Here is a 72,089-nt window from a genome sequence, read left to right as displayed (position 1 = left end):
CCTGTTTTCATTAAACTTGTTCAGACTCGACTCCGAAAATGTATCCTATTCGAGTTCTTCTATCGCGAGATGCTTAGTGATGATCATTGAATCACACAACCTATTTCCACACGCGGCTAATCTGGGGATATTTTTATGTGTTCTTGAACGGGCAATCGTTCCAAATCCAGAATTGTGAGTGGAAATGTGAGTAAAAATCAAAATAACTTGTTCGGTCGAGATTGGAAAATGGCGGCGCACCTGAATGCAGCGGCTTTGCTCTCCCCCGTGTGGATGTTTTTGTTTTTGTCTGTTTTGTCCGTTTGTCTGTGGACCTGCGACTCGAAGTACAACCGGCAGGACCTTCTAGGGATTGGGACGCTGTGTAGCGAACTAGAGTTCGCAAGAAGCTCCCACAACGATGCTTTTAAAATACGTATTTATTATTTACTAATAAGTGTACATATGTGTTAATTATTGTCGTGTTTGTATTTTTTTTAACCGGAGGAGATGTAATGGAATTTCGTTGCACAGTATTGTGCAATGGCAATACACGTATTCACGCGGCCTGCAGCCAATGGGGACCACAATGCAAACTATAATCCTGATAAACCAGGCCCGATTGAGAATTAGTATTTTTATTGGTTTCCACTGACGTGTTAATCTGCTGCAATGCCCCAGAGGCTTATTGGGAACATTCGTGGCGAAGGAAGATGCACAATCAGAGGTGAAAATTAATGAAAGTTCGTTGCGCCTGCTTTAACTATGAACCTACAACGTCTGTTATGAAGTTATCCCTAAATTTGTATTTCAGTGTTGGGGAATAAGATGCCCTCTATGATTGTTGTCGCCTGTATAACCCTTGGAATCGTCCTCACCGGTGAATTACTCGCACTGATGATGATATCACGGAGACGGGCAGCAAAAAGAGGTGAGGTTCAACTTTACACAATTATTGTTCCGGGTAGTATTTCACAACTCAGTGAGACTCCGGTTCCAACCACTTTTCCCAATGTTCTTCCATTATGAAATAAGTATATGTTGTAACTCTTTTAGCGGTTCTATTCGAATTCTCCATTTGTAGTAACAGAATGGAAAGGTTAATGGTTTCTTGTTGGATGCCTGGTCGATTGGTCACGTGACCGTCGTTCAAATATCTGTTCAACATTTGGCTCATTTCACTTATGTGAACCCGCTGCAGAACCTCGAACATTCTGATTTGATTCTATTCATCACTTCGAGATTTTCACTTTCCTCGCGTTTAATGAACTAGGACTTCCTTATTCCCCATCTCTTAACATTCATTTGCTGCAACGCAATCCTTATATCTCACTTATCTGTCAATAGACCATAGACAATAGGTGCAGGAGTAGGCCATTCGGCCCTTCGAGCCAGCACCGCCATTCAATGTGATCATGGATGATCATCCCAAATCAGTACCCCGTTCTTGCCTTCTCCCCATATTCTGATTCCGCTATTTTAAGAACAATATCTAACTCTCTCTTGAAAGCATCCGGATAACCTGCCTCCACCACCCTCTGAGGCAGAGAATTCCACAGACTCGCCACTCTCTGTGAGAAAAACTGTTTCCTCGTCTCCGTTCTAAATGGCTTACTCCTTATTCTTAATCTGTGCCCCCTGGTTCAACCTCTAGCGTGTCCAAACCCTTAACAATCTTATATGTTTCAATGACATACCCTCTCATCCTTCTAAACTCCAGACTGTCACTTCCTAAATTGACAATCCTGCGAAACTTTCATTTTCTCGTCACCGTCCGCCACACTACTGCTATTTGCAAATACCGAGCAACGCCACCCAGAATGTAAACATCGTCAACGCGAGGACGTCCTACTGACGCAGCATGCTTTAGATCTTACTGATGTTTATATCATCAGCTCGTTTTTGCAATTGAACATTATCCGTGCAGCGGGATTCTTCGATGTTTCTGCTCACCAACACTTTACCTTGATTATCAACGCGTTAGCATTTTGCATCTTGTTCACAAAGGTTGAACTGTTAAATTCAAGTATTGCATGTCAGTAAGTTAAACCGAACCGTGTCTCCGGCAGCTGCAGATATTAGTGGCAGGGGATCACCGGTCGGCTTTTACCAGGCAATTTATGAAGAGATTGAGGATATTCCTGCCACCAACAATTTCAGTCAAGCACATGATTCAGGTGAGTATTTGCACTTGACATCCACTTTTGAAAGGATAAATATGGAGTCAATTCCAACAATCGCATTAATGATCACAATAAAAAGAAAACAAAAACAACAGATACGTCAGGCAATAAAAAACAATCTGCTGGAGGATCTCAGCGGTCAGGCAGAATCTATGACGGGAAATGGGCAGAGGGACTTTGGTGTCGGGACTCTTCTTCAAGAGGACCACGAGGAGGCAGATAATAGAAAGAAGCGAGGGGAAGAGGTGGGGCAAGATCTGAAATATTAGAGGTATATCCATACGGGGGAGGGGGGTTAATTTGCAATTTGCAGATGAGTGAATTTGGGGGAGAAGAGAGGAGGTCGACACCAAGGCTGGACGTGATAAGCGGAGAAATTGAGAAGTCAAAGGGCGGCAGAAGTTGGAATCAGAAGATAAAGAAAATTGCAAGTAAAATATGGAACCTGAAATTGGTGAGTTTAATAACTGTCGCTTGTGCTGTGTTGACTTTTAGTCACTGGTTCCATTGAATCCATTAATCAACTCGAATATTACACCAGCGACCCCCTGGGTGGTTCACTTCTTACTCAAGAACATCCCGAAGGAAACTCCTCCAGTGTTCACGGTTGGTACAAGTTTTGCTTTTTCTCTTTTCTTATTTTATTTCATACTGCCTGTGATCAGAAACGAACATAGACATGTCCGCGAAAATGTCCGCCGATAACTGAGTGGGAAAAGATCTCAGGGTGTTGGAAGAGATGTGCTTTCCGAGAGAATAGTGATCGAGTTTGAATTACAGTAACATCAAGCAGGCTTTCAGAGCAGCACCCCGGCCTCACCTCGGCTCCTCTGACCACCTCTCCGTAATGCTCATCCCAGCCTATAAGCCCCTGCTGATCAGAGAGAACCCCACTATGAAGCAGGTTAGAGTCTGGTCTGAGGGAGCTATAGAAGCACTCCAGGACTGCTTTGAGTGCACGGACTGGGACATGTTCAGGACAGCAGCCACTTACAACCAAAACATCAATGTAGATGAGTATGCCAAGTCTGTGTCGGGACACATACAGAAGTGCATTGAGGACGTCACTGTCATCAGGAACATCACAACCCGGGCCAACAACAAACCTTGGATTACTGCAGAGGTGCGTGCCATGCTGAAAGCACGGAATGCGGCTTTTAAATCTGGTGATTTGGGGGCTCTGAGAACAGCGAGAGCCAACCTCACCCGTGAAATAATGAACGCAAAGCGCGCCCACGGACAGAAAATCCAGGGTTTCTTCCAGGATGAAGAAACCTTCCAGATGCTTTGTAAGGATGACACAGACTTTCTCAATGAACTCAATCATCATTTCGGCAGGTTTGAGGCACTGAACACCACTACAGTGAGGAAATTAGAGCCTCAACCAGGAGAACAGACACTGTCTTTTGAAACTGCTGAAGTCCGCAGAATCCTGGAGGACATTGACAAGCGAAAGGCAGCCGGACCGGATAACATACCGGGGCGTCTGCTTAGGTGATGTGCCGACCAGCTGGCCCTGGTTCTGACAGACATTTTTAACACCTCCCTGAACCAGGCCATTATTCCATCATGTTTCAAGACAGCCACCATCATACCAGTTCCCAAAAAGTCCACAATAACCTGCCTGAATGATTACCGCCCCGTAGCACTCACACCAATAATAATGAAGTGCTTTGAGAGGCTTATTAAGCAGTACATGGTCTCTAAACTCCCCTCCAGTTTTGACCCGTTCCATTTTGCTTATCGCCCGAACCGCTCCACAGAGGATGCTATCTCCTCTGCAGTCCACCTGAGACTACAACAGCTGGAGGAGAAGAACACCCACGTGCGGATGCTGTTTGTTGATTTCAGCTCAGCATTCAATACGATAATCCCCCAGCATCTGGTGAGCAAACTGGCACCCCTAGGATTCAATACCACACTATGCAACTGGATCCTGGATTTCCTTTCTGAAAGACCCCAGTCTGTGCGGGTGGGGAAGAACACCTCCTCGGCCATCACACTGAGCACCGGCTCCCCTCAGGGCTGTGTCCGCTGCTCTTCACATTGATGACACATGACTGTGTCGCCAGGTCCACTACTAACCATATCATCAAATACGCGGATGACACAACAGTATTGGGACTCATCCGCAGCAACAACGACGACCAGGCATACAGAGAGGAGGTGGAGCAGCTGGTGAGCTGGTGCAGCAGGAACAACCTTCTCCTAAATGTGGACAAAACCAAGGAGATTGTCGTCGATTTCAGAAGGAAAAATCAGCCCAGTCTCACTCCGCTGTGCATCAACAACTTAGCAGTGGAGCAGGTGAAAAACATCAAGTTCCTGGGAGTGCATATAACGGATACCTTAACTTGGTCTACAAACATCACATCTCTGGTAAAACGGGCACAGCAGCGTTTGTACTTCCTCCGCAGGATGAGAAGATCACACCTCCACCCTCCTATCCTTACCACATTCTACAGAAGAACCATTGAATCATCATGACCAGCTGCATCTCTATGTGGTGCGGCGGCTGTACAGCTGCGGACTGGAAGTGCCTTCAGAGAGTGGTGAGGACAGCGGGAAAAAAATGATTGGGACTTCTCTTCCTTCCATCATGGACATTGGTTACAAACGCTGCCTGACAAGAGCTAAGGGCATTACCAGAGCCCCCACATACCCACAATATGGACTGTTTGCACTGCTGAACTCTGGGAGGAGGTACCGCAGCATGAAGAGCGGGACAACCAGGTTCTGCAACAGCTTCATCCCCCAGGCCATACGACTATTGAACTCACAATCAAACCGATGCTAGAACTTTCTTATACATTGCCACTTTTAAAAACTTTCCTACATATCTATTTTACAGAACTACGCACATGAAGCACTTTTTATGGACACACTAAGCACTTTTACTGATCGCTTGATATAAATGTTATATTCTGCTGCTACTTTGAAGAGTCAATGCAACGAAATTTCGTTCAATGTGCACTGTGTCTATGTGTATACCTGAATGACAATTAAAGTTAATCTATCTATCTATTTGAAGAAACATCTCTCATTTGTAACCAGCTTGATTGAATGGAACATTCAATGTTTCTCATTTGACACACAAAATGCGTGTAGGCCTTGCTGTGTGAAATGAATGCGCAGGCTTGATGCGCGATTAATGAGTTCATTGCCACAAGACGGCTCAAGATCTTCTCTCCTTCCAAATCCCCATTCACACCATGAACATAATCTCTCATCAGGCGGAGCTTGCTGTACAATATTGACTTCCAAGACCATCATTCTGGCTTATGCTTCCTCCTCGACCTGATTCCTGACGACTATGACGATGCCGAGAGTAAAACCATCGCTTCTCCGGGCCGTCAGTTCTCGATGGGCGCTGGCGACGATGACCTTCTGAAGATCGCAGTTGCCGGCGATGATGTCGACAATGACGGTGAGTACAGTCTCTTCCATCCCACAGTAACCGGGCATCTGTGTTGAAAATCGTTCCACGGGTTGACACCAGCGATGTGTGGGTTGGAAGTTGTGCAATTCAGGATTCATTTCCCACCGAACAATGAGGACTGTGGTGAAATATCATTGACACAATACGAATTGAATTAATCAATTAGAACATTGCATATATTTGCGTTGAAATTTAAAAAAGTTACTTTTACATTGCCTCCACATGATATCATGACGCCGGTATCTATTAATTTTCAGGAAATCTTTTCCGTATGCTTAGACGATGCATTGGTAATTAGAGGATTTAATGGAGACAATATTATCACGAGTATTTCTGATTAACTACATTTTACATTTTAACTTATGCAATGTTTTTATTCCTCAGGTACTTTCTTCCAACGCGAGTCCTGAAGTGATGAAAAATGTTCTGCGTTACATAGGACAGCACATAGCTCTCACCTTTCCAGCAACATGAACAAGCAGATCTCCACTACATTGTCTTCACTCGCTGTATAATCACACACACACACACATTGATTTGCTTTGAGATCACTGCATTTGATGTTTATCCGAGAGCTTGCATGACAACATCTTTATTCTGCTAATGCGCACGCATAGGAAACTGACTGGATAGATATTCCCATGGAAGAGAGATCAAAGCGACATTCTTTGAATGATAAACAATTTATCGGTTTTGTCTTTTTGAGCCTTTCCCAATATTTAGCATACATGCTTAAGAGGGCGCGGGAGATCAAATTAATGCAATATCGGCTTTACCACGCCTTACACTGTTCTGGCTATGGTCAGTAATATTTTTTCATTGTCGCCGTGTTAAATGGAAAGATCGAAAAACTTAATAAATACCTTGGATGATGTTTGATATTAATGTGTTCTTATTTTGTCAAGAAACGAGTGTCTCTGAGACACTGATACAACATCCATGGGGTTTTTTTTGTAATCTTAAAACGAGAAGAGGACATCTCAGATGTCCTGGAGTGGAAGCATTATCTTGGGAGCAATTGGAGAAGAGGTGGAGAGACTCAGAGTAAGAGAAGGAGACCTTGCAAGAGGCGTGGGTGTAGGTGTAGTAAAGGTAGCTGTGAGAATCAATGGGTTTGTACTACGTGTCGGTGGATATTCTATTCTATCACCTGTGATCGATCCAGAGATCTCAAGAGACTGGAGAGAGTTGTCACAGATAGAACAAACGAACTTTAGGGCTGGGTTGAAATTAATAGTTATATTGATGCAACCATTCGGCCCCAGTGTGCAGGAAGCAGCCCAGACACAGCCATCGATGTAACTGACATGTTTGGGGATGATGCTGGTTATGTGTAGAGCAAAGAGCATTCGATGTAATCAACGAAAAGGCAGGTATAACTGGGGCCGTAACCACTGCTACACATTTGACACGGGGATAATAAGAGAAACCAAAAGAAAGCTTGTTCAGGGTGAGACATATCCATTAGGTGGAACAGAGAAAAAAAGGCAAAAACTCTGCAGATCAGGCAGAATCCCCATAGAATATGGATAGGCGAGGTTTCAGATCTGGATCCTTCTGCAGACTGATTGTGTTGATGGTGGGTGGGTTGGGGAGCTACAGGGAGGAGGGACAGGGCAAAGTCTGGCAGGTAATAGGTGGATACAGGTGATTGTGGAGGGTGGGGATATTTTCAGGCTGATATTTGGACGGTGGCTAGAGATGAAAAGGCAGATGTGAATCACAAGGATTGAAGAGTTATGGGTTTAGAAACTTGAGAAGGAATGAATGTGAAAGGAGGGAGAAATGTACGCGAGTCCACGTCGGGCCCGGTGAGGTGGTTGGGGGGTCAGGGGCGGATTGCCGTTACCGAAATGTAGAGAATTCAATATTCATACTGTTGGGATTCAAGCGTAATATGAGGTTCCGTTCCTCGTATTTGAGCGTGGCCTCCCTCTATCAGTGGAGAAGGCCCAGGACAGAAAGGGCAGTATGGGGATTGCAAGGGGCGATAAAAAAGTTAGTAACCGGGAGATCCAATGGGCCTTTGCGGACCGAGCGCTTGTTCGGCAAAACGGTCGCCGAGTCCACCCTTGGTCACGACCCTGGAGCAGAATGTTAGCTGAGGGAATCTGATTGGTTATCTGTTCACGGAAGAAACGGAGGCCACGAGGCCTTCCTGATGGGGAATGGACCTGTAAAGGAATTGGACTATAACGACTGGGCAACGGGGAAACGGATTGGAGGCTGTGGAGGCGTCACTGATTCTGTGTCAACGGTGAGCATGGGTGTGCGTGAGATCTGACGCCTGGCCCCAGCACGCTAGAGGTCAGTCTACCAGACTACGGCAGCACTTCCCTTGTCAATGGGTTTGAAGTTAATATTGGGAGTAGTATTGAGTGAGTCGAGAGCTGTGCCGTGTCGTGGAGAAACAGCGATGGTCGATGTTGTGGGGGCAGTAGGAGATCAAATGGTCGAGAGAGGTTGGACGCCTGGCAGGGGTTGTAGGGGGAGGGGTATTTGAGTCGCGAGAAGTGGGTCATCATTAGCGCCAAAATAAAGAGGCATGCCGGGGTAGACGATGCACGAAAATCTCGACATCATGGCGCCTCGGGTCAGATCGAGAAGCCGGGGCATGGGGTGCAAATATATCGCCTCTGCTGAGGACTGCTATGTCAGTAGGTCGTGAAGAATTAGTGTAATCAGGTCTATTGCAGATATAGCGCTCTCGGAAGTTGACACGAGCCATTAAAACTGATTAGCTGGTTGGTGCTTGTCATTACAGGGCGGTCAATTTTTAATAATCTTCTCACATCGCGATTCTGGCCATTTGTTCTATCGCGATCTGCCCTCAGAATATAAGACCTTAATATTGAGGTGTCGCCATGGTTAACTGGTGAGCCTTAAGGAGGCAAAGCAACAAAACTCTGAGATCGACACAAAATGCTGGAGCAGCTCAGCGAGGCAGGCAGCATCTCCGGGTAGAAGGAATGGGTAACGTTTCGGGTCGAGACCCTTTTGCAGACTTGTGTCAGTGACTATAACACACAGTGACTATAACACAGTGACTATAACAACCTCAATGATTGTTCTACTGGTTCTTCTCCTTCCCCCTCAAACCATGTGACCCCAGCTCTTCCCCGCTCACACTATCGTCCTCATACTCCCCTCCTCCATGACCCCCCCCCCCCCCTACCAGAAATCGCCTTGGCCTCAATCCACTCACCTGCCTTCCTCTGGCCTCAACCCCAATCCTTGTCGTGTGTTCACCATTCCCCCTGACCTCCCCCTCTCGGATACCGAACGGCCTGTCTTCAGCAGATGCCTCACCATTCTTCCCCTCCGTCCCCACCTCAATCAGTTCCGCGTCCGCCACGATGTGGAGCTCTTCTTCCGCCCCGGCATCAAAGCGTTTTTCCATGGGAAGGAGTCCTCGCCCCGCAGTGATGACCCCTTCCCCCATCTCCAACGGATCCCCTCTTCTTGGACTCCCCCTCATGGTCATATACCGGCTTAAGACCTTTATATTTTAAACTGCCGACGGGACATCAAGCGCCCCCCCCCCAAACTGAACGTACAGCCCTCCACTCACTCTGCAACAACATGCACTGGGTGATCATACCTGCCGACAAGGGAGGTGCTGTGGTAGTCTGGCGCGCTAATATCTTGAAAGCTGAGGCCACACGTCAACTATCAGACGCCTCATCCTACTTACCCTTGGACCATGACTCCACAGTCGAACACCAGGCCACTATCTCTAACACTATCACTGGCCTTCACTTCCGGCTCACTGCGCTCCCAAGCCTCCAACCTCATCATTCCCCAGCCCCGCACGGTCCGATTTTACCTTCTCCTCAAAATCCACAAACCGGACTGTCCTGACAGACCATTGTTTCTGCCTGTTCGTGCCCCACCGAACTTGTCCCGCCGGCAGTTAAAAATAAAAAGGTCTAAAGCCGGTAGATGGCCATGTGGGGGAGTCCATGGAGGACCATTGTCAGAAGTTGAAAGGAATGAAAGAATCTCGTTAGGCTGCAGTGTGGTCAGGAAGTAAAGGTCTCCTCGATTCACTTAAGTTTCCTTTGCCATTCATTTTATTTCATGTCCTTCCGGATTGTTTTTAACTTTTCTCCAATAGCTTGATGATTTTGTTTATCCACATGCCCTTGAGGTTTCCTGATTGATACGTTGGTTTGCAGATCCTCACATCCTGTTCACATTCGAGCAGCTTCCTCTTCAACCTTTCTATGTGAATAAAATGTTGTGCTTAGAAAATCTAGTAAATCTACTTTGAAACGTATCTAAGCCATTCAGACATCTCCTGAATTCCGGGGTGCGGGACAGAGCCAAACTGTAGTTGTGGCCGAACAGCAATAGACAATAGGCAATAGGCAACAGGTGCAGGAGTAGACCATTTGGCTCTTCAAGCCAGCACCGCCATTCACTGTGATCATGCTGATCATCCACAATCAGTACCCCTTCCCTGTCTTCTCCCCATATCCCTTGACTCCGCTACCTTTAACAGCACTATCACTCTCTCTTGAAAACATCCAGCGAATGGTATAATTCTAAAACTGTGGAAGGACCTGTTTGCTCCTATAACTCATCTTGTTATGAAGGCCAACATGACGTTAGTTTCATCACTGCCTGTTGTATCTACAAGCTTACTTTCAGTGAATGCTGAACAAGGACACCGAGTTCTCGTTGTACTTCCCCTTTTCCTAACTTGAAACCATTCAGGTAATAATCTGCCTTTCTGTTCTTGCCACCAAAGTAGATAACCTCACATTTAACCACGTTAAACTGCACCTGTCATGCCCCTGCCCACTCACATAACCAGTCCAAGTCACCCTGCATCCGCATAGCACCCTCCTCACAGTTCACACTGTCACCAACCTTTGTGCCATCTGCAAATTTGCTAATGTTACTCTTAATCCCTTCATCTAAATCATTAATGTATATTGTAAATAGCTGTGGTCCCAGCACAGAGCCTTGCGGTACCTCACCAGTCACTGCCTGCCATTCGAAAAGGGACCCATTAATCCCTGCTCTTTGTTTCCTGTCTTCCAACCAATTTTCTAACCATGTCAGTACCCTACCCCTAATACCATGTGCTCTAATTTTGCCCACTAAACTCCTATGTGGGACCTTGTCAAATTATATCTGTATGCCCAGGTACACTACATCCAATGGCTTTCCCTGGTTCATTTTCCTATTTACATCCTCAAATAATTCCAGAAGATTGGTTAAGCATGATTTCCCCTTCGTAAATCCATGCCGACTCGGACCGACCCTGTTACTGCTATCCATATGTGCCGCTATTTCATAATTTATAAGTGAGTCCAACATCTTCCCCACCACGGATGACAGGCCAACTGGTCTAAAATCCCCAGTTTTTTTAAATCTCTCCCTCCTTTCTTAAAAAGTGGGATGACATTGGCTAGCCTCCAATCCACAGGAACTGATCCTCAATCTATAAAACATTGGAAAATGATCAACAATGCGTCCACGATTTCTAGAAGCACTGCTTTAAGTAGAAACATAGAAACATAGAACATATGTGCAGGAGTAGGCCATTCGGCGCTTCGAGCCTGCACCGCCATTCAATATGATCATGGCTGATCATCCACCTCAGTATCCTGTACCTGCCTTCTCTCCATACACACTGATCCATTTAGCCACAAGGGCCACATCTAACTCCCTCTTAAATATAGGCAATGAAATGGCCTCATCTACGTTCTGTGGCAGAGAGTTCCAGAGATTCACCACTCTCTGTGTGATAAATGTTTTTCTCATCTCGGTCCTAAAGGATTTCCCCTTTATCCTTAAACTGTGACCCCTTGTCCTGGACTTCCCCAACATCGGGAATAATCTTCCTGCATCTAGCCTGTCCAATCCCTTAAGAATTTTGTAAGTTTCTATAAGATCCCCCCTCAATCTTCTAAATTATATCGAGTACAAGCCGAGTCTATCAAGTCTTTCTTCATATGAAACTCCTGACATCTCAGGAATCAGTCTGGTGAACCTTCTCTGCACTCCCTCTATGGAAATAATTTATTTTCTCAGAGTTGGAGATCAAAACTGTACGCAAAACTCCAGGTGTGGGCTCACCAAGACGCTGTACAACTGCATTAGAACCTCCCTGCTCTTATATTCAAATCATTTTGCTATGAATGCTAACCCTACCATTCGCTTTCTTCCCTGCCTGCTGCACCTGCATGCCTACTTTCAATGGCTGGTGTACCATGACACCCAGGTCTCGTTGCATCTCCCCTTTTCCTAATCGGCCACCATTTAGATAATAGTTTATTTTCCTGTTTTTGCCACCAAAGTGGCAAACCTCACATTTATCCACATTATACTGCATCTTCCATGCATTTGCCCACTCACCCAGCCTATCCAAGTCACCTTGCAGCCTCCTAGCATCCTCCTAGCTAACACTGCCACCCAGCTTCATGTCATCCGCAAACTTGGGGATGTTGCATTCAATTCCCTCGTCCAAATCATTAATATATATTGTGAATAGCTGGGGTCCCAGCACTGAGCCTTGCTGTACCCCACTAGTCTGCCTGCCATTGTGAAAAGGACCCGTTTACTCCTACTCTTTGCTTCCTGTTTGCCAGCCAGTTCTCTATCCACATCAATACTGAACCCCGAATACCGTGTGCTTTAAGTTTGTATACTAATCTCGTATGTGGGACCTAGTCGAAAGCCTTCTGAAAGTCCACATATAGCACAACCACTGGTTCTCCCCTATCCATTCTAATAGTTACATCCTCGAAAAATTATATATGATTCGTCAGACATGATTTACCTTTCGTAAATCCATGCTGACTTTGTCTAATGATTCCACAACTTTCCAAATGTGCTGTTATCCCATCTTTAATAACTGACTCTAGCAGTTTCCCCACTACCGATGTTAGACTAACTGGTCTGTAATTGCCCGTTTTCTCTCTCCGTCCCTTTTTAAAAAAGTGGGGTTACATTAGCTACCCTCCAATCCTCAGGAACTACTCCAGAATCTAAAGAGTTTGCAAAATTATCACTAATGCATCCACTATTTCTGGGGCTACTTCCTTAAGTACTCTGGGATACAGCCTATCTGGCCCTGGAGATTTATCGACCTTTAATCCATTCAATTTACCTAACACCACTTCCGGGCTAACCTGGATTTCACTCAGTTGCTCCATCTCATTTGACCCGCGGTCCCCTGCTATTTCCGGCAGATTATTTATGTCTTCCTTAGCGAAGACGGAACGAAAGTAGTTAATCAATTGGTCTGCCATGTTCTTGTTCCCCATGATCAATTCACCTGTTTCTGACTGCAAGTACCCTGGGATGCACACCATCGGGCCCCTGGGATTTTCAGCCTTGAATCCCATCAGTCTGTCCAATAGCAATTCCTGCCTAATGTGAATTTCCTTCAGTTCCTCCGTCACCCTAGATCCTCTGGCCACTAGTACATCTGGGAGATTGTTTGTGTCTTCCTCAGTGCATACAGATCCAAAGTACCTGTTCAACTAGTCTGCCACTTCCTTGTTCGCCATAATAAATTCATCTGTTTCTGTCCTCAACGGACCCACATTTGCCTAATCTATTTTGTCCCCTCTTCGCATACCTAAAGAAGTGTTTACTACCCTCCTGTATATTCTTGGTTAGCTTGTCTCCATACTTCATATTTTCACCCCGTATTGCCTTTTTAGTTATCTTCTGTTGATCTTTAAAAGTTTCCCAATCTTCTGACGTCCCACTCATCTTTGCTATGTTATACTTCTTATCTTTTATTTTTACACTGTCCTTGACTACCCTTTTCTGCCACGGTCGCCTCTTAATCTCCATAGAATATGTCTTCCTCTTTGGAATAACCTGATCCTACACCTTCTGTATTGTCCCCAGAAATATCAACCATTGTTGTTTCACGGTCCTTCCTGCCAGGGTCTCTTTCCTGTCAACTATGACGAGCTCCTCCCTCATGCGTCCATAGTTCCCTCTGCACAACTGTAATACTGACACTTTCGAAGTTCCCTTCTCCCTCTCAAATTATAGATTCAAATTTATCATACTATGGTCACTACCTGCTAATGGCTCCTTTATCTTGAGTTCCCAGATTAAATCCGTTATTCATTACACAACACTAAATCCAGAATTGTCTTCTCCCTGGTAGACTCCAGTACAAGCTGCACTAAGAACCCATCTGTGTGGTATTCCACAGACTCCCTTTCTTGGGGTCAAGTACCAACCTGTTTTTCCCAGTCTACCTGCATGTTGAAATCTCCCATAATCATCGTAGCATTACCTTTGCTCCATGCCAATTTTAACTCTTGATTCAACTTGCACCAAATACCCAGCCTACTGTTTGGGGGCTGTAGATAACTCCCATTAGGGTATTTTTACCCATGCAATTCCTCAGTTATATCCATACTGAACCCTCCTCTCCTGATTCTATGTCACCCCTCGCAAGGGACTGAATTTCATTCCTCATCAACAGATCTACCCCAACCCCAATTTTATTGCAGGTGACATTTATAGCATGAACCTGCTGCACATTTATATCTTGGCAGAAGTGTTTGTAGGTTTGTGACATGCTGTCAGAGTGGGCTGGATGAGTACCGCTGAACCACTGTGTCTCCTCTTGTTGAGGTTAACATGAAAAACCTCATAGCTTCAGTACATTAGAATAAAAGGACGTACCTTTATGATGAACATGAGGAGGGTTGTATTTAGTCAGCCGGGTGGTGAATCTGCGGAATTCATTGGATGTCACATTGAGAAGTTTGACAGATTCTTGATTTGTAATCGTGTCAAAGGTTGTGGGAAGAAGGTGGGAGATTAGAGTTGAGAGGGAAAGATAGAGATTCCACGGTTGGATGGCAGATAGACTCGATGGGTCGAATATCTGCTCCAATGACTTATGAACCATTCAAAGATTAAAGGAAGGAACGCCGCGAGGGGGGAGAGAAAATGTGGGGCCTGGCACTTTGTAAGTGCCCTTCATGGACCACTATTTTCTTATATTGGGTATGTATGAATTTAACAGTGACTTGTCACATGTGACAATGAAATATTAATTCATTCATTCACTTTCAAATATGCATTTACCAAAACCGTTCTCAGCGAACTAGGTATTGAACAGTTACATTTTCAACACTTATATACACATAAATCTAGATGTGGTCTTACCAGGACAATTTATAAATGGAGTACACCATTTTGCCCTACAGGGCGACAACGTTCCGTGTTTCATGTACCGAGATACTCAGGCCCTCACTAACACCATTGTCATTCAATTTATCTTCATTATTTGTCCTAGATTACATTATTGATGTTTCATCCAGTGAGGATGTATGAGCGGGGCTGAGAAATTAAAAGGAAATGATCACCATGTGGGGAGCGTAGTTCCCCCCCCCCCCCCCCCCCCCCCCCCCCCCCCGAAATAGTCAACGGGAATTGCAAGCGTTAATATGCCGGGAGATTGCAGGCAGCTGCAGAGTTGTCACAGTTCGGGGATATTTACTTTCCCAATATAGACTGGGACTGCCACAACCATAGCGTCATGTCATAGAGCACAGAAAATGGCCCTTCGGGGCAACTCATCTATGCCGACCATCGTGTTCAGGGATTAGATGGGATGAAATTTGTCAAATATGTTCAGGAAAATTTCATTTGGCAAAATGTAGATGGACCTACATTAGTGCTTGGCCTATTCTTAGGCAATTTGGAAGGGCAAGGGGTGTAACAGTGGGCGAGCCTTATTTGGACCAGGGGACCGCAATTCACACACACCCGAACAAAATATTCACGCAAACTTGATAATAAGTAACAGAAAAGCACTTACGATTTACTGATGTTATTGACAACTTAGCAAAGGTTTTGTCAATGTGGTGAACATTATCCACTTTACAGCTTGGAACAACATATGTGACGGGTCTGCGCCTCCGGATATTGGAGGATAGCAAGCTGAAGAGTCTGGACCAACTAATGATCCTGGCGGAACTGACTGGCTCCACACATTCCTTTGACTTGAATAAAACTCACGGAAGCGATGGTTTGCCGTTTGAATTGTACTTGGCTCTGTGGGACTGGGTGGGAAGTGAATAATGCTATGCTTCAGGTTGGCAGTATCTCAGACTCCTTGAGGAAGGGCATCATCACCCTCACCTCCAAGAAGAAGGGGAAGAGGATTATATTAGACCATCTGATACCTTGCTGATAAAATACCTTGCCGATGGTGAGAGGGACCTTCCCAGTCAGACCCTTCCTATACCACCAGAGTCTGTCTAAAATGCATGTTGCTGCTGCTACAGAGAGGAGTCGCTGATAAGGTCATAAGTGATAGAAGCAGAATTAGACCATTCATCCCATCAAGTCTATTCCTCCATTCAATCATGGCGGCTCCATCGCTTTCTCCTAACCTCATTCTCCTGCCTTCTCCCCATGACCTCTGACACACAATACAAATCTACCGGTTGCCCACCTCTTTGCAGAGTGTGGATTTACAAAAAGGCACTGGAGCCAATTCATTGTTATAGTTCATCCAAAACAGCTCCGTAACAGAGGACTATCTGATTTACGGGTTGATTCCAGGGACACGTTGATCTTCCCAGACAGACATCAAATGCTTCTGGAAGAAACATCAACATGCCCAAAGATACTTATTGTTCCTCCCAAAACCTGTTGGTCTCCAAGCATAGCGTGATGTCCATCAGGGAAAGTTGCCGATGGCCCATTCCAGACTGTACGAGTATGTGATGAATGAGGGTTGCACTGAAGCTTGGTGCAGCGAACACCACGGGTCTTTGAGGGAGGACCACAGACTACGGTCCTTCTACTTCAGGACATGAAGGCCAGTCCAGTGGAGATGTCTCTCAAACAAGGAAAGGTATATCACCCTTGGTGGCAACATGAGTGGCAAGGGTGTCTTCTTTAAAAATAGATGTGAACACACTACTGAGTAGACACTATTGAATTATAGACAATGAGAATGTATGGAGAGTTCTTGCAGTTTGGATTTTGTACACACTTGTATTATAAATATTGTTTATTTGTGGAAAAAAATCTATTAATCATATACTTTATGCTAATGTTTAAAAAGATTCATAATAATGTAAATATTAGATATCTCAAATAGTTCTGCTCCTATCATTATTTGAAGACATATTTTCCACTTCGTTCTCATTAGTTCCTCGTGGTTTTTTGGTCCCGATGTATACGTGGCAAAGTGTCGCCTCTCCAGAGTCCCAAGAACTGAATTGTGACCAGTAGCAGAGAAATGTAAGTGTTCCAGTGCAATTTTCGTTGATCTTCAGTTTCTGCAGATGTGTTGTTTGTTGTATTTTGATCACGGTAACATTTTTCCTGCACTTCTTTCTGGAGCCGGTCTATCTCCAGTTTGTACACGTATTCATGTTCCTTTATTCTGTCTTGGATCTCCTCACTCTCCACTTCATCACTCAGGAGGTGAGGGTGGTACAGTGTCCCTGTGATCATCAAAGCACACAGGTTGAAGAATTGCAGCACAGTTGGCATCCTGTGAACGACAGCCAGACAAGATATTCAGAAGATGCACGTGTAATTAAAGTATAAACTACATTGTACATCTATCAGATACTCATCTTCCAACCTTTTATTAGCATGTGTATGTACCTTCCTGGTCTACAATTGGCCCCAGACTCTTCCCGGCAGGCGGCGGAGAAGCCGACGCTGCTGCTTCGAGAGATGGAGCCCGCGGCCGACAGAGTTGACGGTGCCTGCGGCTGGGACCTGGGTCGGCGCCATTGAGGACCTGGCAGCAATAGTGAAGACCTCGGGGGATGCCGCCGACCGACGGACGAGGGCGGATCACGTGGGAATGAAGACACCATTGCCGGATGAAGCACAGAGGAGGGCTCGGCGTGGGGGGGATCATATTTGCATATCTTGGGTGTGCAAGCCAATAATATTACTGTGACTTGTCACATGTAATAATAAAGTATTAATTAATTCATCCATTCAGATACGTTTCACAGGCGGTGGCAAGTGAATCGCAATTAAAGAGATCAGGACACAGACATTCAGTGCACCAACCGGTACAGAAGCCATTTAGAAACGTATTTAGATTTCATGGGAACGTTGTCATCTATTTAAACCTAAATAGTAGAAAATCATAGATGGCATTATGATTAGTTAATCCCAAGTTTGGGCTTTAAAAATCTCTATTTCCATCAGTAAGAAAATACGAATGATACTAAAGCCAGTGGGCAATCATTGGCAGAGTGCTAATGATAATTAATCAGATAAAGACACAGCAGCAATAAAATGAAAAGCAGGTTAAAATGAATAGAGGTTGGCTAGATGGCAGAAGGCAAAAGTTAGCAATAAAGGGTGTTTTTTTCTGTTTGGCTACGAGTGATCAGCGGAGTTCCGTAGAGGTCATTGCTGTTGCCGCTACTCTTCATTCTTCACTTAAACCTCATTCAAAATTACCGAACAGTGAAAGGCCTGGATCGAGTGGATGTGGAGAGGATGTTTCCACGCGTGGGAGAGTCATCAAGGACCAGAAGGTCGTAGCCTCCGAATTAAAGGAAGTTCCTTTAGGAGATGAGAAGTTTATTTTATCAGCGGGTGGTGAATCTGGGAAATGCATTGTCACAGATAAGATGAGGTTCCGAAGGTAAGACAGCCAATAATATAAAAGAGGACAGTAAAAGCTTATTTGGTATGTGAAGAAGAAAAAAATAGTTAAGACCAAAATGGGACCCTTGGAGAATGAAAAGGGCAAATTTATTACGTGGAACCAGGAAATAACAGATGAATTGCACAGGTACTTTGGATCCGTCTTCACTTAGGAGTGCACAAGCAAAATTTCCACTGTACTTGTGCATCACCATAGCTGTGCACATGAGCATAAACTTGACGACTTGAAATGCCTTGAAAAGCGAAATCTTTGAAATGTTCACAAAATTACTAAGATAAATCTGGTACGTAACACTGAATTGATTATATTCGGATTACTGGAAGACGAGAAAAAATTGAATATGTTTCAAAAATCCTTCCTTAATCATGGTTTAATAGCGGAAAAAAAACTTATACTGACATTTTGGAAATATATATCGATACCAACGGATTTCTGCGGATTTCAAACATGTTGGAAACCTTACATCTTGAAGAAATGCGATTCCTCCTAACAAACAAAGTAGGCCAATTCCTGACGATTTGGTTTCCATTTGTCGACTTCTTACAAGCATATGGTGCAACATAAACGTAGAAGTGATCCGTTTCAAGACTGGGTGAATGGTGGTCAAGAATAACAAATAGCTATCTCTCCTTATTCTTCTGCTTTCTACCACTTCTTCTTTATCTCTTTATTCTCTTTCTTTTCTCATTCTCTTTTTCTCACTTTCTGATATCACACACATCTCTATTTCTTTTCTATCCTCCTTCTGTCTCCTTTTTATAGTTAAAATTTTAAAAAAATAAGAAGCTGTACATGAACTGTAACATGTCAATATATACTAGGTATTTACGGTACCCTATTATTGTACTTACTTCTAATAAAAATAAAATAAAAAATAATTTAAAAAAATGGAATGCCTTAAAAGACACTTCACAAACTCGTCGATCACCAGGCCAGGAAGCATCGTGCACCCACCGTCTCTTACCTGGTCGCTTGTGGCCCAAAGCCGCAGTTTAGCGGGAGTTGGGGCGTCGCTACACTGGGCGCGGTTCACATTGGAGTGTGCGGGAAGCGCCGCCTGCCTCAACTCGCACCGGTGACGCGGGACAATGCCACCCCCTGTGACGTCACTGCCGCCCAACGGGCGCGCGGTCGGAATTCAAAATCTCCCGAAGATCGACATTAAAAGCCGGAGTAACTGAGCGGAACAGGCAGCATCTCTGGAGAGAAGCAATGGGAGACGTTGCGGGTTGAGACCCTTCTTCAGACTAGTTAGGAATAAGGGGAACGAGAGATATTGGCGATGGTGTAGAGAGATAAGGAACACATAATGAAAGATATGCAAAAAGGTAATGAATATAAAGGAAACAGACTGTTGGGTGAAAACGAGAAACTGGTGCGACGTAAGTGGGGGAGGGGTGGAGAGAGAGGGAATGCAGAGGTTATTTGAAGTTAGATAAATCAATATACATCTCACTGGGCTGTAAACTGCCCAAGCGAATTATGAGATGCTGTTCCTCCAATTCGCGTTTCGCCTCACTCTGACAATGGAGCAGACCTAGGACAGAGACGTCAGTGCCGGAATGAGAAGAGGTGTTAAAGTGTTTAGCAAACTGTAGGTCAGGTAGGTTCAGGGGGGCTGAGCGAAGGTGTTCAGCGAAACGATCGCCCAGTCTACGTTTAGTCTCGCTGATGTATAAGAGTCCACATCTTGAACAATGGATACAGCAAATGAGGTCGGAGGATGTGCAAGTGAAACTCTGTCTAACCTGAAAGGACTGTGTGGGATCCCTGGACAGGGTCGACGGAGGAGGTACAGGGATAGATGTTGCATCTTCTGCGGTTGCAGGGGAAGGTATCTGGGGAGGGGTGGTTTGTGCGGGAATTGATGAGTTAACCAGGGAGTTGCGGAGGGAACGGTCCCTGCGGAAGGCGGAAAGGGGTGGAGATGGGATGATGCGGCTAATGTTGGGATCCCGTTGGAGGTGGCGCAAATTTCAGAGCATTATTTGTTGTAACTGACGGCTGATGGGGTGAAAGGTAAGGAATACGCGGACTCGAGCTCTGTTGGAAATAGGGGAGTAAGGGCGGAGCTGCGGAGACACGAGTGACTGATGAAGTGGAGAGTGAGGAGATCCAAGACAGAATGATGGAACATGAATATCTGTAGAGACTGGAGAAAGACCAGCTCCAGAAAGAAGTGCAGGAAAAATGTTACCGTGATCAAAATACAACAAACAATGCATCTGCAGAAATTGAAGATAAACGAAAATTGCATTGGAACACTTATATTTTTCTGCTACTGGTCATAACTCAGTTCTTGGGAATCTGGAGAGGCGACACTTTGCCACGTATCTATCGGGACGAAAAAACAACGAGGAACTAAGGAGAACGAAGTGGAAAATATGTCTTCAAATAATGATAGGAGCAGAACTATTTAAGATATCTAATATTTACATTATTAGGATTATTTTTTTTAATTAGCATTATTAATAATAAAAGTATGTACAAAATCCAAACTGCAAGAATTCTCCATACATTCTCATTGTCTATAAATTCAATAGTGTAAACTCAGTAGTGTTCATATCTATTTTTAAAGAAAACACACTTGGCACTCATGTTGCCACCAAGGGTGATATGCCTTCCCTTGTTTGAGAGGCATCCTCACTGGACTGGCATTCATATCCAGATTTAGAAGGACTGTAGTCTGTGGTCCTCCCTCATAGACCCGTGGTGTTCGCTGCACCAAGGTTCAGAGCAACCCTCATTCATCAAATACTCATACAGTCTGGAATGGGCCATCGGCAACTTTCCCTGATGAACATCACGCTCTGCTGGGAGACCAACAGGTTTTGGGAGGAACAATACGTATATTTGAAGGTACACAAAATTGCTGGGGAAACTCAGCGGGTGCAGCAGCATCTATGGAGCGAAGGAAATAGGCGACGTTTCGGGCCGAATCCCTTCTTCAGACTGATGGGGGGTGGGGGGGGGGGGAAGAAAGAAGGAAAAGGGGAGGAGGAGGAGGAGCCCGAGGGCGGGCGGATGGGAGGGTGGGAGGAGACAGCTAGAGGGTTAAGGAAGGGGAGGAGACAGCAAGGGCTAGCCAAATTGGGAGAATTCAATGTTAATGCCATAAGGACGCAAGGTCCCCAGACAGAATATGAGGTGCTGTTCCTCCAATTTCCGCTGTTGCTCACTCTGGCAATGGAGGAGACCCAGGACAGAGAGGTAGGAGGTTGTGAAACTGTCTCCGGAGAGAGGAGGAGAACTTCTTCAAAGTAGGCATACCTTGAGGAGATATCGCAGTGGAGTAGACAAAGTGTTCAAAAGGGAACTGCAGATGCTGGAATATCGAAGGTACACAAAATTGCTGGGGAAACTCAGCGGGTGCAGCAGCATCTATGGAGCGAAGGAAATAGTTTCACAACCTCCTACCTCTCTGTCCTGGGTCTCCTCCATTGCCAGGGTGAGCAACAGCGGAAATTGGAGGAACAGCACCTCATATTCCGTCTGGGGACCTTGCGTTCTTATGGCATTAACATTGAATTCTCCCAATTTGGCTAGCCCTTGCTGTCTCCTCCCCTTCCTTAACCCTCTAGCTGTCTCCTCCCACCCTCCCATCCGCCCGCCCTCGGGCTCCTCCTCCTCCTCCCCTTTTCCTTTTTTCTTCCCCCCCCCCCCCCCCCCCCCCCCCCCCACCCCCCATCAGTCTGAAGAAGGGTTTCGGCCCGAAACGTCGCCTATTTCCTTCGCTCCATAGATGCTGCTGCACCCGCTGAGTTTCCCCAGCAATTTTGTGTACCTTCGATATTCCAGCATCTGCTGTTCCCTTTGGAACACTTTGTCTACTCCACTGCGATATCTCCTCAAGGTATGCCTACTTTGAAGACGTTCTCCTCCTCTCTCCGGAGACAGTTTCACAACCTCCTACCTCTCTGTCCTGGGTCTCCTCCATTGCCAGAGTGAGCAACAGCGGATATTGGAGGAACAGCACCTCATATTCCGTCTGGGGACCTTGCGTCCTTATGGCATTAACATTGAATTCTCCCAATTTGGCTAGCCCTTGCTGTCTCCTCCCCTTCCTTAACCCTCTAGCTGTCTCCTGCCACCCTCCCATCCGCCCGCCCTCGGGCTCCTCCTCCTCCTCCCCTTTTCCTTCTTTCTTTCTTTCTTCCCCCCCCCCCCCCCCCCACCCCCCATCAGTCTGAAGAAGCGTTTCGGCCCGAAACGTCGCCTATTTCCTTCGCTCCATAGATGCTGCTGCACCCGCTGAGTTTCCCCAGCAATTTTGTGTACCTTCGATATTCCAGCATCTGCAGTTCCCTTTTGAACAATAAGTATATTTGGTCGTGTTGATATTTCTTCCAGTAGCATTTGATGTCTGTCTGGGAAGATCAACGTGTTCCTGGAATCAACCCGTAAATCAGATAGTCCTCAGTTACGGAGCTGTTTGGGATAAACCATGACAATGAATTGGCTCCAGTGCCTTTTTGTAAATCCACACTCTGCAAAGAGGTGGGCAACCGGTAGATTTGTATTGTGTGTCAGAGGTTATGGGGAGAAGGCAGGAGAATGAGGTTAGGAGAACGCGATGGAGCCGCCATGATTGAATGGAGGAATAGACTTGATGGGGCGAATGGTCTAATTCTGCTTATATCACTCAGAACCTTATCAGCGACTCCTCTCTGTAGCAGCAGCAACATGCATTTTAGACAGACTCTGGTGGTATAGGAAGGGTCTGACTGGGAAGGTCCCTCTCACCATCAGCAAGGTATTGTATCAGCAAGGTATCAGATGGTCTAATATAATCCTCTTCCCCCTTCTGCTTGGAGATGAGGGTGATGATGCCCTTCCTCAAGGAGTCTGAGACACTGCCAACCTGAAGCATAGCATTGTACACTTCCAGCAGGCCTGGCCCACCCAGTCCCACAGAGCCAAGTACAATTCAGACGGCAAATCATCGCTTCCGTGAGTTTTATTCAAGTCAAAGGAATGTGTGGAGCCAGTCAGTTCCGTCAGGATCATTAGTTGGTCCAGACTTTTCAGCTTGCTGTCCTCCAAGATCCGGAGGAGCAGACCCGTCACATATTTTGTTCCAAGCTGTAAAGTGGATAATGTTCACCTCATTGCCAAAACCTTTGCTAAGTTGTCAATAACATCAGTAAATCGTAAGTGTTACTTATTATCAAGTTTGCGTGAATAGTTTGTTCAGGTGTGTGGGAATTGCGGTCCCCTGGTCCAAAAAAGGCTCGCCCACTGTTACATCCCTTGCCCTTCCCAATTGCCTAAGAATAGCTCAAGCACTATTGTAGGTCCCTCTACATTTTGCCAAATGAAACTTCACTGAACATATTTGACAAATTCCATCCCATCTAATCCCTGAACACGATGGTCGGCATGGATGATTTGGGCCGAATGGCATGTTTCCGTGTTCTATGAGATGACTCTATGGTTATGGCAGTCCAAGTCTATATTGAGAAAGTAAATATCTCCGAACTGTGACAACACTGCAACTGCCTGCAATCTCTCGGCATATTCACGCTTCTAATTCCCTTTGACTATTTGGGGGGAAAGACTACGCTCCCCACATGGTGATCATTTTATTTTAATTTCTCAGCCCCGCTCATACATCCTCTGTGGATGAACCATCAATAATGTCATCTGGGACAAATAATGAGGCTAAATTGAATGACAATGGTGTTAGTGAGGGCCTGAGTATCTCGGTACATGAAACATGAAATGTTGTCGCCCTGCAGGGACATTTGAATAAACCGGGCAAAATGATGCCCCCCCCCCCCCCCCTCCTCCATCACGACTTTCCTTCCCTTAGTCTTTTTATGGTTCATAAGTAATTGAAGCAGATATTCGGCCCACCGAGTCTATCTGCCATCCATCCGTGGAATATCTATCTTTCCCTTTCAACTCTCCCACCTTCTCCCCACAACCTTTGACACTATTGCAAATCAATAATATGTCAAACTCCTCAATGTTGCTCCACAATGATTCCACAGTTTAACCATATAACCATATAACCATATAACAATTACAGCACGGAACAGGCCATCTCGGCCCTACAAGTCCGTGCCGAACAATTGTTTTCCCTTAGTCCCACCTGCCTGCACTCACACCATAACCCTCCATTCCCTTCTCATCCATATGCCTATCCAGTTTCACGATCCGGCTGCCTACACACAATCCTCCTCATGTTCATTATAAAGGTACTGGCGCTATGAGGGTTTTCACATTACAATGGCTCAGCGGTACTCATCCATCCCACTCTGACAGCGTGGCACAAACCTACAAACACTTCTGCCGAGATACAAATGTGCAGCAGGTTCATGCTATAGCTGCCACAATTAATAAAATTAGGGGTGGGTTAGCTCTGTTGGTGAGGAATGAAATTCAGTCCCTTGCGAGGGTTGACATAGAATCAGGAGATGTGGGGTCAGTATGGATAGAATTGAGGAATTGTAAGATTAAAACGTCCCCAATGGTAGTTATCTACAGCCTCCAAACAGTAGGCTAGGTATAGGGTGCACGTTTAATCAAGAGTTAAAATTGGCATGGAGCAAAGGCACTGCTACGGTGATTATGGGAGATTGCAACATGAGGGTAGTTTGGGAAAATCAGGGTACTAGACCCCAAGAAAGGATGTTTGTGGAATACCTCAGAGATGGATTGTTAAAGCAGCTTGTACTGGAGCCAACCAGGGAGAAGGCAATTATGGATTTAGTGTTGTGTAATGAACCGGATTTATTCAGGGAACTCAAGGTAAAGGAGCCACTAGGAGGTAGTGACCATAAAATGATGAGCTTGAATCTATAATTTGAGATGGAGAACGGAAAATCGGAAGTGGCAGTATTATAGTTGAGCAGAGGGGACTATGGAGGCATGAGGGAGGAGCTGGTCAAAGTTGACAGGAAAGAGACCCTAGCAGGAATGACCGTGGGACAACCATGGCAGATATTTCTGGGTACAATACAGAATGTGCTGGATCAGTTCATTCCAAAGAGGAAGAAAGATTCTGTGGAGAGTAATTGACGACCGTGACTGACAAGGGAATTCAAGGACAGTGTAAAATTAAAAGATAAGAAATATAACATAGCAAAGATGATCGGGACGGCAGAGGATTGGGAAACTTTTAAAGACAACAAGATAGCTAAAGGGGCAATACGGGGAGAAAAGAGGAAGTACGAAGGCAAGCTAGCCAAGAATATAAATGAGCACAGTAAACAGTTCTTCAGGTATGCGAAGTGGAAAAAATAGATAAGGTAAATGTGAGTCCGTTGAGGACAGGAACAGATGAATATATTATGGCGAACAAGGCAATGGCAGACGAGTTGATCAGGTACTTTGGATCTGTCTTCACTAATGCATGTATCATGCATGTCTCCCTCCTTTCATATACATTCCATTTCAAGCTTCTAAAGTCACAACCCTTCAATCCTCATGTCTCACATCTGTCTTTTCATCTCTTGCCTTTGTCCAAATATCTGACTGCAAAATACCCCCACCCTCCACCATCACATGTATCCACCTATTACCTGCCAGACTTTGCCCTGTTCCTCCTCCCTATAGCTCCCCAACCAACCCACTACCACCGCAATTAGTCTGAAGAAGGATCCCGAACTCAAACCTCGCCTATCCATGTTCTATGGGGATTCTGCCTGATCTGCACAGTTTTTGCCTTTTTTCTCTGCTCCACCTAATGGATATGTCTCACCCTGCACAAGTTTTCTTTTGGTTTCCCTTATTTTCCCCGTGTCAAATGTGTAGTAGTGGATACGGCCCCAGTTATACCTGCCTATTCGTTGATTACATCGAATGCTCTTTGCTCGACACATAACCAGCAGACCCCCCAAACATGTCTCTGTTACATCGATGGCTGTGTCGGGGCTGCCTCCTGCACACTGGGGCCGAATGATTGCGTTAACATCACTATTAATTTCGACCCAGCCCTAAACTTCGTTTGATGTATCTGTGACAACTCTCTCCGGGCTCTTGAGATCTCTGGATCGACCACAGGTGATATAATAGAATATCCACCGACACGTAGTAGAAACCCATTGATTCTCACAGCTACCTTACTACACCTACACCCACATCTCTTGCAAGGTCTCCATCTCTTAGTCTGAGTCTCTCCGCCTCTTCTCCAATTGCTCCCAAGATAATGCTTCCACTCCAGGATATCTGAGATGTCCTCTTCTCGTTTTAAGATTACAAAACAAATAATGGGTGTCGTTTCAGTGTCTCAGAGACACTCGTTTCTTGACGAAATAAGAACACATTAACATCAAACATCATCCAAAGTATTTATTAAGTTTTTCGATCTTTTCATTAAACATGGTGAGAATGAAAAAATATTATTGACCATAACCAGAACAGTGTAAGGCGTGGGAAAGCCGAGATTGCATTGATTTGATCTCCAGCGCTCTCCTAAGCATTCATGCGGAATATTGGAAAAGGCTCAAAAAGACAAATTCCGATAAATTGTTTATCATTCAAACAATGTCACTTTGATCTCTCTTCCGTGGAAATATCTATCCAGTCAGTTTCCTACACGCGCGCATTAGCAGAATAAAGATGTTTTCGTTCAAGCTCTCGGACCAACATCAAATGCATTCATCGCTTCAGGATCGCGTTGTAAGAAAGTACCTGAGGAATAAAAACATTGCGTAAGCAAATATGTACAATGGAGTTCATTAGAACAAGTCATATCGTTAAGAACACATCGGGGGAAGCTGTCGACAAGGAAGAAGTTTGAACTTTTTAATTCTTATGATAGAGTTTTGAACTGGTTAAAATGGCCGAGTTTTCCAGACAATTATAAAGCTTATCTCTCTGGAATGTGTTTTTGGAGAGCCATGACCATATTCCACCTTGAACGAAAAGCTCAAAGTTTAACCCCTTGGACCTGCTTGTATGGTAGTTAACCTTTTGGTACCTACTTGTATGTTGTTGGTACCTGCTTGTATGGTAGTTAAAGAATGGGATATTATGTAAGAATTCTGAGTGGATATATATGGTATAGTCTAGATTAGATTAAGATTAGGTAAATTGGAAAGATATATACATATAATCGTGTATATGTTGTGTTTTATATTTGGTTTTTTACTTCTTATGTATTTTCCTGATTTATTTCGTCTTTCACTGGTGCTGGTTTTATAAATTCATATAAGAAAAGACAAAATATGAAACGTTATGTAACTTTTTATGAGGCTCTACCAAGGGGGAGGAGCTCAATGTACAACAACATCACCGAGGTCTATATATTTTTTGCCATCATTGATGGCTATTCGTCTTTAAGGTATATTTTCTTAGATACCTTAATAGCACCTTTTGTTTTTAAGCACAATCAAGATTTTTATTTGTTTATATTTTTGTAAGTAATTGTATATCACATTTTTTTCTTTCTTTTTCTAAGGCACTTTACAAGAAGGAGATGCAATATAAATCTAATAACTCGGGATGACCAACCAGCTCCCAGAAATCTGAGGTATTTGGTTGCACCATATGATTCAAGAATACTATCTTGATGTACAATGCAAGACGATAGACAAATAAAGAATGGAGGAATAACATTCTGTAGTTGGAATATAAGGGGTGCCAACGAACCAATCAAGAGGGGTAACATTTTTGCCCAACTAAAATCTTTGAAAAGCGACATAATGTTTTTGCAGGAAACGCATATGAAACAACCAACACAAATGAGATTAAAGGCGAAGTGGATAGGCCAAACATACTACTCCTCATTTACTTCTAAATCTCGGGGTACGGCTATTCTTATTAGAAAAGGTATTCCTTTTAAATTAAAGAATACTATATCAGATAAAGAGGGAAGATATATTATAGTTTCGGGAGACAGTTATGCAACCCCACTAACTATGATAAATATTTACGCTCCGAATTTTGACAACACCCAATTTTTTGATAAAATTATAGATATAATATCAGAGTTTAATTACCAAAATGTGATAATAGGGGAGGACTTTAGCTAAGTTTTAGATTCATATCTAGATAAATCAGCAAAACAAAGGAGGAGTAATTTTAAATCTAAGACTAGTGAACTCCTAAATACATATATAAAAAATACAAATATAATAGATGTATGGAGATCTGCTAATCCAGTTGGAAGGGAATACTCGTTTTACTCTTCGGTACATAAAACTTACTCAAGAATTTATTATTTTTTAGTGGATATGAAATTAATGCCATATACAAACAATCCAACATACCACATTAGTAGTATCTCAGATCACTCTCCGTTGACATTTTCAGTAAAATTTGAGGGAATGCCGGGTAAAAAATATTTTTGAAGGTTTAATACACATATTTTAAATGACTTGCAAGGCTATCAATATTTAAAACAACAAATGAAGCTTTTCTTGATACATGTGATACACCAGGTACTTCGCCTTCTTTATTATGGGAAAGTTTTAAGGTATTTATTAGAGGAATTATAATTTCATCTCAAAGTTTTCAAAATAAAAAGAATAAGACAGAACAAATGTTGTTAGAACAAGAAATCAGACGGTTAGAGTTAGATAATGCTAAAGATTCCACGACAGATAAACACAATAAGATAATATTACTGAAATTTAAACTTAATCGAAGTTTATCGGCAAGAGTAATAAGACTATTCCAAATTACAAAACAGGAACATTTTGAGTTTGGTGACAAACCACATAAGCTTTTTGCTCGCCAATTGAAAAAAACAAGAAAAGGAAAATACTATAACTAAAATTAAATTAGAGAAAGGTGAATTACTAATACTACCTAAAGATATTAATAATAGATTTGCTCAATTATACCAACATTTATACACATCTAAAATTAAAATAGAAGATAGTAAAAATTTTAAAAATGTAGATAATTGTAATCTTCCAAAACTGGACCTTTTGGAACAAGAGGAACTTGGAGCTCAAATTACAATCAAAGAAATAGGTGAAACAATAAAATCGTTGAAAAATGGTAAGACACCGGGACCAGATGGTTTTAGTAATGAATTTTATTAAAAAAATCATGAGATAACGACCCCTTATTTATTTAATTTATACTCCCATGCTTTTAAAGAAAACAAACTACCTGAAACACTAACAGAATCAACTATTACGCGTATTCCAAAAAAAGATAAAGATTTAGAAGATCCAGGCTCATGCAGAGCTATATCACTTTTAAATACTGATCAGAAAATCTTAGCAAAGACTTTAGCAAGAAGATTAAGCAAATATATCAATAAATTGGTAAACCCTGATCAAATGGGATTTATACCCAAAATATACTCATTTAATAATTTGAGACGCCTGTTTAATATAATGTACTCGCATAAAGTATAGGAAGCAGATATATCAATTATTTCTTTGGATGCAGAGAAAGCATTTGATCAGGTAGAGTGGCAATACTTATATAAAGTACTGCAAACAATGAATATGGGAGAGAATTTTATAACATGGGTAAAATTATTGTATGATAAACCGATCGGAAGAATTGTAACTAACAACATGTTATCTCAAAAATGTCAACTATCAAGGGGTAATAGGCAGGGATGTGCGTTATCACCCCTGCTATTTGCACTTATGATAGAACCCCTGGCTGAAAGTATAAGAATTCATCCGAATATTCAGGGCTATAATACCAGGGACACAAAGAATAAAATCTCATTATATGCAGACGATATACTTTTATATATTACAAAGTCACAAACGAGCATACCAAATGTAGTAAATTTAATAGAGGAATTTGGGTCTTTGGGTCTGGATATAGAATAAACTGGAATAAAAGTGAAATCATGACATTAAAACCTCAAGAACCTACACACTTATTGAAGTTCCCCTTTAAAATCGCAACAGTAAATTTTAATTATTTGGGTATTCAGATTACTAGAAAATATAAAGCATTATTCAACGCTAATTTTATACCTTTATTAAATAAACTTAATACGCTGATTAAAATTTGGAAAACACTTCCTTTATCAATATTAGGTAGAATAAATGCAATAAAAATGATCTTCCTACCACAATTACTATACCTATTTCAGTCTATACCGGTATATACACCAAAATATATATATTTTAAATTAGACTCTAATATTACTAATTTTATTTGGGACTATAGATCACATAGAATTACAAAAAAACACTTATGTAAACCAAAAGAGGTCGGGGGACTTTCACTTCAGAATGTTATGTATTATTACTTGCAGTGCATATTAAGAATATAACTTATTGGTTGGATAGTTCTACCGAACAGACAGAATGGATAAAAATGGAGAAAGAGGATTGTCATCCTTGTAATATAGGAACGTTCCTTGTAATATAGGAACGATCCTCTTCTCCCCGAAAAAACTGAATAACATAATATATAAGAAGAACCCAATTATATATGGTACAATAAGAATTTGGAAACAAATAAAATTATCTTTAAAATTAAGAAATTTATCTTTGTTAATGCCAATAGCGAATAATCCTTTATTTAAACCATCTCTTATTGATAAGACATATAACCAATGGGAAAGTCTCGGAATTAGAAGGATCGGGGATATGTACGAAATGGGAAACCTACAATACAATACAATACAATACAAATTTATTGTCATTTGAGCCCCAGTGAGACTCAGACGAAATTTTGTTTCCACAGCCATACAAACAAAAACAATGTCCTACAGACATACACACAATTAAGTTCACACAAACATCCATCACAGTGAACCCACTGTGATGGAAGGCAAAAGTCTTTTCTCTCCCCTGCTCTCCATGTCTCTCCCGATGTCCAAGCCCCAGGCGGGCGATGATAAGTCCCACGGCCATTTTAGGCCGTGCCGGGCGATTTACGGCCCCGCTCCCGGTCTAGAAGTCTCGAAGTTGGAGCCCCCGGCGGGCGCTGTAATGTCCCACGGCCACGAAGCCGTGCCGGGTGATGTACTTCCCCGCTCCGGGTCGTTCCAAACCCCGCGACACGGGCTGGAGAAGTCGCGTTGCGGGAGCTCCGGGAAGCGGTCTCTCTCTCCCCCCGGACCCGCGAGCTCCCGATGTCCCGACAGTCCACCGGACCTGCGGCTGCGTTGCTGGAGCCTCCGAGCCCCAGAAGTCGAGTCGCAGCAGCGAGTCACCACCGCTCCCCACGTTCCGAGGCCGGCCAGCCCCACGATGGTGAGTAGTCCGCAGCGCAGTCTCCCGAGCCCCCGGGTCGTTCAGGTTGGAGGCCGCTCCACGGTGCTAGGCCCCAACGACAACGGAGACCCGACAGGGAAAAGGTCGGGTCTCCCGGACAGGGAAGAGATTTTAAACGGTTTCCCCCCCCCCCCCCCCCCCCCCCCCCCGCCCCCCACATATACACATTTAAAAACCAGTATTTAAAAAACACCAAACACTACATTTAACTAGACAAAAAATAAAAAAAGTCAGACAGGCTGTAGGAGCCGCTGCAACGAGTCGCGCCGCCACCAGGAACCTACTATCATTCCAATAATTACAATTAAAATTTAAACTGAAAAACAACCAATATTTTAAATATCTTCAGATTTGCGATTTCATGAAAGAATATACACAAGGATATCAAAAAATAACTGCTGGATTATTGGAAGAAGCAATGAATATTGAAGCTGACTCACAAAAATTTATATCATATTTATATAATAGTATTCTAACTATAGACCTACCATCGACAGAGGTACTTAGAGAAGAGTGGGAACGGGAACTAATGATAAAAATTACGAAGGTTACATGGGAAAAGTACTTGATATATATTCACAAATGTTCGATTAATGTAAGACATAATCTAATTCAATTAAAAATTTTACATAGACTATATTATTCAAAAACAAGATTGAACAAATATATCCGCCATTTGTGATAAATGTCTATCCCAAAATGCAACTATAACGCACTCCTTAATTTCCTGCATAAAAGTTTATAGATTTTGGAGTGATATTTTCGAAATATTTACAAAATTATTCAAGATAAGAATGGAACCTAATACTGAAATGATTATATTTGGCGTAATGGAAGATGGGAATAAATTGAACACATCTCAAAATTTATTTTTTAACTATGGTTTAATAATAGCAAAACAATTAATACTTAAATATTGGGGAAAATACATCAATACCAACGCTTAAAATGTGGATTGCAAGTATGTTGGACACCGCACATCTTGAGGAAATGCGATTCCTCCTAATGGATAAATCAGACCAATTCATAACGAGTTGGTCTCCATTTGTCGTCTTTTTGGAATCATATGGTGCAACACAATTGTAAAAAATAACTGTTTCAGTACTGGACGAGGGTTGGTCAAGATTATAAACAATGATCTTACTTTTTTTTTAATGTTTTATTGTCTTTTTTCTATTTTCTTTTTCTCAACTTTCTTCACTCGTTCGTCTTTTTTCTTTTTCTTCACACACTATATATCTCACGTCTTTCTATCCTCTACAATCTAATTTATTTTTCCTATTCTAATCTCTCTTTAATATAACAAAAAAAAAGAAGCTGTACATAAAATGTATTGTGAAAATATATATTAGGCACTTTGGTGCCATATTATTGTACTTCTAATAAAATAAAATAATAGAAAAAAAAAGAACTAGTCATGATAATATTGTCTCCATTAAATCCTCTTAATATTTCCTGACAATTAATAGATACTGACTTCATGATATCATGTGCAGGCAATGTAAAAGTAACTTGTTTTTAAATTTCAACACAAGTGTATGCAATGTTCTCATTGATAAATTTAATTCGTATAGTGTCGCTGATATTTCACCATAGTCCTCAATGTTCGGTGGGAAATGAATCCTGAATTGCACAACTCCCAACCCACACATCGCTGGTGTCGGGATACAGACAGAGGAAGCAAACAATGACATGTATTGCTTACCGCCTTCATGGCTCTGATGTAAAACATGGAAACGAGTCGTCGACCCCAATAGGTGCTGCAAGGGCAGGAACATTGAATGTGCCGCAGTGAAGTTGGTCATTGCTGTTTGTAGAGCAGGCAGCCGGGAAAGCAGGATCAGTGAGAATATGCGGAGTCCGCTCTGCGGGAGTGATAAATAATGACAGGAATCTCAGTGCGTGAGAGACGGCATCGCACGGCGAGGTTTGTCCAATTATGGAAGAACGGCGACATTGGAATAATCATCAGGACGAATTGTGTATAATTCTGTTTTGTGAAAGGACCGGTTGTTGGTGCACGGTGACTGGGAATGGTTTCTGTTTTCTACCGCGATTCGAGTGCAGGATTACAACACAGCATATGGGAAATAAAAGCCGACATGAACATGCAATATCTGATAGTGATGTGGTCCACATTACAGTCGGGAGTGGCACCTTGTTGGAGTGAGAACAGAACTGCTCGTGGGCTGCTTTCTCAGAACATTGTATTTTATTTCATGAAAACCTTGAAGCACGGAAGTGAATACAGAAAAACTCAATCCGTGGAACGATTTTCTACACAGATGTCCGCTTACTGTGGGATGGAAGATACTGAACTCACCGTCATTGTCGACATCATAGCAGGCAACTGCGATATTCAGAAGGTCATAATCGCCAGAGCCCATTGTGAACTGACAGCTCGGAGAAACGATGGTTTTACTCTCGGCATCGTCATAGTCGTCAGGAACCAAGTCTGGGAGGAAGCATAAGCCAGAATGATGGTCCTGAAAGTCAAGGGCCTACAGCAAGCTCCGACTGATGAGAGAGTCTGTTGATCGTGTGAATGGGGATTTTGAAGGAGAGAGGGTGTTGAGTCGTGTTGTGGCCATGAACTAATTAGTCGCGCATCAAGCCTGCGCATTCATTTCACATAGCAAGGCCAACAACGCATTGTGTGTCAAAGGAGAAACATTGAATGTTTCGTTCAATCACAGCTGGTTACAGACGAGAGATGTTTCTTCAAATTCAAACCCGACCACTGTTCCCTAGGAAAGCAAATCTCTTCCAACACCTTGAGATCTTTTCCCACTCATTTCTCGGCGGACATGTTCACGCACATTTCTATGGTAGTTTCTGATCACAGGCAGAATGAAATTAAATAAGAAAAAAATGAAAATAAAACATTGTACCAACCGTGAACGCTGGAGGAGTTTCCTTCGGGATGTTCTTGTCCAAGAAGAGAACCATCCAGAGGGTCGCTGGTGTAATATTCGAGTTGATTGATGGAATCAATGGAACCAGAGACTAAAAGTCAGCACAGCACAAGCGACAGTTATAAAACTCTCCAATTTCAGGTTCCATATTTTACTTGCCCTTTTCTTTCTCTTCTGATTCCATCTTCTGCCGCCCTTTGACTTCTCCATTTCTCCGCTTATCACGCCCAGCCTTCGTGACGACCTCCTCTCTTCTCCCCCAAATTCGCTCATCTGCAAATTAACCTCCCCTCCCCCCCCCCCCCCCCCCCCCCCCCCCCCGGTATGGATGTACCTCTCATATTTCAGATCTTACCCCACCTCTCCCCCGGGCTTCTTTCTATTATCTGCCTCCCCGTGGTCCTCTTGAAGAAGGGTCCCGTCACCTCTCTGCCCATTTCCCGTCATAGATGCTGACTGACCGCTGAGCTCCTCCAGCAGATTGTTTTTATTGCCTGACGTACCTGTTGTTTTTGTTTTATTTTCTATTACGTGATCATTAATGCGATTGTTGGAATTGAGGCCACATTTATCCTTTCAAAAATGGATGTCAGGTGCAAATACTCACCTGAATCATGTGTCTGACTGAAATTGCTGGCTGCAGGAATATCCTCAATCTCTTCATAAATTGCCTGGTAAAAGACGATCGGTGATCCCCTGCCACTAATATCTGCAGCTGCCGGAGACACGGTTGGGTTTAACTTACTGACGTGCAATACTTGAATTTAACAGTTCAACCTTTGTGAACGAGATGCAAAATGGTAACGCGTTGATAATCAAGGTAAAGTGTTGGTGAGCAGAAACATCGAAGAATCCCGCTGCACGGATAATGTCTAATTGCAAAAACGAGCTAATGATATTAACATCAAGAAGATCTAAAGCATGCTGCGTCAGTAGGACTTCCTCACGTTGGCGATTATTACATTCTGGGTGGCGTTGCTAGGTATTTGCAGATGGCAGCAGTGTTGCGGACGGTGACGAGAAAAGAAAGTTTACCAGGTTTGTCAATTTAGGAAGTAGAAACATAGAAACATAGAAAATGGGTGCAGGAGTAGGCCATACGGCCCTTCGAGCCTGCACCGACATTCAATATGATCATGGCTGACCATCCAATTCAGTATCCTGTACCTGCCTTCTCTCCATACCCCCTGATCCCTTTAGCCACAAGGGCCACATCTAACTCCCTATTAAATATAGCCAATGAACTGGCCTCAACTACCTTCTGTGGCAGAGAATTACAGAGATTCACCACTCTCTGTGTGAAAAATGTGTTTCTCATCTCGGTCCTAAAAGATTTCCCCCTTATCATTAAACTGTGACCCCTTGTTATGGACTTCCCCAACATCGGGAACAATCTTTCTGCATCTAGTCTGTCCAACCCCTTAAGAATGTTGTAAGTTTCTATACGATCCCCCCTCAATCGCCTAAATTCTAGCGAGTACATCCGAGTCTACCCAATCTTTCTTCATATGAAAGTCCTGACATCACAGGAATCAGTCTGGTGAACCTTCTCTGAATTCCCTCTATGGCAAGAATGTATTTCCTCAGATTAGGACACCAAAAGTGTACGCAATACTCCAGGTGTGGTCTCACCAAGACTGCAGTAGAACCTCCCTGCTCCTATACTCAAATCCTTTTGCTATGAATATTAACATACCATTCGCTTTCTTCACTGCCTGCTGCACCTGCATGTCTACTTTCAATGACTGGTGTACCATGACACCCAGGTCTCGTTGCATCTCCCCTTTTCCTAATCGGCCACCATTCAGATAATAGTCTACTCTCCTGTTTTTGCCACCAAAGTGCAGGCCGCGTGATTTCTCACATTTATCCACTTTGTGAGAGAAGTGACAGATAAGTGAGAGATAAGGATTGCGTTGCATCAAATGTATGTTAAGAGATGGGGAATAAGGAAGTCCTAGTTCATTAAACGCGAGGGAAGTGCAACATCTCGTTGTGATGAATAGAATCTAATCAGAATGTTCTGCAGCGGGTCCGCATTAATGAAATCAGCCAAATGTTGAACAGATATTTGAACGACGGTCACGTGACCAATCGAACAGGCATCCAACAAGAAACTATTAACCTTTCCATTCTGTTACTACAATTGAAGAATTCCAATAGAGCCGCTAAAAGAGTTACAAAATATACTTATTTCATAATGCAAGACCATTGAGAAAAGTGGTTGGAACCGGAGTCTCACTGAGTTGTGAAATACTATCCGGTACAATAATTGTGTCAAGTTGAACCTCACCTCGTTTTGCTGCCCGTCTACGTGATATCATCATCAGTGCGAGTAATTCACCGATGAGGACGATTCCAAGGGTTATACAGGCGACAACAATCATAGAGGGCATCTTATTCCCCAACACTGAAATGCAAATTCAGGGATAACTTCATAACAGACGTTGTAGCTCCATAGTTAAAGCAGGCGCAGCGAACTTTCATTAATTTTCACCTCTGATTGTGCATTTTCCTTTGCCACGAATGTTCCCAATAATCCTCTGGGGGCATTGCAGCAGATTAACACGTGAGCGGAAATCAATAAAAAAACTATTTCTCAGTGAGGCCGGGTTTATCAGGACCATCCGTTGCAGTGGTCCCCATTGGCTGCAGGCCGCGTGATTTCTCATGCCATGGAGGACAAACTCGACCGAAGCAAGTTATTTTCTATTCCACTCACATTTCCACTCACAGACCTGGATTTGGAACGATTGCCCGTTCAAGAACACATACAAATATCCCCAGATTAGCCGCGTGTGCAAATAGATTGTGCGATTCAATGATCATCACCAAGCATCTCGCGACAGAGGAACTCGAATAGAAAGATACATTTTCGGAGTCGAGTCTGAACTAGTTTAATGAAAACAAGACAAGCAATAACACTCATAATTAGGGCTCTGCCGTTGACGTTTTGTTTTACATTTTTTCTGCCGATGACAACTACACAGGGGTTATGACGTCACAAAGAGTTGTGGTGAATTCAACGGAATTCCCTGTCGTGCTGGGCGGAACGGGATGAATACAGAACATATCGGAAAGTCCTGATTCCTAATCAGTGGCGCCCTGCATCCAACTAGCAGATGCATCATTATATACAAACATAATGTGTATCCACTGAGCTCGGCACACACCCGGTGTCATACAATCCAAATCAGAGGAATACTGACACCAAGAAGTGCATGTTCTAAATGTTGACATCGTTTTGCTCAGCTGATGCTTGTTACAAAGGGCCGAACATGTATGAAATACACTAAGAGTAAGTCATCAGGGGTATTTCGACGATAATTTATAAAAGAGCGAACCCTTTTCTCCACTGACTCGAAATGCAACCTTCAGTTAGGAATAATGACACCGACAAATTCATCTCAACGTCACAACTTATCTTGGTTCCAACACATGATACGAATTCATTAATAGCCGCTACTCTAAAATCAGTAATCCTAACCGAAAAGCGCATAGAAATTTTACCAACTGCCACCTTTCATTGAGACAGCTCATCGCCACTTTATTGGGGGTGTCGAGGGCGGACAACAATGCGGACGTCCGCATTCTGTGCCGTCACAAAGATATCTTGGCTGGCGTTGGGCACAGTTTTAGAAGTTTGCAAGACTGGTTCGAATACTGGGCTAAACAATGTGTAAGCTATCCATCGTGTATTTTAGTAATTAGCAAATCGTACCAAGCGAATATCAGCATTGTCAGCAAAGATTGGAATTTCAAACATCAACATCGCGTGAATAATAAATACCTGAAATGCTGGAGCCAGAGGGAGTCAAAACTGGACCTGTGAACATTATTGCAAACACATATTATCAACTTTATCTAATTAGGTTTTCTGCATTAAAGAAACTAAAAATCACATTTAATTATGATTTTAAAGTAAATGATCCAGGAATCTGTCGAACAAGACGTACCGGAACAAATAACAATGACATCTTCCTTGTGATCACAGTCATGCTGACCGAGCGGTGAAGCCAGACAACGGGACAGGAATGATTCAGTTCCTGTGCATTTGACTTCTTCCAGCCAGATATCCCCGGAGACTGGGGCAATGGCAGCCGCTGCTGGAGTCCAACGAGCAGCGCCACATCCCAACTGCCTGCAGACGACATTGGCATCGGCAAGATCCCAGGAGTCATCACACACTGTGCCCCAGCTGTTGTTGAACAATAACTGAACCGTTCCGGAGCAATTGTTGCTGCCGCCATCAAGCCGCAGTGGTAGATCTGTAAAGTTACAAATAATCACTTATTATGCGTTAAATACACATCCGGAATTGACGTCAGGCTGATGCTAAAATTAATAAAGATGACTCGCCTGGTAAACGGCGAGATTGAGATTCATTTCCTTCGTCACAGGCCTTTCCACTGGATCTCTCTGGCATTTGGGCATCTGTGGAGAAGAGGTGGATGCTGACGGTTTTATACATTCAGGTTTAATATGTCAGCCGCCAAATGATGTATTTCTTGTTTTACCTTCACATGCAACACCTGCATCCTCCCAGTGGTGACAGTTGTGTTTTCCCCAAGGGTCTGACTGACACTGCCAAATGGTCGACTCGTGCGAATTACATTCCATCTCATCGAGCCATATGGGCCCAGAACCCGCTCCATATTTCCAGGCGCCATAATAAGATTTGAAAGGTCCACATTTCATTTGTTTGCAGATCACTTCCGCTTCCTTTCTGTAAAGCTTCTCGTAGCACACTGTCCCCCATGTCCCGTTGTACCGCACTTCCACTCTCCCTTCACATCGATGCTCTCCGTTCACCAGGCGCATCTCTTTGTGCTCTGTGAACGAAACGGGTAATATATAGATCATCACAATGTTTCCACCAACAGACAACAAAGATTCTTTGTCGCTGAACAAAAAGGCGCAACTAGTTTAATAAAACAACACATCGCCGGCAAACACTCATCACAGAGGGTTAGTTGGGAAATATAACTGCGTCAGTGAATCACAAAATGAGCTGTTCAGTCAAATTGCCGACAGTGGAGGGGAGGGGAATATGCATCTGGCGGTGAAATGTTGTTGGAGTTGTGGGGAATTGCGAAAGATCAAACACTGAAAGTGGATACTGGTGGGATGGAAGTTAAATGAACGAGGAAACATTGTTCTTGTCCATGATGAGCGGACGCGAGCAGAGATTCCAGAAATAACTGAACGGCAATAATTGGTCAATGCTTCTAGAATCGTTTCGTGAAGAAACCCCACGGATTAACAATTCAAAGGGAACGCTCACTTCTTGACCCGCTGATCCTTTCTTCTAATCCGCCTCCCACATTCCCACTCAAGCTCTGACCCTTCTCTGTGTGACCTCCTTCATTGTAAAATCCGTCGCAATAGATGCTCGAGGTACCAAGTTCCATCTCTGCCTGGGAATTTGAAGTTCCACGGCACTCAATAACGAATTTCTCATAGTTAGGTTTATCGATGTTTCTCTCTGAATGTATGACAACTGTCGTTCCTATCTGTCAGTGGTTGGAGTGGGCGGAGAACAGCTTGAATAGAGGTGCAATTTTTAATGGTGAGAGGGAAGAGCATTACTGTGAGAGGCAAAGATTAAAGAAGTTGCCCGTGCCAAGTTTCCCACACGGGGAATGGCGGGTGCCTGAAACATGCTGCCAGGGTTGGTCGTGGAGGGAGATAGGATATTTACATTTAGAAGGCTTTTCCATCGGCATGTGCATATGCGGGGAATGGAAGGGAATAACAAGGACAGTAGAGAAGATTAGTTCAACTTGGCATTATGTGCGGCGCGGTATTGTGGGCAGAAAGGTATGTTTGTGCGCCGCACTGTTGTTTGTTCTAACTTCCGTAGACCTAGGAAACTGCTGATAGAGAAATCAACAGAGCTGCGCGTGGAATTAGTTTGATGTTGAGTGGGTGACAACTTACTCAGAGTGAAACTTCTGCACCGTTACCCGCAGTCAATGCTCCCTTTGAATGCTGTAAATTATTTATTACATCTCTGGAATGAATCCTCCCATCCCATGCTGCAGGAAATCAGCAGAATGAAGGTACCCTTACCAGAACACTTCACTGTCACATCTTCTTTATGACTGCAATCGTGTTCACCCAGTGGTGCGGAGGGACACTCCCAGAGATATGATTCGTTACCCGAGCATCTTACTTCATCCAACCAAATAGGACCACGACTTCCTCCACAGTATCCAAGAGGTTTATCTTGCAAAGCATATCCACAACCCAGCTGCCTGCAGACCACGTTATCGTCAAGCAGATCCCATAAGTCATTACAAACTGTGCCCCAAGAACCGTGGTAATAAAGCTCCAGTCGTCCAGCACATGTACTTCCACCCCCGGTCAATCGTAATCGGCGGTGGTCTGTTGAATAACAACAAGGGAGTTGATCAAAGGTTTAGGTTATTATTGTCACGTGTACCGAGGTACAATGATCAACGTGTGCATGCAATCTCATCGGATCAATAGATACTATACATAACTACAAGCAAGTCAAACTCAAGTACAATTGATAGAGCAACGGGAAAATAAAATGTGCAGAATATTCTTTTCCGCATCGTGGCGCACCAGTTCTATCTACAAAGTCCGAAGTCCGCAATGGGGTAGAGGTGAATCGGACAGTATCCTAGCTTATGGAAGGACCGTTCATAAGCCCGATAACAGAGGGGAAGAAATTAAAACAAGGGGTCCCCTATGTAATTGCACTTTATGTCTGTCACTTGGTCAGAATTTCTGAATCTGCTTAAGCAATTATATTCAGAAAGAATTTTACATTTAGCTCGGATTTAGCTCAGAGAAAATCTAAAGTTGAAACATAAAATGCTGGAAGCCTCGGCGTGTTTGTTACGGTCTGCACCCACAGACTGGCTCTCCGACTTCAAACCCTGCAGAGATACATACATGGACATCACGATCGTCCCAGCTAGGTGACCATGGCGACCGATTTCTTGGTTCGACGAAACTGCCATCAGGACCACACTCGGTTCACAGTGGCAAGCAGAGACCATGCCATTCGGTGGTTTTAAATTATTCAGATAAAACCGGATGTCTTCAAGGTCTGGGCCATGGGCTCCTCGTGTCTCCACTGGGGGCGCTCAGCCGCCAGGGCTGTCAGGCGAGGGGGTGGACCAGACGATGGGGAAGCGACCAACATGGCGCTGTGCCTTGTTGTCAAAGCGCCCGATTGTCCGTTCACAATGATGGTCAGGAGAGCTCAGTGAGAACGGGGTGATGACGTCCGGAATAACCCGCGCACGCGTAGAATTGCTCATTGGAAGCAGGCCCCGAAATCCCCGTTTGACTGGAGAACAGCCCCGCAAAACCACCAGCTGTCCCTCCGAAATATCTATATAACAATTACAGCACGGAAACAGGCCATCTCGACCCTTCAGGTCCGTGCCGAACACTTACTGTCACCCAGTGCCATCTACCAGCACTCAGACCATAACCCTCCATCGCTTTCTCATCCATATACCTATCCAATTTATTTTTAAATTATATGATTGAACCTGCCTCCACCACTTCCACTGGAAGCTCATTCCACACAGCTACCTCTCTCTGAGTAAAGACATTCCACCTCATGTTACCCCTAAACTTTTGTCCCTTAATTCTCAAATCATGTCCTCTTGTTTGAAACTTCCCTACTCTCAATGGGAAACGTTTATCCACGTCATCTCTGTCTATCCCACTCATAATTTTAAAGACTTCTTTCAAGACCCCCATTAACCTTCTGCGCTACAAAGAATGCGCAGAACTGCGCTAACTTGTTCAACCTTTCTCTGTAACTTAGGTGCTGAAACCCAGGCAACATTCTAGTAAATCTCCTCTGTACTCTCTCTAATTTGTTGACATCTTTCCTGTAATTTGGCGACGAAAATTGTACACCATAGTCCAGAATTGGCCTCGCCAATGCATTGTACAATTTTAACATTACATCCCAACTTCTATACTCAATACTCTGATTTATAAAGGCCAGCACACCAAAAGCTTTCTTTACCACCCTATCTACTTGAGATGCCACCTTCAGGAAACTATGCACAGTTATTCCTAAATCCCTCTGTTCAACTGCATTCCTCAATTCGCTACCATTTACCATGTATGTATTATTTTGATTTGTCCTGCCAAGATGTAGCACCTCACACTTATCAGCATTAAACTCCATCCGCCATCTTTCAGCACACTCTTCCAAATGGCCTAAATCTCTCTGTAGACTTTGAAAATCTACTTCATTATCCACAACACCACCTATCTTCGTATCATCTGCGTACTTACCAATCCAATTTACCACACATTATCCAGATCATTGATGTATATGACAAACAACAGTGGACCCAGCACACATTCCTGAGGCACCCCACCATTCACCGGCCTCCAAACTGAAAAACAGTTAGAAACATAGAAACATAGAAATTAGGTGCAGGAGTAGGCCATTCGGCCCTTCGAGCCTGCACCGCCATTCAATATGATCATGGCTGATCATCCAACTCAGTATCCCGTACCTGCCTTCTCTCCATACCCTCTGATGCCCTTAGCCACAAGGGCCACATCTAACTCCCTCTTAAATATAGCCAATGAACTGGCCTCGACTACCCTCTGTGGCAGGGAGTTCCAGAGATTCACCACTCTCTGTGTGAAAACAGTTCTTCTCATCTCGGTTTTAAAGGATTTCCCTCTTATTCTTAAGCTGTGACCTCTCGTCCTGGACTTCCCCAACATCGGTAGCAATCTTCCTGCATCTAGCCTGTCCAACCCCTTAAGAATTTTGTAAGTTTCTATAAGATCCCCTCTCAATCTCCTAGATTCTAGAGAGTATAAACCAAGTCTATCCAGTCTTTCTTCATAAGACAGTCCTGACATCCCAGGAATCAGTCTGGTGACCTTCTCTGCACTCCCTCTATGGCAATAATGTCCTTCCTCAGATTTGGAGACCAAAACTGTACGCAATACTCCAGGTGTGGTCTCACCAAGACCCTGTACAACTGCAGTAGAACCTCCCTGCTCCTATACTCAAATCCTTTTGCTATGAAAGCTAACATACCATTCGCGTTCTTCACTGCCTGCTGCACCTGCATGCCCACTTTCAATGACTGGTGTACCATGACACCCAGGTCTCGCTGCATCTCCCCTTTTCCTAGTCGGCCACCATTTAGATAATAGTCTGCTTTCCTGTTTTTGCCACCAAAATGGATACCCTCACATTTATCCACATTATACTGCAGTTATCCACCATTGCTCTCTGGTATCTCCCATTCAGCCACTGTTCAATCCATCTTGCTACTCCACTATTAATACCCAACAATTGAATCTTCTTAACCAACCTTCCATGTGGAACGTTGTCAAAGGCCTTACAGAAGTCCATATAGACAACATCCACCGCTTTACCCTCATCAATATTCCTCGTAACCTCTTCAAACAATTCAAGAACATTAGTCAAACATGATCTTCCAGGCACAAATTCATGTTGACTGTTCCTAATCAGACACTGTTCATCCAGATGATTATATATATTATCTCTAAGTATCCTTACCAATAATTTGCCCACCACTGAAGTCAAACTAACAAGTTTATAATTGCTAGGTTTACTCTTAGAACCCTTTTTAAACAATGGAACAACATGTGCAGTACCACTATCCTCCGGCACCATTCCCGTTTCTAATGACATTTGAAATATTTCTGTCATAGCCCCTGCTATTTCTAGACTAACTTCACTCAATGTCCTAGGGAATATCCTGTCAGGACCTGGAGACTTATCCACTTTTATATTTTTCAAAAGTGTCAGTACTCCCTCTTCTTAGATGTTCATAGTTTCCATAGCTACCATACTTGTTTCCCTTACCTCACATAATTCAATATCCATTTCCTTGGTGAACACCGAAGAAAATAAATTGTTCAATATCTCCCCCATTTCTATTGGCTCTGCAGATAACTGTCCACTCTGACTCTCTAATGGACCAATTTTATCCCTCGTTATCCTTTTGCGATTAATATAGCTGTAGAAACCCTTTGGATTTACTTTCACCTTACTTGCCAAAGCAACCTCATATCTTCTTTTAGCTTTTCTAATTTCTTTCTTAAGATTCCTTTTACATACTTTATACTCCTCAAGCACCTCATTTACTCCATGCTGCCTATAATTATTGTAGATCTCTCTCTTTTTCCGAACCAAGTGTCCAATTGCCCTTGAAAACCATGGCTCTTTCCAATTTCCACTATTTCCTTTCAACCGAACAGGGACATAAATATCCTGTACTCTTAAAATATCACCTTTAAATGTCCTCCATTTCTCTTCTACATCCTTCCCATAAAACAAAATGTCCCAATTCACTCCTTTTAAATCCTTTCACATCTCCTCAAAGTTACCTTTTTCTCCAATCAAAAATCTCAACTCTTGGTCCAGTTCTGACCTTCTCCATAATTATATTGAAACTAATGGTATTGTGATCAATGGACCCGAATGCTCCCCAACACATACCTCCGCCACCTGACCTGTCTCATTTCCTAACAGGAGGTCGAGCACTGCCCCTTCTCTAGTAGGTACCTCTATGTCTTGCTGCAAAAACACCGGAAGTGGCGACGTTGCCTTGCAGCTGCGGCTCGCCTGCAGACCGTTTGTCCTTTCTTTTTTGTTTTCTTTTGTCCCGTTTTTACAGTTTGTTTCGGTTTAATTTAGTTGTGCATGTGTGGGGGAGGGGGTGGAAGGACATGTTTTTTTGACTGTTCCTTCGGGGGGATGCGACCTTTCTTACCATATCTCCCGTCTACGTCTCAGTCTGCGCCGAGGCCTATAGTGGAGCTGGCGGCCTCCAACTGGGACCGACCTCGAAGCTCCGGAGATAGAGCCGGACTTACCAACGCGAGGCTGGCCGACTTCGGGGCCGTGATGGCGTTGCGACCCGTCTTCCGACCTGACTTCGGAGCCTCGGAGGCTCGGCCGCGGGCCAGTGGACGACATCATCGTCGGGACCTCGCAGGTCACAGGTTAGTGACCTGTTTTTCCGGAGCTCCCGCAACACAGCTTCGTCCGCTGGACTGGAGGGCGGCAGCTGCGACCGCCCCGGGCCCCGGAGTCTGAACCGGCCCGTTCGCGGAGCTCGGATTCAGCCGCGGGACTTCCTTACCACCACCCGGCGGGTTCACAACATCGGAGGCCTGGATCGCCTCAGCGCAGAGGGAAAGCAAAGAGGGAAGAGACAAAGACTTTGGGACTTTTGCCTTCCATCACAGTGAGGAGTTGCCTGGTGGACTCACTGTGGTGGATGTCAAACTGTGTTGAGTGTGTGTTTTGTTATTTATTCTATGTTATGACTGCAGGCTAAACCATTTCGTTGTACTGAAAAGTGCAATGACAATAACATTGAATCTGAATCTGAATCAGAATCTGAAAAAAGTATCCTGCACACATTTTACAAACTCCAAACCATCCAGCCCATTTACAGAATGTTTTTCCCAGTCTATGTGTGGAAAATTGAAATATCCCACAATCACTACCTTGTGCTTTCTACTAATATCTGCTATATCCTTACATATCAGCTCTTCCAATTCTCGCACTCCATTAAGCGGTGTTGCGTAGGGAATTGAAGAATGTAGGTGAACAGAGGGATCTGGGAATAACTGTGCACAGTTCCCTGAAAGTGGAATCTCATGTAGATAGGGTGGTAAAGAAAGCTTTTGGTGTGCTGGCCTTTATAAATCAGAGCATTGAGTATAGAAGTTGGGATGTAATGTTAAAATTGTACAAGGCATTGGTGAGGCCAATTCTGGAGTATGGTGTACAATTTTGGTCGCCTAATTATAGGAAGGATGTCAACAAAATAGAGAGAGTACAGAGGAGATTTACTAGAATGTTGCCTGGGTTTCAGCAACTAAGTTACAGAGAAAGGTTGAACAAGTTAGGGCTTTATTCTTTGGAGCGCAGAAGGTTAAGGGGGGACTTGATAGAGGTTTTTTAAATGATGAGAGGGATAGACAGAGTTGACGTGGAAAAGCTTTTCCCACTGAGAGTAGGGAAGTTTCAAACAAGGGGACATGACTTGAGAATTAAGGGACTGAAGTTTAGGGGTAACATGAGGGGGAACTTCTTTACTCAGAGAGTGGTAGCTGTGTGGAATGAGCTTCCAGTGAAGGTGGTGGAGGCAGGTTCGTTTTTATCATTTAAAAATAAATTGGATAGTTATATGGATGGGAAAGGAATGGAGGGTTATGGTCTGAGCGCAGGTATATGGGACTAGGGGAGTTTATGTGTTCGGCACGGACAAGAAGGGTCGAGATGGCCTGTTTCCGTGCTGTAATTGTTATATGGTTATATGGTTATATGGTTACACCTTTCCCATTTCTCAGTTCCACCCAAATAACCTCCCTAGACGACCCCTCTAATCTATCCTGCCAAAGCACTGCTTTAATATCTTCCCTGACAAGCAATGCAACACTTCCACCTCTTGCACCTCCAATTCTGTCACCCCTGAAGCAACGAAATCCTGGAATATTTCGTTTCCAAAAACAGCCATCCTGCACCCATGTTTCACTGATCGCCACAACATCATACTTCCAGGTGTCAATCCAGGCTCTAAGATCATCCGCCTTTCTTACAATGCTCCTAGCATCAAAATATACACATTTAAGTAACCCACTGCCTCTTATTCTCTGTTTATTATCCTTTTCTTTTTTCTCCCCTACATGTTGGGTCTGAGTGCTTCCCTTCTCTGTCTCCTGCCTCACACACTGTCTACTAGCTTTCTCTATTTGAGTCCCTCCCCCCAACCGTTCTAGTTTAAAGTCTCCCCAGTAGCCTTTGCAAATCTCCCCACCAGGATATTGGTCCCCCTCGGGTTCAAGTGGACCCCGCCCTCTTTGCACAGCAAACACCTTCCCCAAAAGAGGTCCCAATGGTCCAGAAACTTGAATCCCTGCCCTCTGCACCAGTCCCTCAGCCACGCATTTAACCTCCACCTCACTACATTCCTACTGTCACTGTCGCGTGGCACAGGCAGTAATCCTGAGATTGTCACTTTTGCGGTCCTTATCCTAACTCCCTAAATTCTCTTTCAAGGCCACTTCGCTTTTTCTACCTATGTCATTGGTACCTATATGTACCACGACCTCAGGCTCCTCTCCCTCCCATTTTAGGATATCTTGGACACGTTCAGACACATCCCAGACCCTGGCAACAGGGAGGCAAACTACCATCCGGGTGTCCTGACTGCGTCCACAGAATCGCCGATTTGACCCCCTAACTATAGAGTCCCCTATTACTATTGCCCGCCTCTTCTTTTCCCTACCGTTCTGAGCAACAGGGCCGGTCTCTGTGCCGGAGGCCCGGCCGCTGGCGCTACCCTGAGGTAGGCTGTCCACCCCAACAGTACACAAACAGGAGTACTTATTCCCAAGGTGTACAGCCGCCGGGGGACTCTCTAATCCATGCCTCGACCCCTACCCGTGACCCACTTGTCTGCCTCCCGAGGTCTTGGAGTGACTATCTCTCTGTAACTCATCTCTATGTCCTCCTCGCTCTCCCTGACCAGACAGAGGTCATCGAGCTGCTGCTTCAGGTTCCTAACATGGTCCCTTAGGAGCCCCATCTCGACGCACCTGCCGCAGATGTGGACGTCTGGAAGGCAATCAGACTCCATGACTTCCCACATCTGACATCCAGAACAGTAAACTGTCCTGGCACTTATTCTCCCCCCTTACCCATGATACAATACAAAGTACTGGAAGAAATCAGCAGGGCCGGCAGTAACTAGGGTTACTCCCAGTCAGCTGCTTCCTTTAGTCCGCTTCCACCAATCCGCGGCTTCCTCAAGCCAACAAATTTTGAAATATGATGGAGCGTTGCAGAGGGGGCCTCCGATTTTAAACTCAACGCCCGGACGCTGCTCCAACCGCTCTTGGGCCTGGTGTGATATGTTGTTCCACACCACACCAGGGCGTTTCTTGTGTAGACTTCTCCATCACACGCTTCACTCCTCACCATCGCCTGCCGTTGTATATTGTCCCCAGTGTGTAAGTGAGTTGTAGTCTGGGGGTGGCAGTTGCCGGGAGGACACAATGGACATCGTGTAAAAGGGGATTTGATTATTGGCGCGGAAATTATGAGCCCTAGAGCCAGATGCCGATCTACATATTTCTACAACTCAAAATTCCTTGTCTTTATTAATCTTTCACAAAGTTTAACATTTTTATATTTCAAACTTTGTTGCAATATTCACCTGAACACAGGACCCCAACGCCGTTGCTGTCAGTGAGAAACTGATTCATGGTAAATGTGCTGCAATTTCGGAGCTGCGTCTCGTCCCCTTCACAGTCAACGTCGTTCACCCACACGGGCAGCTCACTCTCTCCGTACCTTGAGGAATTGTAGGCGAATATGACGGAGCCGCAGCCCAACTCTCTGCAGACCACGTTGGAATCATTGATGTTCCAGGAGCGATCCTGTACTCTCCCCCAGCTGCCATTGTGGTAAACCTCCACTCGGCCGTCGCAGCGGCTGCCCCCATTGCTCAGTCTCAGAGACCAACTCTCATCTACAAAACGAAACAGGTTGACTGAAAAATGTAAACTGAAGCCAAAACATTCCACACATTATCAACATGTAGCTGGTTAGCTACTACTTGTAAGGGTTGGTTGCTGCCACAGTTTCCCACATGTCATTTCGGCAGATAAACAGCACTAGTCACTAGCCTCTGCGTACACAAAAAAGCACAACGAGTAATATATGTGTCCAACCTGGAGAGCCGGGTCCAGCAACAAGAAAAACAACAGTCTATTGATGAAACACCAGTAAACGATAGTCACCCATTCATCAAATAGCTAATGTGCTGATCAGAAATGAATGCGTACGCTCTGCGGGTCCCGCACGTCGCTTTTCCAGACCTTGGGCGGAGTATTTTGGAATTCTTCCTTTCATTATGTTCGCTATCAGTAATGGGAAGTGTTCAGTGGGTCATATAATCTCGTTAAATAATGAATTTCCCGTTTCCAATTCTACATTGAAAACCCGCGAAACCGTGCCAGTGTCTCCTCTTACTCGCCCACTAGTAGGTCACAAAGCGTCTAATCGCGCATCCAAAGTAAAACCCATGGCACATTGCTGCTGCAAATATAATTTATTTATATGTAGGAAGGAACTGCAGATGCTGTTTTAAACCGAAGATTTAATTCTGGAGTAACTCAGCGTAACAGGCAGCATCTATGGAGAGAATGAGTGCCTGTGTATTTTACTTCGGAGTCACGTGAGTGATTCCGTGATGAACCCCGCCAGAGCGCACGCGTGTCATTGCGCCTTAGCGCATGGCGCGATGATTGACTTGCAGGCGAGCTGCTCCTGCCAGCGGTAAGTTTGAACCTGAAGGTAAGTTTTTAAGTTTATTCCCAGGTTATGTTTTGTCTTGTAGGAATCTCTCCTTACAGAGTTTCTTGTTTCGGGGCGCAGTCCGGACGGGCCGCGCGGTAACCTTTATGGACCGCGGGGATATGCCAGTCACGGACCGCTGGGAAGCCCGGTCACGACGTCGGGGAATCCCGGCCACGGACCGCGGGGAGCCCGCTACGGAGACCGCGGAAGTGCGGGTAACGGGCGGCAGTCGAATTCACCTTCTGAGTCGCTGGCGGTGGAGCCAGCGGCTTCAGCCTGATGCCGGTAGCACCTAGGCAAACCCGCTTGGAGGGTAAGCCACAAAGAAAGTCTGTACGGCCCATTGACTCAAACGAGATGGGCTAGGAGAATTCATGATGGAGAGGACCCTCTCCTTCAATGGGTAGCGTCTTTGAACGCTTTAACCCACATGGAGCACCTGATGGAGAGGTGCTCCACAATGATATGCTCCTAAGGAGGGAGTTCTATCACCGCGAGTCTCCTCGGGGGCCCACGGCAACGGCACCTGATTCAAGGCTGCATAATGTCTCCCTCTGTGTGGAGGGGAGCATTCGGGGTCATTTCCTGTTTGACTCAGAGCAAAATCTTGATAAAGGTCCGTAGGAGGGGCTGTCAGCGCAGGTATCCTCAGGGGCCTGCGGCAGCACCTGTTTTCAGGGCTGCCTACGAATCTCCCTTGCTGTGAAGGTGAGTGCGAGTGGTCAGTGTGTAACTGACTTCAAATTCGAAGTATGTCCGTGGAACATACTGGAGCACATGCATATGGCTCCAAGGAAATCCTCGCAAACCAACGGGTTACTGCCGTGGGCAGAAAACCCGGAAGGGTCCAGCGTTCCCCTCACCGCCGGCAGTGAACAGCGCTATCGGGGGTGATATTGGAGAAAAGAAACTAGCCGCCGAAGTTTCTCTTCAGGTAAGACTTATCCAACAGGTATACCTGGATGAGGAAGCAAAAGCTGTCGGACTAATCAAGGTACCAACAAGCTTCATCATTTCTGCGACGACACACCCCACGCCTCATCGGCAGTAAGCAGTTCACTGAAGCTGATGGCAGATTGAAAGCCGGTCTCAGGAAATATGGAATCCACACACCCTACCAGTTCTACTCTTCAACCAAGGACGGCAATATAACCCACATCAGGGGCCTTTGGGCTTACCATAAGGTAAGGTGGGTGGATCTGGTTCTTCTGAAACATAGGGTATGTGGACCATTTACAATTTGGTAATATTTACACTTGTGGTTTCTACAAATGACAACAATAATAATAATAATAATAATAATAATAATAATAATAATAATAATAATAATAATAATAATAATAATAATAATAATAATAATAATAATAATAATAATAATAATAATAATAATACATTTTATTTGTATAGCGCTTTTCAAGGACTCAAAGTCGATTTACATGGTGAGTCAAGAACAAAACAAAATAGAGCAGTACGACAGAGATGCAAAGGGGAGGGGGACATGGGACTAAGGGTATGCAGAGGTGAAGAGATGGGTCTTGAGGCGGGACTGGAAGATGGTGAGGGACTCAGAAGTTCGGATCAATTGTGGGAGGGAGTCCCAGAGCCTGGGAGCTGCCCTGGAGAAGGCTCTGTCTCCAAAAGTGCAGAGGTTGGATTTCAGAATGGAGAGGAGACCGGCTGAAATGGATCTGAGGTACCGTGAGGGTTGGTAGGGGGAGAGGAGGTCAGTGAGATATGGGGGGGGGGGACAAGTGGTTGAGGGCTTTGTAGGTGAGGACCAGGATGTTGTAGATGATCCGGAGGGAAATGGGAAGTCAGTGAAGTTCTTTGAGGACTGGGGTGATGTGGTGCCAGGATTTGGTGTGGGTAATGAGTCGGGTGGCTGCATTCTGGACCAGTTGGAGTCAGTTGATGTTGCTGGAATTAATGCCAAAGAGAAGAGAGTTACAGTAGTCCAGTCGGGAGGAGATAAAGGCATGGATGAGTCTTTCAGCAGCGGGGGTGTGAGAGAGGGTCTGATTTTGGCAATGTTGCGGAGGTGAAAAAATGATAACGTGAGATTCAGATTCGTTGATAACATGTGATTGGTTTATTTTTCACAGTATACCAGGTTTCCAAGCATGGTTTGGAATTAGGGTCAGAGTTGTATTTCGAGGCAGGCTCAGTATTACGGCCAGGATTGCCTTCCATAGAAACATAGAAACATAGAAAATAGGTGCAGGAGTAGGCCATTCGGCCCTTCGAGCCTGCACCGCCATTCAATATGATCATGGCTGGTCATCCACCTCAGTTTCATGTACCTGTCTTCTCTACCCCCTGATCCCTTTAGCCACAAGGGCCACATCTAACTATCTCTTAAATATAGCCAATGCAATGGTCTCAACTACCTTCTATGGCCGAGAATTCCAGAGATTCACCACTCTCTGTGTGAAAAATGTTTTTCTCATCTCGGTCCTAAAATATTTCCCCCTTATCGTTAAACTGTGACCCCCTTGTTCTGGACTACCCCAACATCGGGAACAATCTTTCTGCATCTAGCCTGTCCAACCCCTTAAGAATTTTGCAAGTTTCTATAAGATCCCCCCTCAATCTTCTAAATTCTAGCGAGTACAAGCAGAGTCTATCCAGTCTTTCTTCATATGAAAGTCCTAACATCCCAGGAATCAGTCTGGCGAGCCTTCTCTGTACTCCCTCTACGGCAGGAATGTCTTTCCTCAGATGTGGAGACCAAAACTGTACGCAATACTCCAGGTGTGGTCTCACCAAGACCCAGTACAACTGCAGTCGAACCTCCCTGCTCCTATATTCAAATCCTTTTGCTATGAATGCTAACATACCATTCGCTTTCCTCACTGCCTGCTGCAACGGCATGCCTACTTTCAATGACTGGTGTACCATGACACACAGGCCTCGTTCCATCTCCCCTTTTCGTAATCGGCCACCATTCAGATAAAAGTCTACTTTCCTGTTTTTGCCACCAAAGTGGATAATCTCACATTTATCCACATCATACTGCATCTGCCATGCATTTGCCCACTCAACCAGCCTATCCACGTCACCTTGCAGCCTCCTAGCATCCTCCTCACAGCGAACACTGCCCCCCAGCTTCGTGTCATCCGCAAACTTGGAGATGTTGCATTCAATTCCATCGTCCAAATCATTAATATATATTTAAATAGCTGGGGTCCCAGCACTGAGCCTTGCGGTACCCCACTAGTCACTGCCTGCCATTGTGAAAAGGACCCGTTTACTCCCACTCTTTGCTTTCTGTCTGCCAACCAGTTCTCTATCCACATCAATACTGAACCCCCAATACCGTGTGCTTTAAGTTGTATACTAATCTCTTATGTGGGACCTTGTCGAAAGCCTTCTGAAAGTCCAGATATAACACAGCCACTGGTTCTCCCTTATCCACTCTACTAGTTACATCCTCGAAAATTTCTAGATGATTCGTCAGACATGATTTACCTTTCATAAATCCATGCTGACTTTGTCCAATGATTTCACCACTTTCCAAATGTGCTGCTATACCATCTTTAATAACTGACTCTAGCAGTTTCTCCACTACCGATGTTAGGCACTTTCAATGACTGGTGTACCATGACACACATGCCTCGTTCCATCTCCCCTTTTCCTAATCGGCCACCATTCAGACAATAGCCTACTTTCCTGTTATTGCCACCAAAGTGGATAATCTCACATTTATCCACATCATACTGCATCTGCCATGCATTTGCCCACTCACCCAGCCTATCCAACTCCCTCCGCAACTCCCTTGTCAATTCTTCCCTTCCCTCCCGTACCACCCCCTCCCGGGGCACTATCCGTTGCAACCGCAAGAAATGCAACACCTGTCCCTTCACCTCCCCCTTCGACTCCATTCAAGGACCCAAGCAGTCGTTCCAGGTGCGACAAAGGTTCACCTGTATCTCCTCCAACCTCATCTACTGCATCCGCTGCTCTAGATGTCAGCTGATTTACATCGGGGGGACTAAGCGGAGGTTGGGCGATCGTTTCGCCGAACACCTCCGCTCAGTCCGCATTAACCTACCTGAACTCCCGGTGGCTCAGCACTTCAACTCCCCCTCCCATTCCCAATCCGACCTCTCTGTCCTGCGTCTCCTCCATTGCCAGAGTGAGCAACACCGGAAAATGGAGGAACAGCACCTCATATTCCGCCTGGGTTGCTTGCGTTCGGTTGGCATGAACATTGAATTCTCTCAATTTTGCTAGCCCTTGCTGTCTCCTCCCCTTCCTTGGCCCTCGAGCTGTCTCCTCCCATCCCCCCGCCCTCGGGCTCCTCCTCCTCCTCCCTTTTTCCTTCCTCTCGCATGCGCAACAGAGATTTTTCAGAATATGGAATTTTGTTACTGTTAAACAACTGATTTCCATTCTCAGGGATCACCGGAGACATTTGAATTTTATCTGAATGGGACAATGATAACAGTTAAAGCGTTGCAAATTGGCCTAACTGCAGCTCCCAGGTTATTTACCAGATTATTAAACCGGTGCTTGGACTGCCAAAATCTCAACAAACACTTGTTCTGGTTTATCTGGATGGTATTCTATACGCTGTATTTTCGCTAAAAGCAACTGTTTCAGCTGCAAACTATAATTGAGAAATTGAGGTTCCTCATCCATTCAGTTAAATTTAAGTTGATGCCAACTAGCGTTGTTGATTATTGGGGATTACCTTTAATTATTAATGTCTCTGTGACTCCGCCCTGGGGCAAGAGATTGGAAACAATTGAAGCCTGTAACAACCTTGTTGTTATGAAGCAGCCTTTTATTCATTAAGTGTAATTGGCAATATAGCAGCTGTGTTTCAGCCGTGTATATTGGACCTTAGCATTATCAGAACTTACAACGTGCAAAGTAGTAACCTCTCAGGTGCCATGTAGGTCATTGTTAACAGAACTATGCTATTACCAGCTGAAGCTACCAAAGTCACAATGGTGGACGAACAATATTAAGCATTGCTCCAGTAGGTTTTGGTCACGAAATCTTCAGTTATATTACAAAACTGATGCTAATGCTCATAGATGAAAAATTATGAATGCCATCTCTAGTCACGGAGGCAGAAGGGATTTGCATGAGTTACCAATATTCCAGTTATTGGTATTAACTATATATAGACACTAAGTGCATTCTATGGGTTAAAGGGTTATTGTGCGAATATGTATAATTTGCATGCTCAATTCCAAGTTGATACACTGTGGTGGTGGCATATGTTAGTCACATAGGTGCAACCCAAGGCAAGGCAAGGTAACTTTATTTATATAGCACATTTCATACACGAGGCAGACTCAAAGTGCTTCACATAAAAACATGTCATACAATAAAATGAAATAATAAAATGAAATAAAACAGAAGAATTAAAAGAAAAGAAAAGCAAAATTAAAAATGCATTATAAAAAGTGCAAAAGTTAAAAGTGCAATGTAGTTAGGATTTAGCTGAAAGCTAAAGTAAACATAAAAGTTTTCAGTCTTGTTTTAAAAGTGGTCAAAGTTGAGGCAAGTCTTAATACTTCAGGAAGTTTATTCAAGCTATTTGTTGCATAGTAACTAAATCCTGCTTTCCCATGTTTTGTATTTACTCTGGGAATCACTAACAGGTTGGTCTCAGAAGATCTTAGCGGTCTAGAGGGCTTATATAGTGGAAGCATGTCAGTTATATACTTTGGCCCTAAACTATGTAGTGATTTATAGGTGAGCAGCAGGATTTTGAAATCAATTCTCTGACATACAGGGAGCCAATGTAAGGATTTAAGAATTGGTGTAATGTGTTCAAATTTTTTGGTCTTTGTTAGAACTCTAGCAACAGCGTTCTGAACAAGCTGTAGCTGCCTGACAGTTTTGTTCGGAAGACCTGCAAGGAGACCGTTACAATAATCTAGCCTACTAGTAATAAAGGCATGTGCAAGTTTTTCTAAGTCTTGAGCTGACATGAGTCCTCTTAATCTTGCTACGTTTTTGAGGTGATAGTAGGCTGATTTTGTTACTGATTTAATCTGACTGTCGAAATGTAAATCTGGATCCATAATAACCCCAAGATTTCTGGCTTTGTTTGAAGTTTTCAGGGACAGAGAGTGAAGGTGTTGGGCTACTTTAAGCCTTTCTTTTTGCACTTTAACCCAGTCAAAGTTCCGGTCATATTTACCTAGCCTAATTTGGCGCTGGTGTATCATCACGTAAAATCAATGACAACACAAAATGGATGTTGGATCACAATGTATTTATGACATTATGGTTCGATAGAACACCAAATATCGATATGTTTGTATCCAGGCTCATTCACCGCTTGCAAAAAATATGAGGTTCACAGTGGCGAGAGATACATCCTCGCTACACGGGGAGGAATGTTATTTTATGTCTTTTTTTCTATTTTGCCTCATCAGTCGTGTCTTGCAATAAATGCAGCAAGATTCCGTTTCAGGGGTTTTCGTACTGTCTGACTGGCCTGTGCAGCCGTGGTTCCCGCTTATGTTGGGAATATAATAGAACCTTATATGGTTATTCTAAACATACAATTTGCTGGTTCAGCCCTGGCCTCGGGAAACCAGCCCCTGCATGATAAAAATCAATTAATTGACTGGCTCGGGTTGTCAGACCGATCACTGTATATGCTCACTGCAGAGTGCAGGGGTAGTATCAAAAATATCAATACATTTCCCCTTCAGGAGATGGGAAGCGTTTGTTTAAATTCTATGGTACAAATTATACGGCACGGATTACTGACGTCTTGGCGTTCATTTTAAATTAGTAATTGACAATAAATTAATTTATAAAACCATTAACTGAGCCCAACGGGCCTTCTCATCATATTTCCTGCAGCAAGCGGGACCCACTCTGTCGGGCCTCACTCTCTGATATCCAGTATATAAAGGATATCTTTAACACAGGTTCTTCCAGGCCCAAGCACACGGAAGTATGCGATATTGACATTGTGTTAACACTACAACACCAGGGGGCTCCAACTACATCATTATCTTTGACCTGGCTCTCATAAGGTAGTTATCCTCAGGGCGCTGTCTCGGCGCAACGGGTCCACTCACTACATAAATTGCGACTGGACAGGATGGTTACATCTGCAAATAATATAATATTTAGCGTTTATGATTTAGTTAAGTAGAGCAGGCCAGGGGCGTCAGGTCTCAAACAAGTTCTCATGGCATACCCCATGAACCTTCGGTTAAGTGTGGTCACACATTTACAACAATACGTCAAGGTCACCTAGAGCCTTAGAGGCTCTGGTACGAGCAATGTTTGGTAGTTACGAAAAACCTCATAAGAAGATATCAGTTCAGACCATCTTCAGGTGGTTAAAACGGAGTTTTGGCTTATGCAGGAGTAGATACTAATATTTTCTCATCTCACTCCACTCGGGCTGCTACAACATTAGCAGCAAGGGTAATGGACGTTCCGCTGGACCACATCCGAGCGACCGTTCTAGTAGCATTGTTACAAAATTTTGCGATTTAAAAAATCAAGTCTGTAATTTATCCCATCAGATAAAGTATAAAAAGAAGTTTAATTTGACACCTAATTCACTTTCATATCTCAAGTATTTGAAAAGTTATGGCCATTTTCATACTCGGAAATTAGCATCTTGTTCCCTATTGATTGTCTATGGACATAACAAAAAAGCTGTGATCGTGTGCAGTCAAAAGCCCATAACCTTCTTAAAAATTAAGAGAACTGAATGAAATGTTCAGTTATCGTAGATTGAACCATTCTGAAACAAATATAAAATAATCTTACTTGGATGACCTGAAATTAAAGCATATAATTAGTTAGTTACCCAAGTGTAGCTAATTTCAAACTTCAATTACTAGATCGAAACATCTATCCATTTCTTAATAAATGATTAACATTTTTAAATAGCCTGTGTCCAAATAATATTCATAAATAATTCACAATAAAACATGATTTTTAAATCTCATTTACATTAATTTATAGGCCAAATGGAAGGAATTTAGTGTTCAATTGCTGTAAATTAAAGTCCATTTTAAATCAGCTTTCTAGTGGGATCCTGTGAACGCGCTGGTTTAGAACGTTCACATTGCGCTAGATTTGTGCCCTCAAATGCCCAGAAAAATACTGCGGGATATAATGGGCCCAAAATGAGCTGCTCGCAATATTAAACTTTGTATAAAGGGATCTTAAGAAGCCCTTTTTAATGTAAAAATAAGCAGCATACCTTCTTTTATTTGCTCTATGCAACCCTGACAGCTGCCGGTGGTCGCGAGTTTAGAGATTGATTTTTAAACTACTATAACTATTATACGAGGCCTTTAAAACTAATAATAGCTTTTGCGACGGGGTCTTCCAGCGATTTTTCGTTAATAATTAACTAGGCTGAACATCTTCGATTTGAACAGCCTAGAGAAAATCGCGTTTTAAACCTGCCCCCCTCTAAACGGCGCCAAAATCGCGCACACCCGCAGCGACAGATTTTCAGCGACGCTTCAGGTAGGCTTTGCAACATACCTAGTTCTAGTCCCTTTATAGGAAGATTTGTATTGCTAAACTTCAGAATTCTGCACTACACACTCAAGTTCAGTCTATAGACAGGTCATAGCACTGAAATGACCCCGCTACCTACCAATGGGGGAGAGATGAAAGACAACTGACGTTCCTCTGAAAAGAAAACAAAGATGGTTGCCACGATATGGCAGATTCATTCAATTGTTAAGAAAAGTCACTCATGTGAACATCTCACCTTTCCTTCTCCGTACAAAGGGCTTTGGTGACTCACCTGAGCAGATGAGACCGGCGTCGTTTCTGTGCGAACAGCTAATCTGATCCCAGGCTGAGACTGGACAATCAGCTAATCGGGACTCGTTCCCCAGACAACGGTAGTTTTCCTTCCAAACAGGGCCGGTTCCTTCGCCAAAGTGAGCACCTCCGGGAGTTGCGGCCACTGCCCCGCACTGTAGGTGTTCACAGACCACGCCGGCAGCATCCAAGCTGAGGTATTGATCACAAACTGTCCCCCACTTGTCTCCGTGTAGAACTTCCACCCGGCCAGCACATCTATTCTTCCCACCCACCAATCGTAGTCCATAGTTCCCTGTTTTAGTTTAAAAAAAACATGAAGGCAGTTAATTACTCTGAAAATAAAGGTACACAGTGAAATTGGAAGATTTGTTTACTGTTTTCACTTTCTGTCATGGTTGCCTTCCAAGTGTGAGTGTGCAGCGATATTTCAATAATATAATATTGGATAGTATAATGCCACAACGTTTTTTTTTTTTACATCGGTGTGACGGGATCATCAGTTTACAACACAAGAGATACAAGTCCCGTGAAATTCTGTTGACTTCCATATTCTCTATGCGTCGGATGGAACTGGAGATGCTGGTTTACACCGTTTTGCTCTGGTATTTTATTTAATTCACACGTTTAATCAATAATGTGTTATTATCAATGTTTAATGTTTTTATGTGTCATTCCTAACTGTCACTGTATGTCGTTGTCACTTGTGGGTGGAGCACCAAGGCAAATTCCTTGTATGTGAATACGTGGCCAATAAACGTATTCATTCATTCATTCAATCAAGATAGCCGCAAAAAGTTGTAACGCAGCGGCCATGCAGCATCTCTGGAGAAAAGGAATAGGTGGCGTTTCGAGTCGAGACCCTTCTTCAGACTTCCACACTCTACCGTGCTGGGGCTAGGCGGCATCTCTCCAACATATCCTCACTGTTACCCCTTAACCATGAACTTTCAGACCTGCACCAGACCATCATCTCGCAGACTGTTTCTCATCTCATCACCTCTGCCGATCTGCCCACCACAGCCTCCAACCTCCAGTCCCCAAAGCCCGCACCGCCCGCTTCTATCTCCTCCCCCAAGTTCACAAACAGGAATGTAAAGGCAGCTCCATTGTTTCTGCCTGCTCATTCTCCAGAGAATTCATCTCCACGTACACGTCCATTCTCTCCTCCACCGCTCTCTGAGGCAGATAAATCCACAGACTCACCACTCTCTGTAAGAAAAAGTGTATCCTCGTCTCCGTTCTAAATAGCTTACTCCTTATTCTTAAACTGTGGCCCCTGGTTCTGGACTCCTCCAACATCGGGAACATGTTTCCTGCCTCTAGCGTGTCCAAACCCTTAACAATCGTATATGTTTCAATGAGATCTCCTCTCATCCTTCTAAACTCCAGAGTGCACAAGACCAGCTGCTGAATTCTCTCAGCGTATGACAGTCCCGCCATCCCAGGAATTAACACTGTAGTCCTACGCTTGCTCCCTCAATAGCAAGAATGTCTTTCCTCAAATTAGGGGACGAAAACTGCACACAATACTACAGGCGTGGTCTCACTATGGCTCTGTGCAACTGCGGAACGACATCTTTGCTCCTATATTCGATCCCTCTTGTTATAAAGGCAAACATGCCATTCGCTTTCTTCACTGCCTGCTGTACATGCATGCTTACTTTCATAGACTTATGAACAATGCCCTCCCAGATCCCGTTGTACTTCCCCTTTTCCCAACTTGACGCCATTTACATAGTAATCTGCCTTCCTGTTTTTGCTACCAAAGTGGATAACCTCACATTTATCCGCATTAAAATTCATCTGCCATGCATCTGCCTACTCCCCCAACCTGTCCAAGTCACCCTGCATTCTCATTGCATCCTCCTCACAATTCACACTGCCACCCAACTTTGTGTAATCTGCAAAGTTGCTAATGTTACTTTAAATGCCTTCATCCAAATCATTGATGTCTATTGTAAATAGCTGCGGTCCCAGCACCGAGCCTTGCGGTACCCCACTAGTCACTGCCTGCCATCCTGAAAGGGACCCGTTAATTCCTACTCTTTGTTTCCTGTCTGCCAACCACTTCTCTATCCATGCCAGCACTCTACCACCAATACCATGTGCCTTAATTTTGCCCGTTAATCTCATATGTGGGACCTTATTAAATGCTTTCTGAAAGTCCAGGTACAATATATCCACTGGCTCTCCCTTGTCCATTTTCCTAGTTACATCTTCAAAAAATTCCAGAAGATCAGTCAAGCATGATTTCCCCTTCGTAAATCCATGCGGACTCGCACCGATCCTGTTACAGCTGTCCAAATGTTAGGCTATTTCATCTTTTATAATTGACTTCAGCATCTTCCCCACCACCGATGTCAGGCTAACTGGTCTGTAATTTCCCATTTTCTCTAAATATAGCGACACCGGCTGCAGCGCAAATGGCTTTAAACATAGCGCTATGGCCAGAGCGCTATGGGTCACAGACTGTTCGGGGGAAATTATCGTATAACAATAAGTCTTTGGAATTCTCTTTCTCAGTGGAAGTTGCGCCTTTAATGATTTTTCAGGCAGTGGTAGAATTCTGGATAGGATTAGTGGTGAAAAGCTACCAATGGGCGGTGGGTTTGCAGTTACAATGGGATTGGCCTTGATTTTACAGAACGGTGGGTGGGCTCAAGGGACAGAGATGTAGAGAGGGAGGGAGGGAGAGAGGGAGAAGAGTGGAGGGAGAGAAGGGAGAGGGGAGGGAGAGTGGGAGAGAAGGAGAGAGGGAGAAGGTGGGTGGGAGAGGGGGAGGAGAGAGGGAGGGGGAGCGAGAGAGTGGGAGAGGGGTAGGGAGAGAAGGAGAGAGGGAGGGAGAAGGAGGGAGAGAGAGGGGAGGGGGGAGGGAGAGAGAGCAGAGACAGACACATGAGCGCAGGTTGAAAAAACAAAGACAACAAAAACTGTTGGAGGCAACGAAAGCTGCCTTGCATAACACTGCATATGAGTAACATGACACTGCATGCATAACATTGCATAACACTGCATGTGAGTAACATAACACTGCATGCATAACATTGCATAACACTGCATGTGAGTAACAGAAGCAGGCCGATACGGTGTAGTTACATAGATCTGTTTTGCTTTGTTCTTTGTGTTGTTAACGTGTGCCCCCCCCCCCTCCCCCCCCCAATAGCACGCAGGAAGCATTTTTGAAAATTTAAGGAAATACCATCAAATTCCAGGTAATTTGGGATTCTATTTAAGGAATTATTTTTTTGAGGTGTGGAAGCACTGGTCCCTTTGCATCACCACCACCAGGAAGGTGTCAATACTCTCCGGGTTTTCCCTCAATCAGACACCCAAAGCATTCCCGCCCACCAACCCCCGTCCCCTTCCGACCCCATAACCAGTATGAAGAAGGGTCCGGACCCGAAATGTAACTCATCCATATTCTTCAGCGATGCCGCTGATCATATAAAACCGGATGATTTCAGGGTGTTGTTTTCAGAGATTCAATGCAGGGGTAAATTTGTTCACAATCATATTGAATTGTTCTACATTATTTTTTATCAATTAGCAGATCTGTACGGATTTGCTGGCGGATTGCAGTTTCCGCGCATGGAAGTCACCAAATGTAGGTATTATTAATTTCCCTCTTCCTTTCTCCACATTGAGAAACTTACCACATCAAAATGGCAGATAGAAAAAAATGCTGGAGAAACTCAACGCGTGAGACACCGTCGATGGAGCGAAGGAAAATGGAACGTTTCGGGTCGAGACTCTTCTTCAGACAGGTGTGGGGGTGATGGGGGCGGGAAGAAGTAAGAAAGAGGCGGAGACAGTTGGCTCTGTGAGAGCTGGGAAGGCGAGGGGGAAGAGAGAGAAAGCAAGGACTACCTTAAAGTGGAGAAGTCAATGGTCATACCGCTGGGGTGTAAACTATGCAAGCGAAATATGAGGTGCTGCTCCTCCAATTTACGGTGGGACTTACTCTGGCCATGGAGCAGGCTCAGGACAGAAAGGTAGGAATCGTAATGGGGGGCGGGGAGTTGAAGTGCTGAGCCACTTAATCCTCCGACATTTTCGCCACCTCCAACGGATTTTTAAAAAAATATTTCAAAATAGACTTTATTCAGGTAATAAATATATATACAATACGAGAACCGTGCGAACATTCATCCGACATACCCGGAGGCTATAGAAATTGTTCAATACAGTGTTTATACATTTCTCAGATTTCACAAATCTGTCCCCCACCCCTGCCACTCATGCCCCCCCCCCCCCCCCCCCCCCGCCCTTGCATGGGACACCTTCCATTATTTTGAGGGGCGTCTCCACCATACCGTGCCCCCCTTGTCCCACCACAAGCCACATCTTCCCATCTCCTCCCCTTTCGGCTTTCCACTGAGACCGCTCCCTCCGTAACTCCCTGGTCAATTCCCCCCTTCCCACCTAAACCACCCCTTCTCCTGGTACTTTCCCTTGCAACTGCAAAAAAAGCTACACGTGTCGCTTTACCTCCCGCCTTGACCATCCAAGGACCTAACCAGTCTTTCCAGGTGCGGCAGAGGCTCACCTGCACCTCCTCCAACCTCATCTATACCACCTGCTGCTCTAGGTGTCAGCTGCTCTACATCGGTGGGACCAAGCGTAGGCTTGGCGATCGCTTCGCACAACACATTCGCTCAGTTCGCAATAACCAACCTGATTTCCCCACCATCCCCACATCAGTCTGAAGAAGGGTCTCGACCCGAAGCCTCACCTTTGCCTTCGCTCCATAGATGCTGCCTCACCGGTTGAGTTTATGCAGTATTTTTTATCTACCTTCGATTTTTCCAGCATCTGCAGTTCCTTCTTAAACATCAAAATGGCATGGCACAGAATTGCGTTGAAGCATTTTTATAAGCCCTTCTTAAATTAAATGTTAACAACTGATCTCTGTCTTCCAAGTGCGATTGGACCCCTATATTAGATCCCTATATTGGATCCCTACAACAGTCATCCCCTTGCTCCACTATTTTGTTTTCTCAGATTCACCATTTCTCTGCCTTCATTTCCATGTCCACCCGCTACCATAATGGCACAAAGTCAGTGATTCCACGTGTGTGGCTGCAGAAGCGCAGAACCAATTACCAACCAAAGGATCGGAATACTCTCACTCATTAATAGCTGAACATTCGATGAGAAGGACATGGTTCGATCAATCCCTTGGCTCACACGAACACTACCTTTGTGGAAGTGTCCAGGGGGATACCAAACGAATATTCTTCGTTAAAACAATACCTTTTTCCCTTTCTGTCCCATTTTACAAATTGGAAAAATAATCCATATTTATGGAAAAATCCGTCCTACATAATTTTACAGCGTTGATGTTTTGAATGTCATATTTCCAGCAGCCGGACAGTTTTACTTCCCTTTTCGAGGGCGTTGAGGGAAATTATGCATCAACGCCCGGGAAGTTCTAAAATGACGTCCCAACTCCTCTGCTCAATACCATGGCTGATGAAGGCAAGCCTGCGAAAAGCTTTCTGCAACACCCTGTCCACCCGGGGTTCATGGAACTGTGTACCTGCACCCCTTTGTCTCTCTGTTCGACAACACTGTCCAGGACCTTACTGCACAGGTACTGCCATGCAAAATGCACCATCTCACAATTGTCCTCAGTATATTGACCCAGTTTATAAAATTCAGTTGAAATTCTAGATATCCTTCTTCACTGTACACTATACTAGCAATTTCAGTGTAATCTTCAAAGTTGTTGACCATGCGATCGGCATTATCACCCTGGTCCCGCGGTAAAGGTCCCCCTTGAATCTTACCTCCAGGTCCCTCGCTTCTGCCCCCGGAACATTGAGCTACGTGTCCTGACGCCATGATCCACACAATGAGCTATTGTATTCCATTCTCAGGTTTCAACCCAATTCCCGAATTCCTCTGTCAGTCCGGCATTGAAATAAATGCAGGTTAAACCATCAGACCATTCTCGTTGGAGACCTTCTCTCCAGTGATGCTGCCTGTCTTGCTGAGTTACTCTAGCATCTTGTGTTTATGTTCGGTTGAAACCGGCATTTGCTGTTCCTTGCCACACAGACTATTCTCGTTCCCTGCCATGTACCTGCAAGAACTGTCTGCCAAACCTGTTCGCTTGAACGTGTACTTGGCTCAACCTTCTTATCTTCCTCACCACTGATTTATGTCCCATAGTGCAGACAGACTAATTTGGCCCACCTATGTAGCATCGGCATATGTCTCTGCCAGGCTATTTCTCCCGCTCTAGCTCAGGTGCAACACACCCCTCCTGTGCAGGTCACCCCAGAAGAGTTGCCAATGGTCCAACAACTTGAACACCAGCCCTCAGTCACGTATTCACCTGCCCTGTGCATCTCTTCCTCTTCCCACTGGCACTTGACACCTGAATTAATCCAGAGATTACTGCCCATGGGATCAGTGTGTCCACTGACTCGATATCATACAACAAAATATATTTTTTACTATACCTACATGTTACAATAAACTAAAGTAACAAATGTCCTTTATTCACAGCGCAGGACCTTGTTCTTTTGCCTTCCTTTGTCGTTTGAAACAAACTATGCCCAACGACCTCTGGCAGCTCACATTTCCACTTGAGTATTTTCTGCAACCGCTCAGCGACATCCTTGTCTGTGACACCCCAAAGGCAAAGTAATGTCCTGGTATCTCATTTACTACTATCGAATCTCCTGCTGTCCCTCTAACTATCGAGGGTCCAAATACGATAGCTTTCCCTGTCTCCACCAGCCCCTGATGTGTATTGAAACCAGCTAATTGACTTGTCAGTGAGGTGAATCATCACAGAGAAATCCTGATTGCTCTGCCTGGTACTCGGACATGGCGCGGACAGACAAGAAGCAGAAGCAAAGAAGTCGAAGCCAAAGAACGGAATGGAAACGAGGCCGAAACGCCAATAAACCGAAAGAGTCCGAAGACGAAATGCCTAATAACCGAAAGGATGGGACGCCAAAATGCAAACTAACCGAAAGGGCGGGACGCCTAAAAGCCAACCTTACGGTTATTAGCCGTTTCGTCTAATAACCGATGAGTCCATTCTGGGGTTCAGCCAACACGTAGCTGGACACACTTCCCAAATATAGTCACCAAGGACAAGTTTCCCTGAACTCACTTCGTGCAAATGAAAAGAAAAGGCCTGATAGTAGGGTTGAGAGGTATAGATCAACGACGATTGAATGGCAGAGTAGACTTCATGAGCCTTATGGCCTAATTCCGCTTGTGTGACTTGGTTCTGTACGTGGGAAGTTGTGGCTCACAAATCTGATTCCGATTTATGAGGACGTGACCAAAAAGGTAAATGAAGGCGTTGAGAGGATCCAGAGTTTTACAATGTTGGCGTTGTATACATGGCTTCCTGTAAGGCATTCGAGAAGGTTCCACATGGTGGGCTGCTGTGGAAGGTTAGATCGCATTGGACAGCTGAATGGATAGAAAATTGGCTTCATGGAAGGAAGCAGAGGCTGCCAGTATGCCCAATATCACATCCTACTGACCATTGGAAAACAGGATTTAACAAATACTTGTAAAATTAAATAATTAATTAATTCTGCATTTTGACGATTGTTTCCCAATTATTCTCGGTTTTCTCGCTGGTTTCGAAGACAATTCAAAACATACTAAATGCTCCTTCGAAATGATTTGAAAATCAAACAAAAACTGCAGATCATGGAAGTATGAAATAAACAGGAAAGTACCGGAAACGATCAGAATGTCAGGCACCTTGCCGAGATTCAGCAATAACATTCATATTTCAGGATCAATTCGCTTCATCAGGTCCGAGATGAAGAGAAAATATATCCATTTTAAATTTCAGGTTGAGGCAGAGGAGGTTCGGCCTGAAATCACCTGTGCATCGCTGCTAGAGTGCATGTGGAATCCTCTGTCAGAGTGAAGTTTGGGAGCGCGAGCAAACCGTTCCAGGAGATACAAGGAACTGTAGATGATGGTTTGTACGAAAACATACAAGAGTGCTGGAGTAACTCAGCACGTCAAGCAGCATCTCTGGAGAACATGGATAGTGACAGTTCATGAGTTCATAAGTCACAGGAGCGGAATTAGGCCATTTAAGCTCATCGAGTCTATTCCACCACTCAATGGTTGGTCCATCTTTCGATCTCAAAGACATTCTCCTGCCTTCTCCACATAAACATTGATATCCTTACTAATCAAGTATCTATTAATTTCCGCTTTAAAGAAACGCAATCACGGCCTCCATAGCCTTGTGTCACAATGTATTCCACAGGTTCTCCACACCGACCGAATAAATTCCTCTTCACCTCCTTTCCAAGCAAATGCTCGTGATTAAATTTGGGACCCATTTTTTTAGTACTGTGCTGGTTCGGGAGAGGATCCAGAGTTTTACAAGAATTATTCCAGGATTCCCTCACACACATCATTGATATACAACGTAAAGAGCAGTGGCCCAAACACCAGCCCATGCGGTACATCACTGGTTACCGACTGCCAACCAGAAAACCACACTTGATTCACGCTCTTTGCCTTCTGTCATTCAGCCAACCTTCTAACCATGCCAGTATCTTCCCTCTAATTCCATGGGCTCTGGGTATCTCATCCTCATCAAAGGCCCTCTAAAACCCAGGTAAACAGCAGCCACTGTCCTCCTTTGTCTATCCTATTATTTAACTCCTCAAAGAAATCCAACAGATTCAGCAGGCAAGACTTCCCTTTCACAAACCCATGCTGAACTCTGCCAATTTCATCATATGCCTCTAAATTCTCAGAATTTCATTCTAACTAGTGGACTCTAAAATCATTTAGGCTAAGGCCTATAGATTGGGCTAACCAGCCTATAGTTTCATGCCTTTCTCATTGCTTCCTTCGTGAATAGTGAGAAACATTTGCAATTTCCCAGTCCTCTGGGATGACTCCTGACTCCATTGATTCTAAACATTACCACTATTGCCTCCACAATCCCTGAAATGACCTCATTCAGAACCCTGGGGTGTCGTCCACATAGAACAGGTGACTTATCTACTTCAGACCTTTCAGTTTCCCAAGCATAATCTCTTAAGTAATAGCAACTCCACTAACTTCTGTCCACTCATTTGCTTGAATTTCCGGCACATTGCTGATGTATTCGGCTGTGAAGACTGATGCAAACTACTTATTCAGTTAATCTGCCATTTCTTCATTCCCCATTACTACTTCGTCAGCGTCATTTCCAACGGTCCAATGTCCACCCTTGCCTCCCTTCTATTCTTCGAGCGGTTTTAACGGGTGGTTTAAAACAGAATAAGGGGGGTGCGTTGTCAAATGGGATAGTCCAGGATGGAGTTAAAGGGAAAGGGATTCTTAAATGTGTGAGCGGAGAGACAGAGGGGTGTAAAATGAGGGTAGAAGCAATAGGTAGCAAGGTGAAAAGTAAAAGTGGCAGGCAGACACATCCAGGGCAAAAATCAAAAAGGGCCACTTTTGAAAATAATTGTATAAGGGGTGAGAGTGTTGTAAAAACAAGCCTGAAGGCTTTGTGTCTCAATGCAAGGAGCATTCGTAATAACGTTGAATGTGCAGATAGCTATTAATGACTATGATATAGTTGGGATCACGGAGACATGGCTCCAGGGTGACCAAGGCTGAGAGCTGAACATCCAGGGATATTCAATATTCAGGAGGGATAGACAGAAAGGAAAAGGAGATGGGGTAGCGTTCCTGGTTAGAGAGGAGATTAACGTAATAGAAAGGAAGTACATTAGCTTGGAGGATGTGGAATCGAAATGGGTAGAGCTGCGAAACACTAAGGGGCAGAACACGCTGGTGGGAGTTGTGTACAGGCCACCTAACAGTAGTAGTGGAGTTGGGAATGGCATCAAAATGGAAATTAGAAATGCGTGCAACAAAGGTAAAACAGTTATAACGGGTGACTTCAATCAACATATAGATTCGGTGAATCAAATTGGCAGGGGTTCTAAGTAAGAGGATTTCATGGAATGTATGCGAGATAGTATTCTAAACCAACATGTAGATGAACCAACGAGAGAGCAGGCTATTTTAGACTGCGTATTGAGTAACGAGGAAGGGTTGGTTAACAGTCTTGTTGTGCATGGCCCCTTGGGCAACTGTGACCATAATATGGTTGAGTTCTTCATTAGAATGGAGAGTGACATAATTAAACCAGAAACAAGGGTTCTGAACTTAAAGAAAGGTAACATTGAGAGTATGAGACGTACATTGGCTAAGATAGACTGGCAATTGATTCGCAAAGGGTTGACGGTGGATAGGCAATGGAAGGCATTTAAATACTACATGGATGAACTACAAAAATTGTTCATCCCAGTTGGTAAAAGAATGAAACAGGGAAGGTTGTGCATCCGTGGATAACAAGGGAAATCAGGAATAGTATCAAAACAAAAGATGAAGCATACACATTAGCCAGAAAAAGCAGCATACCAGAGGACAGGGAGAAATTCAGATTCCAGCAGAGGAGGACAAATGGCTTAATTAAGAAAGGGAAAATTGATTATGAAAGAAAACTGGCAGGGAACATAAAAACTGACTGCAAAAGGTCTTATAGATATGTGAAGAGAAAAAGATTAGTTAAAACAAATGTAGGTCCCTTGCAGTCAGAAACAGGTGAATTGATCATGGGGAACAAGGACATGGCAGACCAATTAAATAACTACTTTGGTTCTGTCTTCACTAAGGAAGACATAAATAATCTGCCGGAAATAGCAAGGGACCGCGGGTCAAATGAGATCAGATTCAGATCAGATTCAGATTCAAATTTAATGTCATTGTGCAGTTTATAGTACAGAGACAACGGAATGCGGTAAACTGGAGGAACTGAGGAACTGAGTGAAATCCAGGTTAGCCGGGAAGTGGTGTTAGTTAAATTGAATGGATTAAACGCCGATAAATCCCTAGGGCCAGATAGGCTGTGTCCCAGAGTATTAAGGAAGTAGCCCAGTGGATGCATTCGTGATAATTTTTCAAAACTCTTTAGGTTTTGGAGTAGTTCCTGAGGATTGGAGGGTAGCTAATGTAACCCCACTTTTTTTTTAAAGGAAGGGAGAGAGAAAACGGGGAATTAAAGACCAGTTAGTCTAACATTGGTAATGGGGAAACTGCTAGAGTCAGCTATTAAAGATGGGATAGCAGCACATTTGGATAGTGGTGAAATCATTGGACAAAGTCAGCATGGATTTATGAAAGGTAAATCAAGTCTGACGAATCTTATTGAATTTTTCGAGGATGTAACTAGTAGAGTGGATAAGGGAGAACGAGTGGATGTGTTATATCTGGACTTTCAGAAGGCTTTCGACAAGGTCCCACATAAGAGATTAGTATACAAACTTAAAGCACACAGTATTGGTGGTTCAGGATTGATGTGAATAGAGAACTGTCTGGCAGACAAGAAGCAAAGAGTAGGAGTAATCTCTGGTCCTTTTCAGAATGGCAGGCAGTGACTAGTGGGGTAACGCAAGGCTCAGTGCTGGGACCCCAGCTATTTACAATCTATATTACTAAAAGTCTGTTCTTGACCGGTTTTGGCCATCTGTGCTGCGATTTCCGAGAGAACGCTGCCACCTACGGCCGTCATTTTCGGCCACCTCGCTCAGAGCCCCCCTCCGTCGCATGTGTGCCGAGGATTTTTCCCGTCGATTAAAAATGACAGAGATGTTAATGTTTTTACAAAATTCCCCATTCTCTCTGCTGCCCCCGCTGGCGGCAGGAGGAGGGACAATAAAACCAGGAAGTGGTGTGCCTCACTCACTCTTCAAGATGGAGGAGGGCAGAGGGTCACGTTTCTCTGAGCTGTGAATAACACTGAACACATGTCTACTCAAATGTAAGTGCCCTTAGTGGTTCTACAATGCTTGCAGAATGTGTCTATTGGTTCTAAAGCTTGCAAAAAAAGTGTCTATTGGTTCTAAAGCTTGCAAAAAAAGTCTATTGGTTTTAAAGGAAAATCGGAAAGAGCCATGGTTTTCAAGGGAAACTGGACACTTGGTTCGGAAAAAGAGGGAGATCTACAATAATTATAGGCAGCATGGAGTAAATGAGGTGCTTGAGGAGTATAAAGAATGTAAAAATAATCTTAAGAAAGAAATTAGAAAAGCTAAAAGAAGATATGAGGTTGCTTTGGCAAGTAAGGTGAAAGTAAACCCAAAGGGTTTCTACAGCTATATTAATAGCAAAAGGATAACTAGGGGTAAAATTGGTCCATTAGAGAGTCAGAGTGGACAGCTATCTGCAGAGCCAAAAGAGATGGGGGAGATATTGAACAATTTCTTTTCTTCGGTATTCACCAAGGAGAAGGATATTGAATTATGTGAGGTAAGGGAAACAAGTAGAGTAGCTATGGAAACTATGAGATTCAAAGAAGAGGAAGTACTGACACTTTTGAGAAATATAAAAGTGGATAAGTCTCCAGGTCCGGACAGGATATTCCCTAGGACATTGAGGGAAGTTAGTGTAGAAATAGCAGGGGCTATGACATAAATATTTCAAATGTCATTAGAAACGGGAATAGTGCCGGAGGATTGGCGTACTGCGCATGTTGTTCCATTGTTTAAAAAGGGGTCTAAGAGTAAACCTAGCAATTATAGACCTGTTAGTTTGACGTCAGTGGTGGGAAAATTAATGGAAAGGATACTTAGAGATAATATATATAAGCATCTGGATAAACAGGGTCTGATTAGGAACAGTCAACATGGATTTGTGCCTGGAAGATCATGTTTGACTAATCTTCTTGAATTTTTTGAAGAGGTTACTCGGGAAATTGATGAGGGTGAAGCAGTGGATGTTGTATATATGGACTTCAGTAAGGCCTTTGACAATGTTCCTCATGGAAGGTTGGTTAAGAAGGTTCAATGGTTGGGTATTAATGGTGGAGTAGCAAGATGGATTCAACAGTGGCTGAATGGGAGATGCCAGAGAGTAATGGTGGATGGTTGTTTGTCAGGTTGGAGGCCAGTGACTAGTGGGGTGCCACACGGATCTGTGTTGGGTCCACTGTTGTTTGTCATGTACACCAATGATCTGGATGATGGTGTGGTAAATTGGATTAGTAAGTATGCAGATGATACTAAGATAGGTGGGGTTGTGGATAATAAAGTAGATTTTCAAAGTCTACAGAGAGTTTTATGCCAGTTGGAAGAGTGGGCTGAAAGATGGCTGATGGAGTTTAATGCTGATAAGTGTGAGGTGCTACATCTTGGCAGGACAAATCAAAATAGGACGTACATGGTAAATGGTAGGGAATTGAAGAATGCAGGTGAACAGAGGGATCTGGGAATAACTGTGCACAGTTCCCTGAAAGTGGAATCTCATATAGATAGGGTGGTAAAGAAAGCTTTTGGTGTGCTGGCCTTTATAAATCAGAGCATTGAGTATAGAAGTTGGGATGTAATGTTAAAATTGTACAAGGCATTGGTGAGGCCAATTCTGGAGTATGGGGCACAATTTTGGTCGCCTAATTATAGGAAGGATGTCAACAAAATAGAGAGAGTACAGAGGAGATTTACTAGAATGTTGCCTGGGTTTCAGCAACTAAGTTACAGAGAAAGGTTGAACAAGTTAGGGCTTTATTCTTTGGAGCGCAGAAGGTTAAGGGGGGACTTGATAGAGGTCTTTAAAAT

At 44.0% G+C, this 72,089-nt stretch overlaps 2 protein-coding genes and 1 long non-coding RNA gene across 3 annotated transcripts in view; 1 reads left to right on the top strand and 2 right to left on the bottom strand.

The window, feature by feature from the left end:
• LOC116967359 overlaps positions 1 to 2,133 on the top strand; it is a 2,996-nt gene extending 863 nt beyond the window's left edge. Inside the window, exons 2-3 of the long non-coding RNA XR_004410202.1 lie at positions 794 to 910; positions 2,049 to 2,133. This is a non-coding gene — a long non-coding RNA (uncharacterized LOC116967359). The remainder of the gene's footprint in view (positions 1 to 793; positions 911 to 2,048) is intronic.
• A 32,713-nt stretch (positions 2,134 to 34,846) lies between these two features.
• Positions 34,847 to 38,631, bottom strand: LOC116967291 (scavenger receptor cysteine-rich type 1 protein M130-like). Its single transcript, XM_033013791.1, has 5 exons — positions 38,628 to 38,631; positions 38,276 to 38,587; positions 38,110 to 38,145; positions 36,613 to 36,729; positions 34,847 to 35,034 (listed from the first exon to the last, which is right to left on the bottom strand). Exons 1-5 carry the CDS (start codon positions 38,629 to 38,631, stop codon positions 34,847 to 34,849), a joined length of 657 nt encoding a protein of 218 aa, XP_032869682.1.
• Positions 38,632 to 38,915: 284 nt separating this feature from the next.
• On the bottom strand, positions 38,916 to 41,496 carry LOC116967290 (scavenger receptor cysteine-rich type 1 protein M130-like; the record flags this gene model as incomplete). Its single annotated transcript, XM_033013789.1, has 3 exons — positions 41,385 to 41,496; positions 40,392 to 40,706; positions 38,916 to 39,151 (listed from the first exon to the last, which is right to left on the bottom strand). Coding segments are annotated over exons 1-3 (663 nt in total), but the record flags the coding sequence as incomplete, so codon positions are not given.
• Between the last annotated feature and the right edge of the window lie 30,593 nt (positions 41,497 to 72,089).

Source organism: Amblyraja radiata, chromosome 39 (genome assembly GCF_010909765.2).
Source record: "Amblyraja radiata isolate CabotCenter1 chromosome 39, sAmbRad1.1.pri, whole genome shotgun sequence".
Lineage (NCBI taxonomy): Eukaryota > Metazoa > Chordata > Chondrichthyes > Rajiformes > Rajidae > Amblyraja > Amblyraja radiata.
The sequence above is the reverse complement of the archived record's forward strand: the minus strand, read 5'-3'. Positions and strand labels throughout refer to the sequence as shown.

What these genes read in the sequence shown, in the direction of transcription:
- LOC116967291 (XM_033013791.1), bottom strand. An exon ending in TGTCATTGTTATTTGTTCCG is followed by an intron (nt 38,146 to 38,275) that starts GTACGTCTTGTT and finishes TAATGTTCACAG; the next exon opens with GTCCAGTTTTGACTCCCTCT. An exon ending in TAGACGGGCAGCAAAACGAG is followed by an intron (nt 35,035 to 36,612) that starts GTGAGGTTCAAC and finishes TGTCTCCGGCAG; the next exon opens with CTGCAGATATTAGTGGCAGG.